General features: G+C 40.6%; 1 long non-coding RNA gene and 1 other non-coding gene across 4 annotated transcripts; both read right to left on the bottom strand.

Moving 5' to 3' along the window:
• Window positions 1-17,872: 17,872 nt before the first annotated feature.
• Window positions 17,873-17,999, bottom strand: LOC122231624. The gene has a single exon (XR_006208881.1). It is a non-coding gene; the product is annotated as a U6atac minor spliceosomal RNA (small nuclear RNA).
• Window positions 18,000-32,477: 14,478 nt separating this feature from the next.
• Window positions 32,478-50,824, bottom strand: LOC122231371. 3 transcript variants are annotated; one of them, XR_006208578.1, is made up of 4 exons: window positions 50,785-50,824; window positions 49,417-49,439; window positions 46,431-46,627; window positions 32,478-32,671 (listed from the first exon to the last, which is right to left on the bottom strand). It is a non-coding gene; the product is annotated as an uncharacterized LOC122231371 (long non-coding RNA). The 3 variants fall into 3 exon arrangements; XR_006208577.1 differs by lacking the exon at window positions 49,417-49,439; XR_006208579.1 differs by lacking the exons at window positions 32,478-32,671; window positions 49,417-49,439 and adding an exon at window positions 45,842-46,013.
• Window positions 50,825-72,089: the final 21,265 nt, after the last annotated feature.

Raw genomic sequence — 72,089 nt, 5'->3', positions numbered from 1 at the left:
GTGTGATGCCAAGGAAACCAAGAGGAAAATTTTCAAAAGGAAAGAAAGGGTCAACCATGTCAAGTGCAGCTGAGAGGTAGATTAAATATTGGAAATTGACCTCTGTATTTGGTTGCTGATGACCTTGATGAGAATAGTTTTATGGAGTGATATGGACCAATGCCAGACAGGAGAGAAGAGTGAGTGAGAGGAGAAAAAGTACAGACAGTAAGTAAAGAACATTCTTCTGAGAAGCCTTACTGGGGAGGTGAACAGAAAAATATGGCTGAAGTTGAAGGAGAATGTGAGGTCAAGAGAAGTTGCTGATATTACAGTTGTTTTAAAGATGGGAGATACTACAGCAGGTGTGTGCTTATGGAAATGATCCAGTGGAGAGAAAAGAAATAATGATGTCGAAGAAAGAGAAAGAGAATTATAGGGTTGAAATCCTTGAGTGAGGACAGAAGCCAGAGCATGGAGAAGCTGAACTCTGAAATGGAATGGGATATTTTTTTTCTATTATAGCAGGACTGAAGTAAAGCTTTAGAAATAAGAGACAGGTGTATTGGAAGATTTGGCATTCAAAGATGACTTAGTTCTTGTTGCTTCTATTTCTTCAATGAAACATGAGTCATCCACCACAAATGGGAGCAAGATTTTTGGAAGGTTGTAAAAATGTTGAGGAGAAGGGAGAAAGTACAAATCAGATTTCTGAGGAAAGAAAAGCAAACCTCCCAGGAAGGCACAGTAGGATTGGGAAGTCATTTAGATTTAAAATGGCATCTGATCACATTGTTCTTTCCCAGCAAGGTCTAGCTTTACAAGACCAAGATCAGAGAAAGTAGATGGGTGGTCTGAACTAGGCTTGAGGTTCTTCCAGGGAAATACAGCAGAAAGAAAGGCAACCAGAGAGTTCAGGGTGTTTGCAAAGGAGTGCTTATGAGACCAAAGTATCTGTAAGGAAGGAGTCAAGTGAACTCAGGAGAGGAGTAAAAAAGTGTGGGGTGCATGTTTTAGGGAATGTGCTATAACCTTTGAGACAAGCAGGGAGACTGACTTTGGTGAGCAATGGAAGGTCTCATTGTTTTATACAGAAGAGACAGAGACAACCTCCAGAAGGAAGGAGGTGAGTCTATCCAAGATCAAAATATAAGCAAACAGTGTCTCTTCTCAGAGTGATGATAGCCCAGGAGGCCTAAAGGTCCAAGAGTCTGGAAAAAGTGTGAATAGGTTGGTTGGCTTTTCCTTTTTGCCATCTAAGCTTTTCTTACTGCAATTAAATTAAGTTTAACCTTCTCTAGTCCCCAAAGCCTAATGAGGAGCAGCTGCTTGTCATCCAGATGGAGTATTCTTTATTTTAATTGTGAACTTGTATTAAGTCACCCTTTAAATTTCGTTATCCTGCTGAACAACCCTTTTCCCTGTGACAGTCCCCATAGGCCCTATGATATGACCCTTTGACCATTTCCACTGAGTTCCTCTGGGGTACTAGAGCAGATGCCATAAAACTTGAATAAGGGTCCTAATAAAGGTCCAATAGTACCAGTATCACCAGAAGATATCCCATTATGTCTATATTTTTTACCATGGATTATATGCTTCGGGTTAATGATTACTTTCAGATAACTAGCATTTTTTTGCAGGCTTAAATTCAATTCTTGTTTGTTTCAGAAAATCTTTCCATCTTGTATAGGCAGACAGTTATATCTAGATTGACTCTATTCATTTGTTGGTTTGTGTGAATGGGACCCGTCATGTAAGGGTATTCATGTATCTCCCTTTTATCTCTTAGTTTATCATTTCTTGACCTTTCTCAGGAGATCTCATCTACCAAAATCCAATTGGCCACTGGTCAAGTAGAATTTTCCAAAATTTGGTTCTGTTTTCTCCATAACCTAGTTGTCTTTCTTTGGTGAGAGAATAAATTGTGTCCATTGATCATTCTCCTCTGAATACCTCAATGTAATGTACTGAATTCTGGAGATGTTCTGTGTATGGAACTGAGTAACGTAACAGAGGTCACAGTAATTGGTAAATGTGGATCCAATATTTTTATCATTGTAATTATGATATGACATTCAATTTTCATGGTGTTGCATCCATAATATTATTTTTGGAATTTAATCTTTTTAGAACTCTGTGAGGCCAAATTCTCCCATCCATACAAATCAATGAAGATCCTTTACCCAATTCCTGCCAGCTGCCTTTCCAAAGTTGGCACTAAGTCCAGAAACCATCTGAGAAGGACTCTCAGCTCACAGGGCACACTATTCCACAGTAGCAAGATGACTTCTGCCAAGTCTTTGATACTGAGAAAAGCACAGTTAACATCTCTCTCCTCCATCTGCAAATAAGAGACCAAGCAGTGGTCATCAGTCACAGTTTAGTCCCTCTTTTGGTGAAACTCTTAGTTAAATTAATATATAGATATACATATAGATTAATATGACCATACTCAAGTGATGATGAAGATAATTATGGGATTATGAAGATTCTGATGATACAATATTTATGAAGGAAATTCTTTCAGTTTACCATTTCTACTAATTGCCCCACTTAGAGTATCTTGTCTACATGTCCAGTATGCTTACAGAAGAGAGACACTGGTGAGCACTAGGACATCAAATGGCAAATGGAGAAGGAAGTAGCTGCTACTGACCCATGCAAACATCAGGAATTAAAATACAGTGTCTGGGACTCCTGGGTGGCTCACTCAGTTGGGCGTCTGACTTTGGCTCAGGTCATGATCTCACAGCTTGTGAGTTCAAGCCCGCATCGAGCTCTGTGCTGACAGCTCAGACACTGGAGCCTGCTTCAGATTATGTGTCTCCCTCTCTCTGTGTCCCTCCCCTGCTTTCTCTCTCTCTCTCTCTCTCTCTCTCTCTCTCAAATAAAATAAAGATTAAAAAAATAAAAAAAATAAAATAAAATGCAGTGTCTCTATGTATTCAACACCTACTAATATCAAGCACTGTCATACATTATTTCATTTATCTTTATAACACCACAAAAACAAAATTATAGCTGACTAAATAAGGTTAAATAACTTACAACCAGCAGAGGGTACATCAGGTATTTGAACCCTTGTCTACTTGTTCTCAAAACCCATGTTTTAACCAAAGGAAACAATTGAAAGAGACATTCCAATAGTCTCTTCCCTGAGCAAAAGAGTGTGGTGAACATGCTTTATCAAATGCTACAGATAGCTTGATGGGTTTTGGCGCTTTGGTAGGAACACGATCAGGGAGTTTATTCTTTGTGTGGCCTTTGAAGATTTATTAGGCCTATAAGATTTTGTTTTTTAATTAAAGGTTTTTCCAATCTGATCACTAAATATTTTTTGGCCTTTGGGATTTTAAGGTTGTAACGTCTATCTATCTACCTACCTACCTATCTACCTATCTATCCATCTATCTATCTACATATCTATCATCTATCTATCCTGTCAATCTCTCCTTCTGTCCCTACCACTTCCCATTTCTTTTCTCTGTCTCGAAGCTCCTGTCTATCTCTATATGTGCCTCACTTTTTTTCCCCCTATTTCTGTATGGGAGAGGGGACTAGTTGTTAAGGAAGTTCAATATCAGACTTCAGAAACTTAAAAGGCCCAGGGCTAGACCCAAAGAGAGGAAGCAGAAAACTGGTTTTACTCCAAGCTCAAGGGAGATGAATTAAATAATGAAGAACACATGTCCTAGATTTGCTAAAATGTGTCTTATTTTAAATGCTGTGGTCCATCAGTCACATAAACATATCTGCACTCAGAACTTTGGGGCCAACTTATAGTTCAGCACATAGAGTTTTTCTGGGAACAGATAATCTCAGACTTCCTTCTCTGGTGTCCATCCCAGGTCACCAGGTTCAGAAAAAAAAGGATGAGCAAAATGTGTTCTGTGTCCAAAATGCACAAATACTTTTATATATATTCAAGCACTTAATCATCAAGATCATCTCATAGTTGGCAAAACCAAAGCTGAGAGAGAATAAACAAGTTGTTCAAGGTCACATAATAATGGTAGAATCAGGATTCAAACTAAGGCCTCTCGTATTCTAAATCCTATGCTTTTGATTGACACTGCAAGATTTAAGAACAGAGACAATGTCTAAGGATAAAGATTGTACATCTGGAAGGAGCTCCTCTGGTGTCTTATACTTCAGAAAAGACATATGGTCTTTAGCATAAAGAGATAAGTACCCCAACATGAATCCTCATGAAAGCTAGTAGAAACAGAAACTGATCTGCAACAGCTTCAGGGTAGCTGGTAAACCTGAGGGGACCCGAAGAAAGATTGAAGAAAAGGGACAGGTGATATCCTAATCATCTATTCATTATAGCTTTCTTATCCTACAATACTCTAAGTTTGCTGGGTCCCTTTGCAGCTTGCCTGCACTGGTGGTGGGGACAGGCATGATAATTATATATCCACATTTCTCCCTTTATTGCAATGTGCTACCAACTGATGATGAGCTCTATTAAGGCAAGCACATCCCATATGTGTACTAGGAGAAGCTTTATGAAAATGATGTTTTCAGACATCAAAATGGTTGAATATGGACTATGGTTCAATTTAATACTGTAATCATGATCAAGACTATTGACTTCTTAATCATACCAGAACACAGAGCCCATGGTCAAAAGAGGTTTCTGCTTGGATAACCACCCATCCATTTCTATGTAGCAGGAACAGCCATCTCAGTGATTCTGGAGAGCCAGATGGTAAAAAGGAGAGTCCCGAGAGTCCTACATTTTCCCTCACCCCATAGCTGGGTTCTGAATGAGTGGCTAGGATAAGAAAAAGAGCTGAATATATGAGGAGCATAACTTGCCTCATCACTTTTTTCTCAAATATCAGGAAGACACTGGTGTTTGCATAGGTGAGAGATAGGCTTGGTGGCTATGTTTCCAAGGCTTGAATCCCAACCTAATACTAACTTCTGTGTGAATTGAACCTCAGTCTTCTCATATGTAAAATTATGATAAATGTAGCACCCACTTCATAGAAATATGATAAAAATTATCATAAATAATACATACATAGCAATTAAGATAATACCGGTACCTAGTGGGCAATCAGTGAATTTAAACCATTGTTATTGTAAGAGACTATTCTTTCAGGTTGTAAAGCCTTTAAGTCTTTACATAAAACTTACTGCAGGCTTGTTCCAGCTTTCAATATTTAGAATAGTCACTCCCTGTCTCTTCTGCCACTTGGAGATCCCTTTAAATTAAAGGGGCAGGAAAGATCCAGAGGGAGAAAACTGTGGTTCCCAGAGGTTCTAGCTTGTAATGGTAGAAAACTAAGGGTGCTTTATTTTTAAAGTACAGTGGACCCTCGTTTGGGGTGGGGTGTGAAGAGGGAGACAAGAGTTTTAAAAGAAGCATAGGATTCTCACTTAAGACCATGGGGGAGGGGAAGGAAAAACAAAGTTAGGGAGGAAGCCAAACCATAAGAGACTCTTAAAAACTAATAAACTGAGGGTTGATGGGGGGTGGGAGGGAGGGAAAGTGGGTGATGGGCATTGAGGAGGGCACCTGTTGGGATGAGCACTGGGTGTTGTATGGGAACCAATTTGACAATAAATTTCATATAAAAAATAAAATTAAAAAAATCAAAGAAAAAGAAGCATAGGATCCATCAGCAGATGGAATAGATATTTCCCAACATCTACCACTCATATTATTTCTAAATGCATATGGACAATGCTGTATTTAATTTCATATGCATTGTTTACAAATGCTATATAATTTATGATAGGTTTTTTCCTGTGTTTCTTCTCAATTATAGCCTACTAAAAGTCAAATTACTTCAGTGTGGATACTGAACACATTTTTCAAGCCCTTTTATTTAGAAATACTGAAGACCATCATGTAATGGAAGATTTATTAAAAAAAAAAAGGAGAGAAAATATTTGACTTCTGGTCAGAGTACTGCTTTTTAACCCATCATGGGTCACTTCACTTCTCTATGGAGTCACTTCACTTCTGTATGCCTCAGTTTCCCCTAAGTAAAAGAAGAGAATTGGTGGTAATAGGATTTCTAGTGATCTGGTCTAAGGAGACAATCATAAAACTGGAATGAGGCTATATTCATGATGATGTTCACTAAAACATTATTTATAACAGCCAAAAATTAGAACAACATAAATGTCCAAACATAGGGTAATGGTATTGTACATCTACTTGATGTAATGTAATGAAACCAATTAAAATTATGTTCACTAATACTATGTAACGACATGGAAAATTGCTTCTGATCTATTCTTAAAAGAAAAAATGAGATATAAATGATATGATTATAACTATATAATAAAAACCATGGCAGAGAATAAGGAAAAAATTGGAAGAAATACATTAAATGAAATTGTGCGTGAGTGACTTTAAATCTTTTAAAGCTACTTTTGTATAGTGTCCAAATTATATTTAATAAGAATACATTATTTAAACTAAACAAAATACATCAATAATAATCAGCTGAGAAAGTTAGGGGTAAATGTTTCTTGAGGCCCCTTCATTTCTAAAATTCAGCTGCAGTCCTGAAGATTTAAAGATGTAATAGATTTGTGGAAGCCCTTCCAAACGCATACGACATCACACAATTATAATGCCTGATTATTATTAGCTCATACCAAGCAAGAACTAACACAAATCCATTACAGAAGCAAAGTAGTGAAATGAGAAAAAGGCAGATGACACAATATTCCACTTGCTGTTAAAACTCTTTTTGGTTGGAATATTCTTGACGCAACCTTTGGAAGAATGAATTTTACACAGCTTTTTGCCATGCAGGCCTCTCTGCCCTTTGTGCTGACATAATTGTCAAGCAGGTTTTATTGCATTCTCAAGTGATGGGCAGAACAGATGGCCAAAGCCCTGCTTGGGGACTGGTATCTGCTTAGAGTGTCAGTGACGCTTTGCAGGGAAGGGGGAAGAGAGGTATGGCTGTCCCTGTAAGGAATAGGGACGGGGAAAAAGGAAGCACAGGTAGCAAGACTAAAAATGAAAGGGGGTGGCTGGTGTGCTTTCCTGTTTAAAAAATGAAACAAAACAAAACAAACAAACAAAAAAAACTATTGAAGTTCATTTATACATTGCAACTCCAATGTGAATGTAAGCACAATGCGGAATCAACCCAAGAAGGTCGATTTTTAGCCCAAATCCTAGGTCACTAGTTACAATCCATGCCAGAACAGGAACAGCAGAAAAAATGTCTTTAATTCATCCAAGATGGTATATCACCTCATCCTTACTCATAGGAGCTGAGGGGATGGGCAAAACAAGATAGATACTAAAAAACAAAAAAAAAACCTCACCTGGACTTAAATTTAAGAGATCTGGGTTTGACCTGTGACCCTGCAGTGTACATAAATCTCAGACTAGGCACTCTACCTCTTTAAGTCTCAGTTTACTTGTCTACAAAATGAGGCTCAACACACTTTGGAAAACTATCAAAAAGGAATACACGATACAACCTATGAGGTGTATGTTTCCTGGTAGGCCCTGAGGAGTCATCTCAGTTGAACGTGTGGATTTGAGATAGCCTTGAAAATAAGTTCAAATCCATAATTCCAAATGCTTAGTACAAAATGGGTGGTACTGAGAAAAATTATGTGGTAGTAAAAATGCATTAAATGTACATTTTCTATTTTCCTCATCTATTTGTGTTTGCTTTTGTTAGAGTTCTAAGCTCTAGGGCATGTTAACTTGACAAGACAAGAATTTGAGAGCTCAGCTGGTTGAATGAACCAGCTTGCCTCAGGTAGGTCTGGGTCACTAGCATGGCCCTTTGAACAGACTCATGGGGCAAACATTAAAATCACAAGATGTACTAAATCAAGGAGGCTTAAAAATATGAAATCCAAAGGTAAGAGAAGTGAGGCTCAGAGAAGTGAAGTAATTTGCTCAGAGTTGCACAGTTAATAAGCAACAGAGTTGATACTTGAATTTAGATTCCCTCATTCACAACTTAACACACTTTCTTTTTTTTTTTTCAAGTTTATTTATTGATTTTTGATTTTGAGGGAGACAGAAACAGCGCGAGTGGGGAAGGGCAGAGAGAGAGAGAAAATCCCAAGCAGGCCCCGCATTGCCAGTGAACTGTGGGGCTCAAACTCACAAACTGCAAGGTCATGACCTGACCTGAAACCAAGAGTCAGACGCTTACCTGACTGAGCCACCCAGACACCTCTTTACTTAACATACTTTCTACTCCATATGTTTTGATGATTCAAAATACATATTTCTGGCTTTATAAATATGATATGAATACAACAGTGTGGAGATTGGCAACTATTTATGTCCTTGTGAGTATGAATGATGACAGGGCATTGCTTTCACAGGAGGTCGAGATATGTATGCAAAGTGGCAGATAAAGTCAAGAAATGATATCAATGATGACACCTTGCATCGATGTTATTAGTTGTAAAAGTTTAATTGCAACTCCATTTAATCTTTACAGATTCCATTGGGTAGGACAGATGTTGGCCTCATTTTGAAAATATTATTTATTTATGTATTTTGTTTTTATTGAAGTGTAGTTGGCACAATGCTCCATTACCTTCAGGTGTACAATATGGCGATTCCACAAGTCTATACGTTCTGCTCTGCTCACCACAAGTGGGGCTATCATCTGTCGCTACACAACACGATTACAGGACCCTTGGCTCTATTCCTGTCCCTATGAAATATTCGCTCCATAACTGGAAGCCTGTGTGACTACATTTTGTAGATGAGGAGGGAAGTTAAATGCTTTGCCCATATCTCTCAGCCTACTGTGGCAGCAATGAGCCAAGAGGTGAGCTCTCTTGACTCAGAGAAAGAATTCCTTACATGACCTCTTTCAGTGTGCTCATTTGGAGCATATTCTTGAGTGTTTGAAAAATCACATGGGTAGTTCTCGGTTTGTCTTACCTCTGGGTTTCTTTAAGGTCCATCACCTTTAGGAGCAAAATCATGTCATGACACCTGGTCAGCAACTCTGCACAGGTTGCTGCCTTGGCCCTGAGAGTCCAAAGATTGTCAGAGTGTGTGTATCTGCCTGGAACTTTAAGCCACTAGGCGTTTTTTTTTTTTTAAAGATAAATACAGGCAACCAAAGAACAAACTGGGTTGACATCTGGTGGTGGGGATAGGGGGTGGAGGACAAAAGAACAGAGGAAATCAGCCAGGCTTTATCAACTCCACCATGCCTTTCCCCTGGCGGGCAGCAACTAGGTACCAGCCACTTGCCTCTTTACAGTTTTAACTAAAAGGAGCATTACAGAGGTGAATTAACATTTAAAAAGAATGTAAAAACTCAGAGCTGTTCTAATGATGATTAATGGAGAGCTATAAGGGGGCCATGACCTGCTAGTGTCATTAAATGGATTGGCAGGTTTCTGAGCATTAATTATAAATAGCCACAGGAGTTCTCCTGCTTAACAGAATGATGATAAATCCAAGTCTCTGAGAGAGAAGAAGAAAGGAAAGCAAAGAGGGGGAAAAAGTTTGCCTGTAAGTGTCTGCCTGTGTGTTGTGGGGAGGAGGAGAGAGCAGAGGGAATGAGATAAATGATAAATTAGACCCTGCCAGTCAATCACATTTTCTAAATGTTTTATGTCCCAAAAGCTATAAAAGCAATATTCCTTTCTGCCCTTATTGGAACCATTTCTGTACAGCAATCACATCAGTTTCCTTGGGGATTTCCACTGAAATGTGCTTTGCCTTTTCTTTTTATATTTACTCTCCAGCCTGTGACCAAAGGAGGGTCAGAGTCCGCATACAAATGGGCAGGAGAGAGACCCAGTGACCAGGCAAGGCAGGCAGGGGGAGTGAGAGATGCTGGCAGGGGGCCCTGGCTCCCTCTGCTGCCCATAGCTCAGACACCCAGGGCAGAGGCGTTTTCCCTTCTTCCTGGGATGGTCGCAGGGAACCAAAGTGCCAAGTGCCTTACAGGTTATACAGCAAGGACTCAGCACAAATTTTGCTGACTCAATAGACTGCAAGCATCATGAGGGCAAGGATGGATTTGGGGTCTGCTTTATCCATTGCCAGAACCTAAAGCAGGTCTGAGTACATCAGTGTCTCAGCCTGTGCCCATGGCCTGTGTCAGGTGAGAGCTGGAACTGGGGTTGAACTATTTATTGTCCCTGAGCGCTCCCCTTTCCCATCTACCGGTGACAAGACTCTTCTGGTTTTGGTCCCTATCTCTGGCGAAGACATGAAGATGGAGATGGGGTGGAGAGGGACACAGAGAGGTCTGGGAGAAAGAATGAAAGAAAGAACCCTCCTAAACCAAGATTTGGAGTAACAGATACTCCTGGATGATGTTATATGTTTTGTGTGTCATTACTTTTCAAGGCTTTCGGCTGCAAGTCGTGATTTTAGCTGATTGGAAAATGGTGTTGAAAGACCCGCTTCTCTGGTACAATTTTCTTCATATCCTATTAGTTGCAATACAATTACAGAGAATACATCAATTCCTGGCCTGCCCGCTGCTGCTGCCAGAGCCGCCTATTAAAAAGCGGCCTTATTAATGGAATTGTACATCTAGGATTAATCGGCTTGCTTTGGCCATTTACATTTCTCATTCCACAAGCACTTTTGTTTGCTTAATAGGCTGAAGGAGGTAGGAAATGACACAACAAAAGCCTCTCCCAATTGCCAAGCGTATCACTGGTGGATTTAATATCCCCTCCTTCTTTCATCCTGAAGTGCTGCATAGGGATAAGATCTGGCACATGCCACTAGGGAAAAGCCAGGCGGCAACGAAGCAGGGATTGGTGGGCTGAGAGGGAAGGAAGGAGGGGAAGAGAGAGAGGCCTGGGCCAGAGGAAGGTCTTTGCACTTTAGGGAAGGAGCAGAGGCTCATGTTTGCAGTCTACTAGGAGAGGAGAGGTTCACATGGGAGGAAGTAGCCCAGTGGAGGCAAAGCCCTAAAAAGCAGAGCAGAAGTAGCAGAGGAAGGGAGCTTCCCTGCATTCATGGGATGGATGCACACTCTCCTTTGCCAGGAGTGACTTCTGCAAGTTGTCCATTATCCAGACTGCCTTGTTAATCCTGTCCTGGCTCCCTGCCCTTCATCACATTCCTCTCTCATTTCCCTTTAAGGCTTAGGAAATAAACTTAAGACTAGTCAATTCCGTGTCACTCTACTACTAGGACATGCGGAGCACAATGTAATGTGAAGGCGGGTGTTGGAGGGAGATGAAGGAAATCACATAGGTCCATTGGCTCCCTGTTTTTCTGTTGGTATGGGCAACTCAGAACAGACAGCTCTGGGTTTCTCTTCAGAACTTAGGACAGGAAAATTAAGAGCATCATGGCAGAATTCTTACATTTGCTGGATTCCAAAAGATGAGCTACCAGGCAGCTGTCTGCAGCAGCAGTCTGCTTAAGAAAGAGAGTTCCAGAGAGAGATGCCAGCCCATCTGAATGATAATCCCAGACTGCAGGGGAGCCATGGTGAAAGCAAGGTAGGATGGAGGGGAGGATGCTCCTGGCCCTTCCTCAAGCACCACTCTCAGGAGGTGGCAGTATACTATACACCTAACTCCTCCCCCTGACACTGGCCTGCAGGAGATTCCCTGGGACAACAGAGAGGCTTCAACACCCCAGGGAAAAGTTGCCCAAAAATAATAGAACTTGGATCTTTTAATCAAACCCTATCTCCAGAGAGTTCAGCTTTTCCTTTCCAGAACAGTTTGAGGACTGAGAGGAAGAACATGTAGGTTCTATTACTGGGTGGACTTCAGCGTTAAGGCCCTAAGAGGGAGTCCAGTTTGGTGATGGACAAGGAATGGATGTCCTCTCTCTGGGCAGGAGCCATGCCTCCCAGCCAGGGCCAGGTGCCCACCAGACCATCATGTTCTCCTGTCTTCTCTTCAACCTGCTCCAGGAGGTAATGCTTATGAAAGCTCATCCTTCCGACAGGAATGTTTTATTGAATTGGCTTCTCCCTTTGTCTCTCGCCGGCTTGCTGGCTTCCCCCATGACCCAGGAAGGTCTGTGAAGTTCAGAATGGTAGACACCTGAGGTGTCTGAAGCCCAAACTGTCTCACTAGCTTAGGGGTTCTGTGGTTAAACAGAGGGCTCCAGTCTTAGGAAGGGCATTACTGCAGCAGCAGAGTCCATGTATGTTGAAGCGATGTAATATAGTATGACTTTTCGCTTTAATGGAATTTTTCTAGACCACTAGGAAAAAAAGACTCCATTAACCACACTACAAAGGCCTCTACTTATTAGTATTTTAGAACAGTGGCAAAACATTTCGTGAATATAATTATTGCTGACAAATATGAAAATTGAAATCAAAGTTAAATTTTCAGCTACAGTGCCTCATATGCCAGCTTTCTCTGACTTCAACTATTGCATCAACACATTTATTCTTCCAACAGTTTCAGCAGAAGATTGGCTATTTTCCCTCTCCCCTAATACCGCTTGCTTTCTTCCCCCAGCCCCTCAGCCCTCCCTGGCTTGGGCCCTATATATTTTGAAGCATTAAATCTGACATATTCATCTTGGTGGCTGGCACTAGATAACTAACTTCATGTTTACCTGTCACAGATACAGAAATGGGCTGAGCAGGGTACTCAGGAAGCTGCTTCCCTCTCCCCACCCTCTCTCCCTCCACCCCCAATCCTAGCCTTTTTTTTTTTTTTCAAATAAAAGTCATTTGACTGATTTCAAATTCCTCGTGATATCAGGACAGAAAAAAAAAGAGGACTTGTCAACACCTTTCTTTCTTTTTCCCTATTAAGCATACTGTAAAAATCAATCCCTTTTGTCACTTCACTCTGCTTGCGAGAATGTTTAATGGATGTCAAGGGAGCTAATGATCGCTGGTAGAAAATTCATTTTAGATTTGCTATTTATAAAGTGCTCAGTACTCAGGTGGGAAATTAACATGAGGCAAGGAGTCGGGTGGGGTGGGGGAGGGAGAGAAATATAGAACTGGGGCCCTGCCAGGCTGGCAGTTGCTTTGTGTAGGCGGTACCCAAGGCATTCTGGGGGCAGAGGGCGCGTGTGTCAGAGATGCTGGGTGGGATAGGGCAAAGAATATAGGCTTAGGAAACATCCAGATCTGGGAAAGTTGATCTTTCTGAGCCAAAATTTTCTCAGCAATAAAATATCTACAACACCTAGCTCACAAGGTTGTAGAAAGGATTAAATAAAATATCACACATAAAACATTTACCAGTGCCTGGCACTGAGTACTAGTACATGTTTAATAAATGTTAAATTTCTTTCCTTGTAGCCCCATAGCCCTGTGAGGAGAACAGGACAGAGCAGGTCAGCACAAAATTGCTCAGGGATCTGGATCCAGTCAGGGGTGCACTCACATAGGAGCCCACTTAAGAATCCTGAGTATTACCTGGGACTTATAGCATCCAGGTGATCAGACTGGCCAGTGGTTGTCAAATGTTAATGAGCATCAGAATCACCAGGAGGGCTTCTTAATACACAGACTGCTGAGCCTCATTTCAGACTTTCTAAAGGTCTATAGGCCTGGGGTGGGGCCCTGGGGTGGGATGTGAGAATCTGCATTCCTGCTAAATTCCCAGGTGATATTAATGCATCTGGTCTGGGACCACATTTTGAGACACAGAGGTAGGCATATAAACTTAACTGTCTCAGGAAGCAGTGAAGCACCACCTTCTAACCAGTGCCTTCCAGATAGACAAGTCCTTCCCCACCCCTGACTCACCCCCACCCCTCAAACCAGTATAAGAGTCCAAATTCTGAAGCAAACCACTGAAGGCTAGTTAATTCATTCCCCAGGTCTACATCACTGGCCAGGCAGGAGAGGCAAGTGCTGACTGAGGTTTATTTTCTGGCTTGCTGCAATGTGTAGCCATGGGCAGTGCCTCAAGTGCTCAGATGGATCCCCTTCATCCCCCACAAAGTTCTCTCGGTTGCACGTGGGATTCCAGGTCCCAAAGCTCTGGTCTACCCTCACCCTTCTAGTTTCTCCTTCTCTGGGCCCTTCTCTTGGATACTTCTCTGTTATATTTGGATTAACAGCAAATCTCTTTTGATTACTCACTCTCTGTTGAAACAGACAACCTGTTGCCACGTGTTTGATTACTGAATCCCAGGGGAGATCCTATTTGCAATGCAGCCAGTTACAGTACACTTGGCATTGCACACAGTCATTGAGCTGCTAATTCATTGTCTAAGAAGTTGCTTTTCAGTTTCTGATTTTTCAATAATAGGCTTCTCACGAAGCCCTTAAGCTTCGGAAATAAGCCAAAAACTGCTTTTCCAGTCATTTACATAAACACAAGCGGATCAGGAGGGGGAAAAAAATGGAATAGTTTTACATGTAATTCCTGGGGCTCTGGAGCCTCCGCAGATAGCATGTCAAGGCTGCAGGTCTGGAAAAGCACCGTGGGAAGTATGCCGGCTCGCAGAAAACCTGACACCAAGGCGAAAGATAAATCCTGAAATTTCTCCTGACGCCGAGCCTGCCGCTTTGCCGGGGCTGGACAGATATTCTGGGCACCAGCAAATTGTTCTGTCAGCAAGGCGCTCCCTCGGCTGCATCTTGTTAGGGACTCTGTCACTCATTCGCCAGTCACAGCACCACAGCCCCACCTCTGAGGCAGTGTTCTGTCACCTGGGACAGGTAAGTGGTGTAGTAAACCTGCCCAGGAGACAGCGCCCCCAGGGAGGGAGCTCCATCTTCCTGAAGCTTGCTCCGCACTTCTTTTGTGGGGGATGTGGATTCAGGGTCTAGCCCTTATATAGGTGCTCTTTTCCTTACTTCAAGAGGTAGGAACTTTCTGGCATGTGAGCCACTTTCAACCACCATCTTGTTTCTTTCTCTATTTTATCACTCTCTGTCTCCCTCCCTCTCTCTCCCCCTCCCTCCCTCCCTCCCTCTTTCCAGATGTAGATTTTACAAACAATCCAATGATCCAGGAAGAACAGCGATTCTTTTTCTTCCCAGCCAAATCATATTCCTCTTCATTAAAAAGTAAATAAACAGACTACTAAAACTTCCACCTTTTAAACGCCTAATTCTGATCAGGCTATTTCCCTTACATAGCTAGTACTCAATGGACAAAAGGTAAAGGACCAGATAAAAACAGAATAAATGATGGGGCGCCTGGGTGGCTCAGTCGGTTAAGCATCCGACTTCGGCTCAGGTCATGAGACTTCGGCTCAGGTCATGATCTCACGGTCCGTGAGTTCGAGCCCCGCGTTGGGCTCTGTGCTGACAGCTCAGAGCCTGGAGCCCGTTTCAGATTCTGTGTCTCCCTCTCTCTCTGACCCTCCCCCATTCATGCTCTGTCTCTCTCTGTCTCAAAAATAAATAAACGTTAAAAAAAATTAAAAATAAAAAATAGAATAAATGCAAGATGCCCGTTTAACTTTGAAATTCAGATCAACAGCAAATAATTTTTTAGTATAAGTATATGCTGTGATAATAAAAAAAATTGTTGCTTATCTGGAATTCAAATTTATTGAGTGTCTGGATTTTTATTTGCTAAATCTGGCAATCCTAGCAAAAGGTAATATTCAATTATTTATTTTATATATTTTCATTGCTTACATACCACCAAGCTTGCTCTGCCCTGATGTTTTTTTTTTTCCCCCTAAGGTGGTTATATTCAAGAGAAACTGAGACCCCTCATAGGAGGACAGAGATGTGACTCTCCTCTCCACCTCCATCCCCCACCACTGACCTTTCTAGTCAGAGCTCCCTCCATCTGTGTTCACTACTTCTCTAAGTCAGTGGTTCTCCAAATTTAGCATCAGTCACCTAAAGGGCTTATTAAAATGCACATAGCTATGTTCCAGAAAGCTCCAGACTTTCTGATTCAGGGACTATACTTGAACTGCCACAACTCTAAGGACATTATATAGAAATAAACTCCTTCTTTTCCTTGGGCAGACTAGTAACAAGGAAACTAATGAGTGGTCCACATGAAGGCTCAGTATAGAAATGATAGAGTAGTAGAGTGGGTATCACAACTCTGTCCTCCTTTTCAGCCTTTTAAATTCTTTTCCTGGTCTTGTTTATTCCATCACCCTCAATATTAAAACAAGTTAGTACAGTGTTGCACTGGGCTAATCCTACAGGAAGGATATTTGCAGTGTGTGCAAAGGCACTGTGCTGTGGTGGGGCATTAGTGTCCAGGGTCAGTGTCTGGGGTCAGTGGAGCAAAAGCAAGAGACAGAGCCTGAACAGAGACAGGGCAGACAGGCAGGAGAGGAGGGACAGATACAGGTCATCCAGAGGCCTACCTGAACTGAACTGGTGAGTGATTATAGGAGAAAGAGTGGTCCAGGTGGTGGTGGTGGGGGTGTGTGTGGGGGACATGGTGAGGGGGACTGAGAGGGAATTGAAGTCCCCAGTAAATGAGCTGCTCAAAAACCCCATAAAAATGTTGGCTTCTACTTTTCTGATAAGTATTGAGTACCAGGTTTCACAAACATAATTCAGTGAAAACATGGAAACTACATTCCAAGGAAGTTTAAATATCCTATTTTATGGATGAGGAAAATAAAGGCTCTGGGAAAAACTCAATATCAAAGGTCAGAGTTGATGATAGAGCTCAGTTGAGAAAGAATATTCTGACTAATGTACAGATCAAGAAATATAATTTATGTGGTTATGCTCTGCAAGCTGTAAATGTAAAACTCAGTCTGTGTAATTCCTTTCAGGGTTAACTCAAGAAAGGAGTTGGAGATCAGCCCATATTTGAGAGATGGTCTGCTACCATCTCCTACATGGCAGGACCAGAACCATAAACAGAGATGGAAAAATAGGGTAGGAGTTGATCATATTGTATCTGAAAATCAGGGAGGAGAGAAAGCCATGAGGAAAGGAGGGTTATTACATAGGAGGGTTTTGCCCATTACACAGGTCACTGTTTTTGTCCTTTTCTGCTTTCTGGAAAACAAAACATACAGATTTATGGACATGTATGTGAACATGTACACACATGTGTGCAAACACACCTCTTGGCCAATTTATGCTCAGAGAAAATCAAAGTCATTGAATGCAGACTCCTCCAACTTCCTGCAGCCAAGCTGAAAAGTTTGGCTGTATCCCTACTGCACAAGGACAGCTGATTCTCCCTCTTTTTGCATTTTTCTTTATCTGAGTAAGTTATATGCAACATAAAAGAAACCATTTTAAACATTTTAAATGCACAATGCAGTGGCATTAATACATTCACAGTGTTGTGCAGCCATCATTACCATCCATCTCCCGAACTTCTTCATCATCCCAAACAGAACCTTTACCCATCGGATAATAACTCCCCATTCCTTCCTCCCCTCAGCCACTGGAAACTTTTAGTTTCTGTATCTATGAATTTGTCTTTCATAAGTACCTCATATAAGTGGACTCATACAATATTTACCCTTTTGTGTCTGATTTCTTTCACACTGTTTTCAAGATTCATCCATGTTGTAGCACGTGTCAGAATTTCATTCATTAATTTCATTAAGGCTGGAGAACACTTGACTGTACATATACATTGTATTTTGTTGATCTATCCATCCACTGATGGATCCACTGATGGATCCATTCATCCACTGATGGGTTGCTTCCACTTTTTGCCTATTGTGAATAATGCTGCTATGAAGATGGCTGTACAAATATGAGTCCCTTCTTTCAAATTTTTGTTTGAAAATTTCTATATACTAGAAGTGGAATTACTAGATCATACAATAATTCCATTTTTAACTTTTTGAGGAACCACCAAACTGTTTGTCACAATAGTTGCACCACTTTACTTGCCCACCAGCAATGCACAGGGGTTCCAGTTCAATTTGTCCATATCATCACCAACATTTCTTTACTTCTCTTTTTAAATGTTTTAAACAACAGCCATCCTAATGGGTGTAAAGTAGTATTTCATTGTGATTTTGATTCGCATTTCTCTAATGACTAGAAATGTTGAAAATTCATGGTTAGATGCCACAAAGTAGGTGGTGATATCTTAACCACATGTGTGTTGTATGGGCCCAAAGGCTTCTTCCATCCTTCTTGGGGGGAGATCTAACATTCCATCCTGTCATACAAAATGCTAATTGTCTCTTAACATCCATCCTCCCCTCCTGCCATGATAATAAGCCCCTGAATTTGTCTGGGCATGTGGTCATCCAAAGTGGATGATGCATTCCCCACACTCCCTTGCATCTGAAAGAAGCAGTGTAACCAAGTTCTGTCCAAAGGCATGAAATGGAGAGTGCCATGTGAGGGCTTCCAGGAAGGAACCTTCTTTGGGAGATAGTACACTAGAGCATTCTGTCTCTTCTTCCTCTCCTCTTGTCCCACTGTCTGGCACACAGATGCTGCCATCTTAGACAGAAGGTCAAAACCATGTACAATAGATCCAAGCCACAGAAAGGGCTGGGTCTCTCAGCTTAGAAAACATGACACCAGCCATGAACAAAGTGGAGTGTTTCTGTGGCCACAGAGAAAAACTTCTATCTTATTTAAACCATTTTTACTGTGTAGTTTCTGTCATTTTCAGTTGAATCCAATCATAATGGGAATTCTCAAATAAGTTTCTCCTTCCTTACTTTATATAGTCATGCAATTTTTCTTTCTCCTTGTCTTCATGACTCATTTTTTTACTGGTGCTCAAGATTCACCACTCCTCCTACCCTTTCATATTCCCTAACAGACCTCACTTGGTCAGTCATCTCCTAGATCTTCCTTTCATCCTTCCCTTTACTATCCCCTGCCCTTCAGCATTCAAAGAGGTCTTTCCCCTCTTACAAAAGCCACATCTTCTCCAACTGCAATTCCCCTTTATCCCCCTATTTCCTCCCTCTTTTTTAAAACAATAATAACAACACAAAAACTTTTTTGAAATAATTGCTCACATTTTCTATATCCTTACCTTACTTTTATTCCCTACACTAGGGCTCTACCCCATGAAACTGTTTTCCCAAGGGCATAGAAGATATTTTTGTCACTAAGTATAATCTCATTTGATCCTCAGCAGCATTTGACACTATCATTGTTCCTGCCTTCTCCAAATACACATCATTTGACCTTGGTGGCATCACACTTTCCTGGATTTTCTTATATGTTTTTGGTCACTTCTTGTCAATTATCTTCCCAAGATTTCTTCTCTTCCCAAACTTTAAATACTAGTTACCTAGTATGTACTCTGTATTCTCTTCCTGGGTCACTAATTGTATCTATGTTGTAGACCATCTTTGTTGAAGGTTAGAGATCTCTCCAGAGTTCCAGATTGATGTAGTTAGCTTCTTATTGGATAACACCTTGAAAATGCCCATTAGGCATCTTCAAACCCATCATGACCCAAACTGCATTTATCACCATCTCCTTAAAATCCACCTGAACATCACTTACCCCCAAACTAGAAGTTTTCTTTCACTTTCCTTTATCACTTGCCATCCTCTTTCCTTTCCATATCCAAGTTATAACCCTTCAACCTCCACAATTCTTGAATACTCCTGTATCTCCCCATCTCTGCAGCACTCACCCTGGTTGCTGATTGGGTGCAACATCCTCTAGAAGGTTACCTTGCCTCTAGTCTTGCCCCCTTTTTAATTCATTTTCCACACTGTCACTAGAACAACATTGCAAGATTTTTTAAAGCATGTTAACATTTTTAAATAACTCAAATAATGTTATTTAATAATTAAAACTGCAAATCATCATTTTACTATCTGACATGCAACCTTCAATACTTGTCTCTCAATATAAAATCTTTAATAAGAAACATATGCCATTCAAGCTCTGACTTCTGCTTACATCTCTCCCTATAAATCTTGTCTGTCTATCTTCATCCCTTCTTCCCCATTCCCTAAAGCCCCCAAATCACACAAGCACAGTCCATCTAGCCAAACTGGTATTGGATTCCTGGATTCCTACCATGGTCTCCTTTCTCTAGGCTCTGACATATGCAGTCTAACATTTATCTTTCCTCTTACCTGGTTAAATATAGTCAAGTTTGTGTCTCAGCCTTCATATATCTTCCTTCTAGAAGACTTTTATGACTCAAAAAGTCTTCTAGATGATGCCATAGCAAACAACACTTGCTTTTATCTCAGTACTTACTATGTCGTATTGAATTGTCTACTTCCTTCAGTGTAAGAACTATGTTTTGTTGTTGTTTTTGGCTAAGATACAGAAGGGTATGAATAAATCATTCTGGAGTGGGTAAAATATAATATAAGTAAGAACTTGGCCATGCCATTGAGTCTATTATTGAAATATGAATGTAATGAAGAACTTGGCCATACCCTTGGGTCTATTATGTTGCTTTTTTTTTTAAATCATTCGTCTTCATGATGTGGAGATTACAAGTCTATATCATTTAAGGATGACACAAAGCTGATGGTGACAGATCATTGGAATCCAAAAATAATCAAAGTGAATTTAAATACAGGACACAAGGTGCAGTAAAATTTCAAAAACTTAGAAGAAAAATTTAAAGAAAATTAACTATAGGCAAGAATAGGAGAGGTCTTACATAATGGCATTTTTTTGTGTGTGTGAGAAGAATGAGTACAACATCAATATGAACCAAGAGTGTGGTATCTGAAAGAGAGAGAGAGAGAGAGAGAGAGAGAATAGGGATGCCTGGGTGGCTCAGTCAGTTAAGTGTCCTACTCATAATCATGAGTGTCCTAGCTCAGGTCATGATCTCATGGTTCATGAGTTCAAGCCCTGCATCCAGCTGTCTGCTCTCAGCAGAAAGCTCACTTTGAATCCTCTGTCATTCTCTCTCTCTGCCCCTCTTGCTCTCTCTCTTTCTGTCTCTCAAAAAAAAAAAAATAAATAAACATTGTGAGTTCAAGCCCCGCGTCGGGTTCTGTGCTGACAGCTCAGACCCTGGAGCCTGTTTCAGATTCTGTGTCTCCCTCCCCCGTTCACGTTCTGTCTCTCTCTGTCTCAAAAATAAATATATGTTAAAAGAATTAAAAATAAATAAATAATAAAAAAGAGAAAATAATACAATAATAAAGTGAACTTATATAACTATAAAGTCCAAAATGTGGTAGGTAAGAGTCCATGCCTCACTTATCAATCAAACTATATCTAGGAGAGTTTGGTAATGCATTTTAGTGAATCATTATCAAACTAGAGCATGTCCAGAAGATAAGGATCAGGATGATTAATGGTTTAAAATCATGCCATACAATAATCATAAGAAGGAACTAAGAATGTCAAGATAAGTAGTATTCATGATAGGCATCTTTTAGAAAGAGGATCACACAATATTAGTTATGTTTTTGAATAGTTCTAATTGGCAGAAGTTAGAAAGAGACAAATTTTTGCTCCACATAGATTCATTAGGATTATATTCATCTACAAGTAATAGAAACCTAATTAAATAAGTTTTTTTTCTCATAAGTGATAGTAAGTATGGAAACATGTCTTCCAGTGCTGGTACAACTGCTATGTCATCTTGAACCCAAGGTCCTTTTATTAGATTTAGCCATATGGAATTGCCTTATACTCAATTATTTTTGATTTACCAAAACAGCCAAGTCCATTTAGTTTAACCTAAATTCTTCCTTCTTTGCCATTCTTGATATGTGTTTTTTGTCTGCCTTTTTACAGGCTCTCTCCTGGAACTCTAGGTAGTATGCCATTTTCTCCATCAAGAGGAAGGGGCAATGGCATGGTTTATAAAGCACAGTCTCCCTGAGTACAATCCTCAAAACCCCAACCAAACTTGTGCTTTTATTGCATTAATCTGAACTGCATTGCATGACCATACTGAGCTACAAGGGAATTTTTGTGGTGAATAGTTTGAATGGGCACATTGCTGCCTGCAACAAATTTAGAGCACCGTTTATACAGAGAAAGGATAATAATTGATTTTGAGGAGATATCAAAAGTGTTTGCCAGAATAGTGTTTTCCAAAGAGTTTATCAACTATGAAAAGGAATACTAATATCATTTATTCTCAGTTGTAACTGCACAATAGAATAATCTGTACTTATTTCAAGGTAGAGGTGACTTTGTCCTATACTAACCTATACAATGGGCATTTTTGTAGATCATCCCTGGGCACCTGCTTATAATAATCCCCACAGGTGATTTTGATAGACAGCCAGAACTGGGGAGCACAACTCATGTGGTTAGTGTCTGATTACTGGGAATATCTGGAATGGTTGGGCAGCAACTGATGAACATCATTCAGATGGGATTTGATGCCTTGAGTGGGAGACTGAGAAAATTCCATAATTTCTCACAACTCTAGGAGTCTGTGAAAAAGCTTTTGCATTTGATGAGTAAATTATTTTGGCCTTGACAAGGCTTTGGCAGTGCAAGAAAGTAATGGAAAAAATGGTGATAGGGCATTAAGATCCTTCTATTAAGAAGTGTTAGGGAGAAAGGAAGGAGAAATATAGAACAATCAATTAATTCTTATTTGTTTTAAAAATTAGCACAATGGTTTATCCAACTGCAGATGTCTATACACCACTGGTTGCATTGAGAAAAAAAAAAGCCATCAATTAACCTTTTCCATGCCTGGGCCAGGTTTCATCTTGACTGTTTAGGAGGAGAGTCAAATGCCCTGGTGGACAATTTTGTGTGAAAGGGAAAAAGTAGATTTGAAGAAGCAGATAAGAAACACTTGACCACCTCATCTTCTCCAACTAAATACAATCCATCCAGTCACTTTCCTCTTTTCTTAGATCCAAACTTCCTTTGCCTGTGTGTCTCCCCATGACGCCGACATAGGTTCAGATAGCCATCCCATCCTCCACTCATCTGATCTATTGACCACTACAGTGACTATTTTCTGCTCTGGGGTAAGTTTAGTCATAAATACTGAGCTCATCTACCACTACCCAGGTGCCTACAACATATGGCTTATGACTGATTATATCCAGGAGATATTGCTAATATATGGGATTACAGATTCAGAGTCCCCAAAAGATCTTGTCAGAAAGAAAGTATCAGTTGAATCTAATAAGATAACTTCAGAAAGAGTAAGTTCTGAGATCGGGTTATTGTGCACATCATAAAACACCACAAGCATAGGAGAAGGAAGGTTTGAATTAACAACAGCTCAACAGAAGTTGACAGGATCATATGGCTCCTAAAACTTAAGGGAATCTCATGCTGTTTTCCCTCTCTCTCCTTCTCTCTGTCTTCTTTCTAGCTATAAGTTCTGAGTATTTAATTTGTGCTAAGTGTTGTGCTCGGTGCCCTAGGAACATAAAGATCAATAAAGCAGTCCCTGACCTCTAGGAGCTCAGAGTCTGGTAAAGGAAGATAGACATGTAAGCATGTACCTATGCCATGTGTAGTGGATGTTAAGTATAGCAGTAAGTACAGGAGAAATGGAAGTATAGATGACAAAACAAGAGACTGCAGAGGAATGCTGAGCTGGAATTTTTCTTGAATTGTAAGTTTTAGATGAGGGCAGCACTCAGCAGAGGGAGCAGTGTGCACACATGCTGTGCGGAAGAAGTCCTCAAGCAGTCCATGGAACAGGAACAGGATTGCAAAGGATTAGGAGAGGCTGGCAAACCCAGGCCAGACCTAGAGGGTTTACATTACCTTGCCAAAGGGCTGAGATATTGTCCCTTTTGGGTTGGAGCCAGGAGGGGCCATATTCTATAATATTTTGGACTACTCAAAGCACACTGGGAGAAGAATACTTTAAAAACAATATAGAATAACCCAGAAGAACTTTGGATAAAAGCAATCAGCACCCTTTCTATGGATGATAAGATAGAAACTAGGAGAAAATCTTGCTATATTTAGCCCAGTGGAGGGAAAATTTGAGGGAGAAGGGAACACAATTTTTTTTGAAATATTTAAAGTAAATTCATGATTCATGTTGAAGAAGGATTAGACTTGTCCTGTGAGTAGTAGTATTTGTATCAATCATAATACTATTAAGTAATACTTCTTGAGAACTTACAGTGTGCTAGGCAGTGTTCCAAGCACTTCATCTGCAGTAACTTATTTAATCCTCATAACAGCCTTAAAGCTAAGTCCCATAATTATCTCCATTTTGTAGAAGAGGCAACAGAATCACAGAAGTTGACTATATTGTTTAAGGTTTCAAACTAGGAAGTGGAAGAGCCAGGGTTTGGACCCAGGCAATCCAGCCACTATATTATAATGTCTCTCTAGACCTAGAGAAAATGGCTAAATCTGTAAGAAGACAGATTTTCCCTCTCCTTTGTCTTCTTCCTCTTCCTGTCTTCCTGAAATCTAATGGTCAGGCACAATAATCTAGAAAAATGTATGTTTCCCCTTATTGGAGACAGAAGCTAGGGGACCACTGCAGCTCCACTATTGAGGTATCAAAGTTCAAAGAGAGAGATTGAAATAAGTCATCTTGAAAGTTCCTCTGGGCTTGAGCTGGTTGTGACTCTGGGATTGGATGACATAGCAGTGTGAACACTTTAGGGAGCCAGCCGTGTACTTTGTGAGTTACCCAGAGACGGCCTTTGGCACACATTTGCATGGTAGCTCTGTTCCCCGTGTGCCTCTGAGCCTGCTGACTCCATAAAAAAAAACAGGCAAGTTTTCACTCATGTATGCACAGCCAGAGCCAACCTGACTTGGGGAGTGGAACCAGCATCACTTCTGCCTAACACACTAACTGCAATTTTGCCATTGAGGTTCTTGGCATTGAGCCTTTGTTGCTCAAGAGAAGGAGAACAATGGAAGCAACACTGCTGGCTAACTGACTCGGGGAAGAGACTGGACCCTGAGCAGAAGAGAAATATGAAAATCTTCACACTAAAGAATGGAGATTCTTCCAAGGTTCACCATCGCTTAGCACTCTCTAAATCCAGCTCTAACACATTCTTTCTTGACCCACATTCAAGTGGCTCCTAATTCTCTTATAAGATGGATCGGTTAAAGAATCCTTATCATTCCTGGATTCCTCTATGAGGGAAATGCTGTGACTAGTTAATCATTTTCTCCCATCCTAAGGATGCCTTATAAAGAAATACATACATATATAGATATGTGATAAAATATATATGATATAGCATGTAGTGTTTGCATTGCACACACACCATTCACACAGTCTGACTTTGGTCATCTGTCTGTGACTATGTCTATATTCTTAGCTCCTTGCAAGCAGAAACTGCTTTGAAATACTTTCTTCTAGCATCACTACTTTTCAAGTGCTATATCAAAAAGACTATTTGCAAAATTGCAAAGTGTTGAACTTGAAATGAAACTTGAAAATATTTTAGACCAAATTCTTTATTTTAGAGATGTGGAAACTGAGGCTTATGTAAAGGATGTGTCTTACCCAACATCATAGAACTTTTCAGATGACTTTAGAGGTCCAATGCTTAAATCTGACCACATATTAGAACCTCTTGCAGGGCTCTAAAAAGATTGATGATGAACATCTGATTTTATTGGTCTGTGATAGGGTTCAGTCATTGGTATTATTATAAAGCTCCTCAGGCAATTTGATACACCAAGTTTGAGAACCATTGGCTTAGAAAATGTAAATATTGCAAATCCCCTGATGACCTTTCAGTCTCAGAGATGAGGTCAGGAGATGTAGAACTGACTGCTTGACTTGGAAGACTCAGGATCCATGTGAAAGTTATCTGTTCTCTATGTGAGGAAAGATAAGAACAATCATGATCACCTCTATGAAAATGTAGATAGAAGCAGCCAGGTAAGCAATCATCCTGAGCATTCAGCAGGCAGCTTGTACACAGTTTGAGCATAAGAAAAGCCATTTTCCCTCTGGGTACATATGACTGGAAATACAAGTTGATGGATTAGAAGAAGACCCGTGTCCCAACTGTAGTGTATGACCAGAGGAGGACAAATAAAGCCTGATGAATTTTTATTATTCCAGAAACCCTAAGTTAGGGTGACATGGGTGGGTAGCAAATAAAAGGGTTCTCAGAAGGGAGATTATCTTAGATATTCCCTGAGTTATGAATCCCTCTAAGAGGTCCCCCTGCATAACATTTGCCTCATCCAAACTAACTGCCAGAGGCAAATCCTTCCCTGATCTGTCTGATATAAGTATCTCCCCCACTCCCCTTACCTCTAATTCTGTGCAGAAAGCAAGGCAAAAGGGAGATGGATAAGCTACCAGACAGGGTGGCATTGTGCCAAGAATCAACTAATAACTTGAATGACAAAAGACAATTGTCACAAAGCCAACTAACTTAAATCAGCTTTCATCATCCACATACTAACTGAGGGCACATCAAATATCTATGAGTTCCTTCTTGGCAGAAGACAGCATGGAGTAGTAAAGGCAGCACCTCTTATTTATTATTAACACAGAACTACACTTGTGAGTCCTCTCCCAGTGCTCCCTAAGTAAAACAAGGATCAAAGGTTAGTTGCTTTCTTGCCACCCATTTCCATGAGAAACCAAAGGCTGTGTCTTTCATTCTTCCCTCTTGCTTCTGGCACTCCTGTTGGTGCTTTTGAATGCTATTAAAAAGGATGGAAAACCAAGCCAAATCTTAGAAATTCTACTCTGTCTTTGGTTTCATCCCTGAGTTTGTTTTAGTCCCTGATGCATTTATTCCCACCACCTACCACCTACAACTACAACATAGTGGGCACTCAATAAACACTTGCAGGGTGATTGAACCAATGAACACATACACAGCTATGGTCTGTGTTGGGTTAGTGTTTGGTGACACCACCAAGACAAAGCAAGGGCAGCACCTCCAGAGAGTTAATCTGAACGAGCCTTTGAAGCCAAAACCAACCAATCCTTTGAACATTCTTTTATTACTATGAAGGCAATACTCTTAGAGAAGAAAAAAAATGAAATTTAGTAACCTAAGATGTCCTTAGTAACAGTGCTAAAGAACGTGTTTTCCAATATTTGATTTCTTAGCTTGACAGTCTCTCTTGAAATATTCGCTTCTCGGCAACGAAAATGTGAATCTTTGTTGGTTTGTTTTGCAGTTTGCAAATGACTTACAGAGTTCTTCTGGCAGGGTTTCTGTTTTTCTTCTTGCAAATAAACAAAAGGCCATCTCTCTAGTATGACTTAAGTGGGGGAGTATCTGTGCTCTGTCATTGTTTTGGAAGGAGGGAAGAAGAAGAGGAAAGGAGGGGGACGTAGAAAGAAAAATGAGGAAAATTGTAACAGGCAGGGAATAGACACTGAGCAAAATGTGGGAAAGTGACAGAGGTAAATTGGATATGGAAAATTAGAGTGTCGGGGATATCAAATAACTGAGGACTCTGTGATCAATGGGGTCCCAGGTACTCTTGCTGGGGAAGCCTGAACTAGCCCACCAGTTCATCTGTCCCCCCTTCCCCCTGCTGCGCTGCATCATCTGGGCTCCTTGTGGACTGGGAAGACAGACTCTCCCTCCTTCTCCTGGGCAAGCCTGCATGAAGCAGAGCAACCCCTGCCAGCATGACCTAGATCTGTCAACTGATCAATTATTGTTCCCATAGAGGAGAAGGAAAAATGAAAGGAAGAAAGAAAAAGGGAAATAGAGAAAAAAGAGAAAAGGGGAAGAGAGGGCAGAAAGAGGGTGGGAGAGATGGGGAGAGGCAGAATGAGAAGGAAGGTGGATGTACACATAGGTGTTTTAAGTTTAAGCAGTGATAGCACGAGTAGACTTAATCTAGGAGGTTGCATAAATAAATACAGAGATGCAGAAAATAAAACATAGAGTTCTCAGAGATTATTAAGCAAAATCATCGAACAGAGGATTGAATCCTCTTCTACCCACTTTTTCCAATCCAGACAGAACTGTCTTTACCCTCTAAAACTCTTAGCTCCAGATATCTTCTCCCTGTTCTCCCCCTCTCTGCCATCTGCCCAGCCAGCGTTGCACCTCCTTGAAGAAGTCTCCTTTTACAGGTGGATGGCCGGCATGCTTTTTCCCACTGTGGTTGCTAATGGAAGGGAATGGAAGCATCCACCACCAGAGGAGGATGGCAATGGCGCCACCGGACCCCATCTGGCCTGTATGCCATTGATTACCTTATTTTTGCCTGTTTTCATCTTTTATGTTTAATTTGTTTTATTGAATTTCAAATGATTGTAGACATAAAGTAAACATTTAACAAGCCAATAGAGCAGAAAGGAAGTAAACTGCATAAATACAACCGGTCTCAGCATGCAGTTCCACTTAGCACCACATGTTTGGAGTGTTACAAGCATTAATGAGTCCTTACAACACCCAGGGGAGTTGCTCCCCAGCCTGGCAGGCAGGTGGGGAGACAGGCTCACAGAGGGAAAGATTTTCCCCTACAGAAGACATAGAGAACTTTGAGCTCAGATGTACATGCTCCCCACCGAGCCTCACACAGGCCTCCAGAACTGGCACGGAACCTGGAAGACATGCTCATTAGAGTGTTTGAAGAGTCTGTAGGGCCTCTGCTGAGGTTAGATGTAAAGCAAAGTTTGTTTGCATTCTTGGAATTCTAGTTGGTGGGCAGGACAGAGCAGGCCATGAACTACAAAGCAAAACAAACAAACAAACAAAAACAAACTAGAACAGAGCCAAATCCCAGATGCGATGGTCCCGCCCAAAGTGTGTTCATCATGAGTAGGCAGTGACGAGCGCTGTAAATTGTTCCAGCATGTGTTTCCTGTACATGCCAGAATCATGTGTCTCATCTTATCAGTTCTTAGGCTTTTAGGAGGGATCACTGCATCCCAATGGATAAGCTGTGGCTGAAGACAACACCAGTTTGTTTGGGCCATCTGTGACAAGTAGCTGGTCCCAGCCCAGGTCACCATGACTCTGGGCAACCAGATTGCAGGCGTGTAGAGGACAGAGCCCCGGGAACTGCTGGAAGATATTCCAGAGTGGAGCAGGAAAGCAGAGGCACAGCTCAGCATTCTAGGAGAGGCTTACTGAGAGAAAACAGAAGTCAGGGGCTAGGCATCCAGCTCATAAGAAGTCATTCTTGGCCTTATATTTGGCTTTAAAAGTGTCAAAAAAGGAGGGCCTACCACCAGGACTAGGCTTTGCACTTGGTAACTAAAGCTGCAATCCTAAGAACGGTCTTCATGCAGCAAGGCCTGCTGGTCACTGCTCGGACTCTCCAGTCACCCTTGATCAAATGCTTAGAGGTCCATCACTGAATATGAAGGATGAAGGTGAGCTGCGTTTGTTGTGCTGTGCACGACTTGCCTCTAACTTGCCCTGAGCTGGCAGCTCCAGGGTCTACTTTGTTACTTTGTGAGATTCCTCTGTCTCTTTCCCCTGACCTTTTTTTTTTCCTTTTCAATGACCCACAGTACTTACATCAGGCCTAGGGTCCCCTCATCCCACACTGATTTTTCACTTTGCCCGTAAACATTGTTATGGTCTCATCTGCCTCCCTCACATTTCAGAAACATTACCCAACTCAGGCTGCTGCTGGCACCCAATGTTTCCTGTGAGTGGCAGGAAGCTGCCCCATCTGCCCACCTGAATGGGTTCCGTGTCAATGGCGTCCGCCGAAGGAGAGCTTGAACTTAGCCCCAATCTCCTTTTCCTTCTACTCTGCCTGTTTGTGTCTCAAGTGGTCAGGTTCAAGTTGATGTGGGACATGAGATGAGGGAAAATTTGAAAGGTAAAACAGGAATCCAGCTAAGCTCATTCGAAGGTGTTAAAGGGAGCATTAATCCTTCGAAGGAGAAATGGTTGGGTTTCTAGAAAGAGAAGGGCTGCCTCACTACCAGCCATTCCTTTCAGAGCCTCTCAGTGGCAGAAGGTGGGCGGTGTGCTGAAAAGGACAGCCGCCTAATCCGGCTTCCCCGCTCCTGTTCCCAGGAAAGAGGAGCTGCTGGCTAATAAACCCTGGTGAGTCTTAGGGCCAGAGCCCCAGGACACTAATCACCCCCTCCCTCCTGCCCGGCACTAATCAGTGCTGATTCCCTTGGAAACTGCCCCCCCCCCCGCCCTGCTAAGCTGGATCATGGTTGCTGGTTGGGTTGGGGTGTGGGGAGGAAAGGGTCAGAAAGGATTCCATAAAATACCACTAGCCCTGGATACCTTTTTTAAGAAGGCAAGAAACCCAGGAAGTAGCAGCTCTAGGAAGAGCCAGCTTAAAACAAAAACAGAGAAGAAAAAATTGCCTTGGAATGTGTACTGCATTCTAACTAGTCCCACTGGGTCAATGCAATAGGGGTGGATTATTGCAGGCAAGACCTGGGCTGCCTCAGTAATTCTGTAAGTTTGATAAGAGATAGCTGGCAGACTTGAGCTTCTGTCCCCAGAGAGAGAAAACAGACATCACCTTTGCCTGTCCAACTGGCATGTGGTATAGGGGTCTTTGGGGGTTATTCTTCCTTAAAATTGGGCAGCCTGTTTTATTATGACACACTGAAACCTATTCAGAGCTGGCTCGAGGTGGACAGCACAAATAAGGCCATTATTCTCCTTAGGAAAGTCAAATTTGGTAGCATGTAAGGAGGTCTAAGATATGCCTCCCCCCATCACACAATCCCCACACCATGAGAGAAACAAGACCACAAAATCAGATTTCACCCTGGAGAATTTTGTGCCACTACTTTCTGCTCATCTACTTAGGGATGATTCAAAGTATGAGCAAATATTATGCTTCCCTGCATTTATTTCTGATGAAAAAAAAAATCACGTATGCTAATTTATATGTAAATTCAGTATGGCCCTGGGGCTCCTGGCACGCTGCCAATGGGGCTGTTGATGGTGGAAGTTTGGCCATTGTCTCCGGTTTGATGTATAGATAGAAGAGACACAGACCTCAGGACAGATGGAAATTACTGAGGACTTGAGACCTTCCCCTTCTCTACCTGTGACCCTCCACTCTACCCTCTGCCTACTTAGTTTTCATTTCTGTTGTTAGCATGATAGAAGCTTGGCTCTGAACTCAGTTTCCCCACTGCACTAGTGTTGGGGTTTTGCTTTTACCAGGTGGGCCCCTATGAACCCAGAACAAGCAGGGGTGTGCACCCCCACCTCATGCACACACATGCATACACACATACATGTGCATACACACTGCTGCTGTTCCATATTACATAAGACGAGTCAGTCAAGGATGCCTCCAAGTTGGCTCCTTTACTCTGACACCCACCAATGCTCCTATGGGAAAGGAGAGAGATTCTGAGGCCAGTGCCCCTCTGAGGCTGAGCGCAGCAGATGACATCAAGGATATCCCTGCAAAATCAACCACTATGAACTTCTTTGCCATCTGATTCACACCCCTCCAGCACCCCCTTGCCTTCCTCCTTGAGCCCCAGCCAAGGGTACACATGCATTTGATTCTTCCCAGCCTGGTCCTCTCTGCCCACCTGGTGTGGGTCTGCATGATAACCACTGCAGCTTATGTCAAAGGGCCAGAGGCAACCTTCAAAGTCTACCCTCAGAGAGGGGTCAGCAGGACCAGAAGTGGGGACAGGCAAGACTGTGAGAACTCCATATTGCGGTAGGAGAAGAGAACGAGGTGGGTGGGACTCCCCATGCTTTTTCACCCAGTGAGACTGAACTTTCCTCTGGGAATCAAGGCACAGGACTAAGCTTCTGCCTGGGATCCTCTTTGCAAGCTCTCCTGGACCACCCAGAGAAAGTTTCTCTGCCTGTCTCAATCCTGATGAGTTCAAACACCTTTAATATGAAAGAGGTAAGTCAGACCCTCCAGAGGACAGGGGAGGGCGAGAGCAAGCAGGTGAACAGATAATACCGCTGCTGGAACGTCAGAGCTAGAACAGAGCGGGGGGCCACACGGTGCAGCAAATGGACTCAAGGTTGAAGCAGATTCCAAATGCACCCCAACGCAGCATGACCAACATCAAACAGTACCCTGGGCCAGGGAGCAAGCCCACCCTCAACTGCTGCCCCCGGTGCCTGGGCTTCCCACCGCAGATAAATAAAAAGAAAATTAGCATTCGACTCTTATTGCCACTCTCCCTTCAACTTGGAAAATCTTTCCTGAATTTCAGATCCTCCTGAGTGTTCCCACTGCCTTTAATCGGCTTGTTATCCTCCCCCAACCCTGCTGCCCCCACCACAAACACACTCCCAAACACATTCAAAACTAATACAGTTGTCCACCTCTGCTGCAAATTGATTCATCCCTTCAAGCTGTATCTCTGACCAGAATCTTACAGGATGCACAGTTACCTGATTATTCCTAGCCTGCGTTTTTCAGTTTGCTCCTTTTTAGAAGCTTTGCAAGTTTACTGGCCGATATTTAAAGTTTCCTCTTGTAATTTCTTCCCAGTAACATAAGCAACACATTAGCAACCCCGATGTCCTCTGAATCTGTAATTTTCCCCTGCTTACATGCGTGCTCTGTTGTGTATGTGTGCAAGAATGTACATAAAGCCGGGGAGACCAGTACATAGCCACGCACCTAAACGGAGCACCAGACACATTTTACTTATGCATATACATTCCCCCATTCCGGTAGCAGCCAGAATCAAATCAATATTCTCACAGCCTGGTAGGGAGAATGAAGTCCCAGCCATGCTGTTTAAACGCTCTCTCCTCCACCTGCAAACCGTGCAGCAAGCCGACTCGGGGAGCCTGCGAATCATATAAAGCACACTGTACGATTCCTGAGTCTACTGTAGGCAAATCAATAGCAAGCTCTTACCTTGAAAGAGAAACAGAGCAGCCAGCCCCGTGAAGATTGCCCAAGAGATAGAATTGTGCATTTTTGCCTGGATGGTTTTCATGATTTTTTTTCTTCTTCTTTTTCTTCTTTTTTGTCAGGTTCGGTTTTTTCTTTCTTTCTTTCCTGACAGATTGCGTTGCTCTCAAGCTGTTGGAAGGAGATTTAAATCCACTGTTTTGCTGAAGGACACAACAAGAAAGCCGAGGGTGTGAGAGAGTGTGACTTCTCAGTAATTATCTCTACTCATACTCTGGCACTGAGACACATCGTACAATCTGGCCCTGGACAGCCCTCCTACAAGCTGCAATCATTGGTTCTAATCCAAGGATTGACAGAGCTACAACACACGCGCACAGGCACACACACACACACACACACACACACACACTCACTCACTCAGGAATCATTTACTGGGCAAATCAGGCTAGCTGATTAAAGAGACAGGAGCCTGGAGAGAAGGAATGATAAATGCCACTTTGCCCCTTCTATATTACTTTCATTTTTTAAACTGACAGTCTCAGAGCCCCAAGCTTCAAAAAATCCCTTTCCTTCTGGCATTCCCTGGCCTCCTGAACTCAGATTCCCTGTGCACTAGAAAAATCCCATAGCCAGCAACGGCTTACAGGAAATTTTAAAGGGACATTTTCATGCTCGGTGAAACTTGCAAAGATGAGTCAAATTTCATTTGTTGGTACCTATTTTCCTCTCCAATGAAAATATCATTCAGTGACAGATTTCTCTCTCTCTCTCTCTCTCTCATCTTTCACCTTTTCCCAATCAACCTCCTACTTAGTTGCTTTGAAATAATAAATAACTTTCTATTTTCTTCTGCTGTCACTTCTGTGTCAGAATACCTGTATTACTCCTATTTTTCACTCACTTAATTTATTTCCCAAAGTCAGCCATGTGTATATGATACCATGAAAAAGAATGAGGCTTCTGAGATTGGAGAGCTGCAGTCTGAAGAAGGGGAACCCTCCCCAAAAGAGAACAAGAAATGAGTTTATTCTATATGTTGCAGCCAACCTACATTCATTAAAAAGAATAATATAAGGTTTGTGGCTCAAACTGCAGCAAGGCGGATTTAAGTCAGACATGCTGAAGGACTTTCTGAGTGGTTATAAAATGTCCTCAGAGAGTTGAAGGCATTCATCTCCTTGGTGATGGGTAAGAATAAAAATCAGACAGAAATATTCAAATGGGCACAATGACTTCTAGAGGGACGTTTCACTCTAACGACCAGGAAGCTGATATGAATTTTTAGTTTCTTCATATGGAAAGGAAGTTATACGATGTGAATAAACTTCTGGAACACTTAGCCTCTCAAAGAACCCTTCCTAGATGATTCTGATAAATATATACCATCACGATGTCTCGACACACATTTCTGAAATATTTCTTCCAGATCTCCACAGCTAATTTACATACTTCTTTGTAACCCCTATAATAATTGTAATGCATATATTCCTGAACTGCATAGAACAAAAGTACTTCTTGCCCATTTATATTTAAGAGCATACAGGCAAATGGGAACAGTACTACCATGCTGAGTGAGTTTAAGAGGTTGTGTGTGAAGAAGAACAGAGGCCGCCCAGACGTGTGCAGGCCAGTGACTGAGTGCAAGAGCACTGAGGTTTGTAGACCTGTCTCAGCTCATACAAACCAAAGGACTGTGGATAGCTCATTTTACCTCTGTGATCCTTGGCCTCTCATTTGTAAAGTTAGAGAACTCGAATAATTTCTAGGATCTCTCAATTTTAAAGGTGTTTTATGCTAACAGAGTTTTTTTCTTTTCTTGCCACTATGTTCTAATTCACATGTCCATCAAAATGTCCTTGATATTGTGAGCTCCCAGTGGACGAGAATTTTATCTCTCTCCTAGTCTTTTTGTGTGGTGCTCAGCAGCGTGACAAGTGCAATTAAATGCTTTGGAATGGCTGTGGCAACTGTGAACAGTACAGTACAGAAGGAAGGAGGGTTTTCTTTACCTTCATCCCACTGCTCTCCAGAATGATAATAAAGACCTTGGGTCCTCCATAAGCCCTTAGTTCCTCCCTGGAGAGGCAGACACAATTACATTTGTAAATGTCTTCACCCTAAACTTCCACAAATCTGTACACTGACCAATTTTTATTAAGTGTCCATATGTGTGGCAACAATGATAATATTTATTGAGCATTTGCTTTGTGCCAGGGATGATGCTTAATGTTTTGCATGCATTGTTCTCATTAGATCTTCACTTATGAAGTGTTCTCACCTATTGTCATCCCCATTTTACAGATGAGAACATTGATGGTCAAAGAAAACATGTCCACATTTACACAGTTGGTACACAATGCAACCAGGATTTGAACCCAAGTATTTACATCTCAGACTAATCTCCAAAATATTATCCTATGCTAAATACTGTGATGGACCCAAGTAGATATCATTCTTACATATGACTTTTTTGTTATTTCAATAGCATATGAGATTACAAATCATATGAAATACATATAAAAGAAAACATTTATATTGTTTTGAAAGTTAACTGAATTGCAAATGGTTGGTACACATAATTAATTTTATCAGAATGCAAAAAAAAATGATATATGGCTGTTTTCTATCTGATAGATAGTTCTTAAAACTTCTACGGAGATGGTAAAAGTCATGATACCTGAAAGTGAGCTAGAGACTAGATATAAGATAGAGTGAAGAATATTGCAGGCCAGGGGAACCATAAATTAAAAATTAGAGATGAAAATGCATCCCCTAAATTTGGGGGTCTAGAGACCTGTGAGAGATCTCCCATCTTGTGTTGCAATAAAATCTTTTAAAGATAAATTTAAAAAAAAAGTGAAATGTAACCTAATGTCAGATCCACATTAGTTACTCTCTACACATAAATGATGTAACCATGCTTGGCACATGACAGGAACACTCAACAGACACTTGTAATCATCAGGGTGGCCTGTTGACTGAGAGAACAGACTGGTGTTGAATCTGGCTGGTTTCAAATTCTGGCTCTGACCCCTAGGGGCTACGGGCCTTTGGTTGTCATATCAACTCCAGATCTGAAATGGGGACAGTGATGTGAATTCCATTATAGGCATCACCATATATCATAACCATCAACTAATTTTCATTTGTTTTACTATTTTAACCAAACCGAGACTGATGTGGTCTCCCATGTATCATTGGGAGAAGCTACCAGTGCTTGTGGACTAAGATTCCTGGAGGGAGTAGTTTCAGAATTGTACTTTGTGCATTCACTAAGGCAAAATATATCCTCAGGGATTGCCAAACCAAAAGTCTAATTTGGGCTCTGAGTGCTGCTAAATGCTAAACTATCTAGAGAGCTATATCTCTTTCAGTGCTTGAATTTACCACATAGAGTAATTTCCCAATGGCCTTCATGTTTCACAAAAGCACACAGTTAACCTCCTCCTGAAGAAGCCATCTTCTCCTCTCCTTTGTCATGGGGTTTAACACAATGTCACCTATCTGGGCCTGTTGGGTCACTTGGCAGCTCATTGATATAATTACAAATTGAAAAGCTGATCCTGGGCTATACATGGAGGGGTGTATTTCAGCCTGGCCCATCTCTTACTTAATGAATGCGTCTCATCAAAACAGTCGGAATTTTTCCTCTCCTTTTTCCATTTTAGTCTCAGAGTCTTCCAGGCCTGGAGCTGGGAATCTCTATTGTTGCAATTGTCCCCATATAGCAGGTGTCTGTACTCTTTCAAGTTGGGGTGGCTTGTGGCTGTGGTTGGAATTTCTATGACTAGATGTGAGGAAGTGACTAAGGAAGCTCTGATTGATTGGAAGGAGATACTTTGAAATTGCCATCCCTTGCTCAACAATCAGAGCTCCTTCCTCTGAGTTAGAAGGTGTAAGTGCTTCCAATCAGGTGTCGGGGGGACTCAATTTGCCTCTTGGATTAGTTAGATGCACATGCACCATTTACTTCCCAGTTCCAGGTTCAAAGGACGATGAGTGGTCTCAAGACAAAATTAAACTCAGGAAAGGCACCTCAAAGTTTAGACAGAAAGGTATTTGCTCACCATTCACACCCCTTGAAGATAAGAGAATTTTACTACAGAAATAATTCTTCTGTGTGTAGATAAGGAATAAGGAAAAGGCATAAGAAATTAGGAATAAGGATGGGGAAAATGGGTGAGGTCTCTAACTTCTGAGGAGAGGGCAGCCAAGATGGCATTTCATAAACTTTTCATCATCAGGTAGCTTAAGATTCTATAGTGTGCAGTGAGCTAGTACAAATAGGGATTGATTCTCTGTAAACTGCCCCCATGCATACCTGTCACCTCCCTGAATCAGACAGTAAGTCCAAGAAGGTCACTGTGGGGCCTGGCCGCTCCACTGTCCAAAAGCTAGCTGAGCCCTGATGGCAGCCCTCCAGTCTTGGGAGGAGGGATGGACAGTCATGCACACGTGCTGTTCCAGGCCCAGAGGACCCGCAGACAGAAAGCCCTGGTGAGGGGGAGGAGATAGGTGTGTATGGTGTGTGGGAAGGAGGGAGGAAGGGGGTGTGGGGCAGTGTTTTTTATTTCTCTCAGCTATTATGGAAAGAACTGCAGGAGCTTAAATCTAAAGAGCAGAACTGAAATAATGTTCAGGACTTAACAAAAGCCTCTGCTCTGCTCTGCTGTCTGCCCGCTGTGGTCTGCCTCAGCTGAGGCTCAGTGCCGTGGGTGATCTCACACACTCAGATGCTGGGAAGAGCCCTGCCTCAGGGGGAGGGAAGGAGCTGGCCTGCCCTCCACACACCTGGGGTTGAGGGGGATCCAGCTCTGACTTGTGGTGTCAAGTCAGGGAGGGAGAAAGCCATGGCAGGAAGAAGGCAGCCTTCTACCTTTTCAAGGGGCTCTCCCTGAAAAGTCATGTTGAATGTGCTCCCTAATATGGTCACTTGTGATGTGAATGGAATTGGTCTAGGGTACGAAAGAATTATGTGGGGTCTATTTTGAGAATTTGACTTCTCCCAGGAGATTTCCTGATTTATTGATAAATTACCTAAGCTGATACTGAAAATGAAAGTCTAACTCTTCACAGCACAGAGATTAAGGACACAGAGATTTAAATCTGCATTCTCACAAATTTCAGTGTTTTCTAACTTGAATTATAGGCACAGTCATCCGGCCTTGATTTCTATGAATTATACTCATCATCTGAAAAGGAAGCAATATGGCATAGTCGTAGAACAAATAAGTTAACACTTAAAATCAGAAGACCTAGATTGGAGTCTAATTCCACTTATCAGCTTCAATTCCATGATCCTCAATTTTCTCATCTCATCTCCTCCCATCTTGTCCTTAGAGTGGAAATAATAGTATCTACTTCACAGAGTTGATGTGCATTAACCCAGCTAACCACGATGAAAGCCCTTCTGTAATATCTAACATACACATTGGCCTCCATGTCTTTGTCATCAGCTTGCTTGAAAAACAAATTATTGATGGATAGTGTTTCATAAGAGCCTCACAAAAAGAACCACTGTCTTCAAGATGCTTAATTACCAAAAAGTTTCCCCTGGGGTCTGTAAGAGTCTGAGGAGCTCTTGTCTTTGTCTTTGTCTTTGTTTTTGTTTTTGTTTTTGTTTTTGTTCCAACATAGTTTAATTTTCTTTGTATAAATTTCTTTCTTGATTGGTGCATTCTTACCTGTTTCATCTCTTTTGTACACATACACATTCTGTTAATAATTATTCTTAGGGTGCCTGGGTGGCTCAGTCAGTTGAGCGTCTGACTTCGGCTCAGGTCACGATCTCACGGTCTGAGTTCGAGCCCCACGTCAGGCTCTGTGCTGACAGCTCAGAGCCTGGAGCCTGCTTCCGATTCTGAGTCCTGCTCTCTCTCTGCCCCTCCCTCACTCATGCTCTCTCTCTCTCTCTCTCTCTCTCTCTCAAAAATAAATAAAACATTATTTTTTTTAAATAATTATTCTTAGATTCATTAAAACCAAGTGGAATTCTTATAGCTATTTGATTTCCAACATACCTCTCTTCTATATGTTATTCTTGTTTTTCCTAACCTCTTCCTTTACATCGCTAAGTACTCTATCATTTGCTTTACTTTTCCTGAAGTTTGTTCTCCTTTGTCATTTTCTAAATAAATTTGCATCAGCTCACTGTTTGCTTTTCTCAAGAAATCCACCATTAGTTACACCCTTCCTTTTTTTAAAAATATTTATTAGTGAAAGACAGAGGGAGTCAGAGTGTGAGCAGGGGAGGGGCAGAGGGAGAGGGAGACACAGAATCTGAAGCAGTCTCTAGGCTCTGAGCTGTCAGCACAGAGCCCAACACGGGGCTCGAACCTACGAACCGCGAGATCATGACCTGAGCCGAAGTCAGATGCTTAACTGACTGAGCCACCCAGGTGCCCCACACCCTTCCTTTTTGATTTATTTTTTTTCTAAAAGAACTTTATTTTACTCCTTCTCCATGTTTTATATATATGCTGTCATATTTTACATCTTCTTATCCGTAATTTTCTTCTAATTAAGACTTTTTATTTTCCACCTAAAGAAGTCCCCTTAATATGATTTTTTAAGACTGGTTTAGTGGTGATGAACTACTTTAACTTTTTTTTTTTTCTGGGAAACCATTTCTCCTTCATTTCTGAATGACAATCTTGCTGGCTAGAGTGTTCTCAGTTTCAGGTTTTTCCCATTCAGCTCTTTGACTATATCATGACACTCCCTTCCTGCCTACAAAGTTTCTGCTGTAAACTCAGCTCATAGCGTTATGGGGTTTCCCTTGTTCATAATTTTTGTTTCTCTCTTGCTACTTTTAAAATTCTCCTGTTATCTTTAAATTTTAACATAGTGATTATTGTGTATTGTGGTGTGGATCTCTTTGGGTTCATCTTTTGGGGGGCTTTCTGTGCTTCCTGAGCCTGGATATGTTTCCTTCCCCAGGTTAAGGAAGGTTTCAACTATTATTTCTTCAAATAAATTCTCTGCCTTTTTCTCTCTCTTTTCCTTCTAAGATCCCCATAATATGAATGTTTATTCATTATATTATCCAAGAGATCACTTAACCTATTCTCATTTTTTCAATTAGCAACAATTGTACTTTGGATAAACCTCATTGGCTACAAAATGCCACTGTGCAAAGTTCTTATTCTCATTTTTTTAAATTATTATTATTATTATTTTTTTTTTGCACAGCTCTTCGGCTTGGGTGCTTTCCATTACCCTGTCATCCATTTTGCTGACATATTCTTCTGCATTTGCTACTGTACTATTGATTCCCTCTAGTGTATTTTTCATTTCAGTTATTGTATTCTTCAACTCTGATTTGTTTTCTTTTATATTTTCTAGATCTTTGTTGAAGTTCTCAAAGTTCTTCCACTCTCTCCAGTCCTGTGAATATCTTTGTGATCATTACTTTCAACGCTTTATCTGGCATATTGTTCATCTCCATTTCATTTAGTTCTTTTTCTGAGGTTTTGTCTTGTTCTTTCATTTGGAGTGTATTCCTCCATCACCCTATTTTGCTTGACTTTCTGTGTTTGCTTCTATGAATTAGGTGGAACACATACTTCTAAACTTGAAGGAATGTTCTCCTTTCTGGTAATCCCCTGTGCAGACTATGTGTGCCTGGTGACTGGCTGGCTGACTGGAGCTATTTCTGGCATGGGTTGTGGATTCTGAGGCACTCTGTGCTGGGGCTGGACTGTGAGATGGCCGGAACTAAGTGGGTATGTGTGGGGGCACCCCTGAAGCTCTCTGTGCAGAGAACATCCTGGCAGGATAGCTAAAGCTGAAGTGAACATGGGCCAGGGCAATCTCCATTCAGAGGATCTCCTGGCATCTATCCGATGAAGGTGAAGTGAATTCAAGAGAAGAGGTTCTGGGGCTCTTTGCACACAGAGCTCCCTGGTAGGGTACCTTGAGCCAGAGACAGGGCTCAGTCCAGGAGGTCCCAGGGTGCTCAGCACAGGGGACACCATGGCAAGACAACTGTCACTAAAATGGGCATGGGTTGGAATGTCCCTGTGTGCTCAGTGCAGGGAATGCCCTGATGGTATTCCTGGAGCTGAGATGGGATACAGGATGGGTGGCGGGGTGGGGGGACTTCTTAGGGCATTCCATGCAGAGGGCTCCTTCACATGGTGGCTAGGGCTGAAGCAGGTGTGAGCTAGGAGGCCCCAGAGTTCTATGCTGGGGGTGCTCTAGAAAGCCATCCGAAGCCAAAATAACAAAGGCTTAGAGTGTTCTGGGATGCTTTGCAGCTATGTCACCTTGTCACGACCACTGGATCTGCAAGGAATGCTGATCAGGCATGTCTCAGTGTGCACCACCCTGGGACACCTTGGTGGGATGTCTGGAGTTGGTGTGGGTTAGGGGACTGGGGCTCACTAAGACAGTGACCTGGAATTTGCTCCCATCCACTTTCTCAAGGTGGAAGGGAAATGTAAACCATGGCACTCACTAGCCGTGCAACCCAGAGAGGGTTCCAGCAGCTTACTTGCCTGTAGGCTTCTACAGCTAGTTCCTTTATATCCTAGTTGCCTTTTTAAATAGCAGCTATTTTTCTATTCCTCAGATGTCCAGGGATTGTATGGGCTAGAGGCCTTGCTCGCTGAGACAGAAGGCCAACAATGGTGCCAGATGTGCTCTTGAGTGTCCTACCAAGGTGGACGGGAAATAATCGCCAGCCCTCACCAGCCCCTCAGACTCAGAGGAAGTTCCAGTAGCCCCTGCTGTTTGGCAGGCTTCTAGGGCTAGTTCCTTTATATCCTAGTTGCTTTTTTAAACCATAGCTTTTTTTCTGTGACCCAGGAATCTGGGGCCAAGGTGGGCTCACTGAGGTGGTCATACTTCCAGGACCCCTGCTTCCTTTCATGGTATCAAGATGGAGAGGGACATAAACTGTGGACCCCAAAAGAGTTCCCACAGCTCCCCTACTGTTTGGTGGAGTTTAATGCTGAATCTTATATTCTAGTATCTCTTTTAAGCTGTGGCTTTTTTTTCCTCTGTCCTAGGGCAGATGAATATGCTCATGTCCCTCAGTACTATCCCTCCCACTGACCTTCACAACATTTGTATTGGGGACTCCCTTCCTTACAGTGTCTCTGTCTCTGTTGCCATTTTCTATGTGGTCTCTCTACCTGTATTGTGCAGAAGCTGTCCAGTCACCTTTTGGTTCTTCTTCAGAGGAGTTTCCCTATAAATAAGTATAGATTTGGTAAGGTGATGAGTTCAGGGCCTTCTCACATCACCATCTTGAGAACAAGAACTTGAGCAATGTCTTTGAATGCCTGGCATACTTTCCTTCCTTTGCCCATCATGGAATTAGTTCCATGTGGTTTCACTGTGGCTGCTATACTCTTGGTATGGAAGTGGACAAATGACCTTGGCCTGGCCAATCATTTCTTCCCTGAGAGTTTTCTAGGTGCTTTTGGAAAGAGGCTTTGCTGCTAGGGGGTATCTTTCCTTACAGGTGGAGAAAGTTTGCAAGGCAATAAAGCCAACAAAAAGGAAGTAGAACCAAGAGGAGAGGGCATCACTGAAAGTAGGATGAGTCATGCCTAAAGGCAGACACAGCCTCAGAATACCCTGTTCCCCTATTTGCTTATTATTTTGAATTGAGTTTCTGTTACTTTCAACTGAAAGAGTCCAGACTGAGAGGGTACATGTGGGAGTGTGGTTGAATACAAATTTCCTTTGCTTCCTTCTCCTTCCTACATTACTTTCCCTGATATATTTGAAATATCTGGATATTATATGACACCTTAGGTAGAGATGTAGGTATCTGAGGCCCTATATTTTATAAAATGAATGGTCAGTGTTATTATTAAATTGGACTTAAAATAAAGTCATAGATGGAGTCAAGATGGACCAAATCCTTCTTCTTTCTAAATATTAGGGTGCAGAGAGTGAACTACCATTTAACAAACAATTCATATGCCATGGACTGTGCTACCATTTTTCATTTACCTTCTTACTTAGCCCTTACAGTGTCCTTAGAAAGCAAATACCATTACCCCCAATGTGCAATTAAAGAAGGTAACTAACTTGTCCACAGTTACCCAGGTAGTATTTGGTCAGGCCTTCTGAACACCCAACCCCCTGTCTTTCCCCCCACCCCCAATCTTGCCTGTATTCTAAATAAAACTGAGGCTCAAAGCAGAAAGATCACAGCAGCCTTGTGTGGTCAGTGAGAGGTATAAGAAAGATATCTGCCTTGATCAACTTTAAATAAGAGAAGGTGGGAGGTTATTCAAACTGAAGTGAATGGCTTAGCGAAGGGTTGGAGTTAAACATGGTGCTTGGTGGGAATCAAGGTTATCCAACTTGGGTGGATTTGAGACTGTGTGTTCAAAAGAACTGAGAGTACACGTAGTTTGGGCCAAAATTGGAGGGTCTTGAATGTCTAAGAGATTGGAACTGAATTTGAGAAGCATAGCTGCTGTTGATTCTAAACAAGAAAGTGAAAACAATAAAAATTGGTATTTCTGGTGGTTCATATGGCAGAATGCATAATAAGTCAAATCACTCCCACAGAGGAAACTCCCCTCCTCCAGTCCAGTCCCTGGCCCTGTGGGCTTGGACAGCTTCCCACCTTTTGCTTTTCCTAGCCTAACTGGGCAGATCATGGGACAGTGGCTCCTGGGCTTTCAGCAGGTCACACACACGAGTGACTCTGGAACATACACAGGCCCCAGGAACCTCTTCTTTGTAGTGTACTGTCCACAAGGCAGTTAAGAGAGCATAGTACAATAGTGGGAATCAAGCTTGAACTTAGAGGAAGGTGGGAGCTTTCTTGAGATACCTGGGACAGTCCTACTTCCTTATGTTGGAATTGATGACTCAGCCTATTTGACAATCAAGTGTCACTTTATTGCCTTTGACCATTTATCTCCACGTACATATCTAATTTGAAAACTTAATGGGAAGAAGTCTGGTCTGAAGAAAGATTTATGAATTCCTGCATCACCTGGCTTCATAATATCTTAATACTATCTAAAACCATGCTGAACTTCATCAGCCAGATTTGGGCAGCATTGTGAAATAAACAGTCTGGGAACATTTCTGTCGGTGTCTCTCACTCATTTTACACTGAGAAGTGGTCCAGAGAAGGGCAATAACATGCCGAAAATGATACAGGTTAGAAGCAGAACTGGGAGTAGAGTGAATTCTTCTGATTCCTTGTCCAGTGGTGATTATTTTATTCCAGGGTATATCTAGATGCCTTGGTTCAAAGTTTGATTGAATGTCTCCTTGTGAAAACTTCTCTGCCCAAGTAATATCCCCTGGGTTTCTCTTATACCCCAAAACTGTCTTCCTTCTTTGTAACTAAAAGTTTTGAATCTTACCTGGAAGTGGTATGTAAATTAAGCTGCTATTATTGAAAGTTTAGGGTGAAGAGGTTTCAGCTTCCTTATAAAGCAGGTTACAAAAGAAGGGGTGACAGTGAGATCAAAAGAGTGTGTGTGGTATATGGAATGTAGGGAAAGGAGAGGAGAGGGTGAAGATGGAAACCTGAGAGTCGGGGTTTGCCAAGGATGATGAACTCAGCTTTCTTAGTGATTCTGAATATTGCTCTGCAAGGCAAGAGACAGGAGATCTAGTGTTAAGAGGGCATGGTGTAATATTCTCATCAAGCCACTGACTTGTCCGTGTGCTGCCCCTGTAAGCTCCATTGATGACTTTTGCATAGATGAAGAGATAAAGATTCTTCCAGGAGGGTATCAACGGAGTCTATGTGGGAGGTGACTAGCCTAGGCAGCAATAGCTATTCATCAGAGACATTTGACTGATTCTAACCCACAGTAGGATATAGAAGAGACATATAAAGGCTTAAAATCAAATCATGTGTCATGCTGAAGAATAATGGTACTTTCTGTAAGGAGTATGTATATATTTTTAATTTCTGAGTGAATTAAGTGCCTATAAAAGGTGTTGAATTGGCAGCCTAGAAAGCTAGAGTCTTTGATTTATGCCCAGAAGAAAGAGAGAGACAGTTGCCTGAATCACTCCTGAGTGTTCTGAGCCACCTCCCCGTATAGTCTGCCCTTTGTCTCTCTAAGAGTTGTGATCCATTGTCCCTCCCTTGTGTGCAGGTCATTCTCACCATTCTGTGTGAGCTTTAGATTAGGATGATGTAAGGGATAAATGGCAGGGAAATAAAATCAATGAGTTTTAAAATCCTTTGCAAATTATTCTGTGACTATCCTTATGGACAGAACCATAACACTAATGCTTGTACATCTTTCTCAAAGTTGAATTTCTATTTTCAGAGTATGTTGGCATGTTTTATTTACCAATGTTTTCATACAATATTTGCAATATGTGTTACTGTCATTTTTGCTTTGGGACAGGACACTGAGACAGAGAAAACGATAGCATGTTAGGTCTGAAAGTAATCTTAGAAAAGTGATGGGAACAGAAATAGAACCCAGATATCCTGAAGAGGGAGAGTGAAAAGAGAAGCTTCCAGTCAAAAATGATGAGGCTACAGTGGAGGTGGAGTTGGAACCCAGATTCCTTAAGCTCCTGCCCTTGTTATACTGGTTCAGGCATCAGTTATCATTAATACAGAGCAAAAAAAGAAAATACACACAAACACAGAGATAATGTAATGATGACAGTATAAAACAGTAACATAAACGCCATATTATAAGAGAAGAAAGTATCAAGATAGATTAGAGGCCTAGAGGTAGAAGAGATGTATGGTCTTTGTGAGGCAGAGCTGGAGAGCTGGATTCTCTCCTAGTCCCAACTCTGCTTTTTTTTTTTTTTACAGGAGATTTGAGTTGCCTGAGCTGTAGACCCTCCATTAGTGAATTAGGGAGTAACAACAGCTTCATAGGATTAAATGCAGCACATATATAAAGCCACCGGCACTCAGTAGCCACAGAGTGTATATATTGATTCTCCTACTAGAAGAACATTATTTTTCAATCAGGTGGACAAAATATAAGTATTTGGGGGAAACTTTTTTAGTAAACAAAAGATGAAAATTACATTAAAATTATTAATTTTATGGGGCGCCTGGGTGGCTTGGTCGGTTAAGCGTCCGACTTCGGCTCAGGTCGTGATCTCACGGTCCGTGAGTTCGAGCCCCGCGTCGGGCTCTGTGCTGACAGCTCAGAGCCTGGAGCCTGTTTCAGATTCTGCGTCTCCCTCTTTCTCTGCCCCTCCCCTGTTCATGCTCTGTCTTTGTCTCAAAAATAAATAAACGTTAAAAAAATTAAAAAATATATATTAATTTTATTTGCTCTAATTGTGATTTTTTTCTTTCTTTTTTTTTCTTTTTAAATTAAGAATAGATTCTTGACTTGATAGATGAATTAGACTTCAGTATATCTTCTTTGCATTTAGTCCAGAAAAACTTTCCAGAGGTGGAATATGCCAATAAAATATCAAAATGTATTGAAACTGGCTACTAACATACGGAAGAAGAAACGATTCCAGGCAGAATGGTGTTCTTGCACCCATCTCATTCAAAAGGGAGTTCTGTGCCCAGAAGAAGTGAAGATTCTGGGGCCCTCAGTGCACAACTTCCTGTCACTGTTAATAGAAATGAGCACAAATAGACGTGGTTCTTGCCTTCTACAGCAATCCAGAGATATTATCATGCAGTCACAAAGACCTCTATGGGCAAAAGTGGCTTTAATGAGTGTTTGTATTTGATGTTATTAGAAATGAAATGTTTGTGGAAATGTCACTGCACAAGTATGGCACCAACGTGGGGCAAGAGGTGTGATTTTTAATAAAAGCTGGAAGTACAGTTATACTCATGCACATACACACACACACACACACACACACAAACTCACAAATGTGCTCTCCCTCTTTCTTTTCCACTCATGTTTACTTCATTTACAATTGTAGCTCAATGTAAGTCACACATGAAAGTGAAAGTACTGAATATATAAGCAAAACTTCAGTACATTTCTATTGGTTGTTGCAGCACACTTTGCTCACCTCTATTTTTCTTCCTCATCTTACAGGTGGGAGAAGTGAGCAGCAACATGATCAGGGTGATGTGGTGTAATCAAACCAGAAGGGAAACTTGTGCGATCTGACATCCAGTCCTCACGCTGTAATCATTGAGTGCAGATGATGTCCTCATGCTAGAAGAACACTGGTCATGTTGCAAAAATGCAGAATGATTTCATTTCCTTTAAATGTAATACAAAATTTTATTATGCTTCTCTATCAAATAGAAGAGACTTTAAAACATGTATTCACAAATCAAACTCTCAACATGTATTTACTGGGCCCCAGCTTTGTTTGGACACCATGATAGGCTCTGTTTCTTACCCAGATACAGTAACAGTGCATCCTTGTCATTCATGGGGACATTTTCATTCATTTGATGTATGGGCTAGACGGTTTTCAAGTACTACAAATACAACTATTTGTAAATGTGGGGTTTTTCCTGAAGTTGCTCACAGTTAAAGTGATAGACTGACCAGCAGTTATAAATATAATGAATATTTAATCAATCAAGATAGATGACACTAAGTGACAGAAAAGACCAACTCTAGAATTTGTAGTTTAAGGCAGAAAGTTGTTTGTGGGGTTTTTTTGGGGGTTTTTTTTGTTTTTATTTTGTTTTTTGTTTGTTTGTTTGTTTAAGCTCATGCTAAGTCTCATATAGGGGCAGAGACATGATTTAGGAGGCCAAAAGTAGAGTTTAGGCAAAAAAATGAGAAGGACCTGAACTAAGGAATGCCATGAGACAGCAAGAAGAGGTTGAATTCTAGAAAAAAAACCTCATCTAAGGTGCAATGCTATAGGACAACTTCACCAGTTACTTCACCAGTCCTGCAAATATCAGGAGAGTTTCAGCCAACATGGTGGTTATTAGAAAAGTAATCAAGAAAATAAAGAAGCATATTCTGAGTACCAAAGTGATACAGGTATAAGTAATAGTAGAAAGACACCGGTAATACTTATAGTTTAAATCTAAATAATTGTTCGTGTTACGGTTTTGTGTGGGAAAAAAACTTAACATCTAAAATTCAAATTCCATCTGCTCTTAACATAGAGAAGCCAAGGGTTTTGATGGGTGGAGAGTAGTGGAACCAGAAACGAAAAAATAAAAAAAAAAAAAAAAAACAAGCTAAGATTCTGTGCTCTTAAGGAAAAGTTATTAAGGAAAGGAAATATACCTAGATAAATTATACATATTTTTGGAAAAATGCACTTAATTTCATGTCCTAAAGTTATATTGGTAATCTGCAAAAACAAAACAAAACAAAACAAAAAAACTTGATAAGATAAAAAATCTGAGGGGCTTCTGGGTGGCTTAGTCAGTTGAGCTTCCAACTCTTGATTTCAGCTCAAGCCATATCTTAAGGTGATAGGATCAAGTCCCATGTCAGTCTCCATGCTGAGCATGGAGCCTGCTTAAGATTTTCTCTCCCTCTGTCTCTCTGTCTATGGCCCTCTCCCCCACTCGCACTCTCTCTTTCTTCCTAAAATAAAACATTAAAAATTACAAAAGATGAAAAAATCTGAGACAGAGCTAACTAAGAAACTACAAAGAATGATAAATAGAAAACAGAGAGATAGATAACTAGAAAAAGTACTAAGATTTCACTACCAATAATTATGAGTGTATTAACTTCTTCTGTTAAAACACAGAGATTTGCATATTGGGATAAAATTGGGTTTTAAGCTATTTAGCAATGATGCATATAAAGTAAAACATTACACAAGTTTTATTAATATGCCAGGAAAATAATAACAAAATCAGATACAATGATATTAATATCAAAAGAAATAGAAATCTAGGTGGAAAGATTAACTAGAAGAAAGGGTGGTAGTCATAGAATATAGTATATAGTATACTCCATATAGTATATATGTATATATATAATATATATTTTATATATTTTTAATATTTAATATCTAACACAAATGATATTTTATATATTATATATATATAAATATAATATAATCCACCAAAAAGAAATAATATTCATGAGCTTCAGTGAAATGAATAAAATGGTTACAAAATAAAAACTTTGTATATGCAAGGACAAATGAACAATCCCACAATAAAGGTAAAAATATTAATACAACTCTCAAAAAAAAAAACACACATGAGAGCACAAGTGGGCAAAAAAAAAGTACTTAGAAGATTTTAATAACAAAATCAACCACCTGAAAATAAATAAATAGTATGGATAGACAGACATAGATACATAGATAAATAGGCAAATGATATATAAAGAGAGAACTTTGAATTATGAAAATAGAGGATGTTTATCTTTTCAAACACAGTGGAATTTTTACAAATCAGCTGTATCTTCAAGTCAAAATATCTCAATACATATCTCAGATCAAAACAATAAACTTAGGGGGTGGCTCAGTCAGTTAAGCATCTGACTCTTGGTTTCAGCTTGGGTCATGATCTCATGGTTTCATAGGTTCAAACCCCTCACCAGGCTCTGCACTGACAGTGAGGAGTCTACTTGGGATTCTCTCTCTCCCTCACTCTGCTCCTCCCCTGATCATATTGTCTCTGTATCTCTCAAAAATAAACTTAAAAAAATACAATAAACTTAGAAATTAACAAAGAAATAAGAGAAACTACTTGAAAGGAGAAAAATCCTACTTTAAACAGGAATTCAAGTGAAAATTGCAAAATATTTGTGAAAGCATTAGACATTATATATTAAATCATATGGAATGTGGCCAACAAAATCTATAGCCTTATACACCATTAGATAACGAGAAACATTAGAAATAAATCCAGGACACATACATGTCTGTTAGGAATAGCTCTAGAAATAACAAACAAAAAATTAAATTCAGTGTCTTAAAAAGAGAGTGCAAGTTGTTGTTGCTGCTGTTTTTCTTTACTTGAAAAGAAGTCCAGAGATGGGCATTTGCTGGTATCGTTTCAGTGGTTAAGCAGTATCAAGGCCAATGTTTCTGCAATTTTGTTAGCTTTTACCTTATCTCTCCTATTGTCTATTTCTTCTCCAGACATTTCATTCATATCCAAAACAGGGAGGAGGAGAAAAGTAGAGTGTATTAGCCTTTGTCCACCCCTTTGTATCAGGAAAGCAAATATTTTCCCAAAATCCTACTAGTTTTCATTGACCAGAACCATAGCAATTGGCCAATGTTGGCTACAATGGAAAATTTGAAAATAAATAGAGTCAATGGAGGAAATGAATAACAATAAGAAGATACAAAAAGAAACAGTTAAAAAAGAAAAGCTGCTCAATAAAAATAAAATCTTGTTATTTGAAAAGAGTAATATCATAGCTAAAACTCGGGTTAGTGTTATCAAAGGAAATATATTATGCAAGCATACATTAGAAATAAGAAAGAAGACATGAATTAAATTTTAAATTTTGGGAGAATGCTAGGTACATCTTTAAGCCAATATTCATAAATATCTAAATGAAATAAAAGATTTCTTAGGTATATGAAATTGTTAACATTGACTCAATAGGCAGAAATCTTAAACAGAAGAATAATCATCAAATAAATTTCAGAATGTATCTACAGTATTTTAAAAGAATGTGATGGAGTCTTATACACAAAATTGCATACAGTCAAAATTCCTTTTAAGAGCACTTAGGAGTCTAGCATAACCATTTGTTTCCCTCCAGAATTGGAAGAGTTTACTGGTTTTTTAGAGGTGGATCAAAAATGAAGCTGCTTGTTTAAATTTAGAGGCATGTTGCATGAAAACATATTATCTTTAGACATGCGAATCACATTCATCTTCATGAAAAATACACAGAAATGGGAGCCAATTGAAGGAAAAACATACTTAAAGTTCCCATCTCATTCTTACTGTGTCTAAAATACTCAGGAATAGAATTTAAAACAAGATTTGTGTGCCTACCAGAATTGAGTTAATACTAAAGATCGTATTTTAAATAATTGGGGAAGAAATTGGCTATTAAATAAATGGTGTTAGGAAAATGATAATTGTCTATCCAAAATGGAGAGGGAGAGAGAAAGAGAAAGAGAGAGAGAGAGAGAGAGACCCTTCCTTTCTTGATTTTGTACAAAAAAATTAATTCAAGATGGGATGATAATTTAAGGTAAAAAACAAAATTCTTTAAGTCTTTGAAGAAAATATCAAAGAATATATTTTTAATTTGTATATTGGAAGGCTTTCCTAAGATACAAAACCTAGAATTTATAAAAGAAAAGATTGACAGGCTTTTCTGTACAAAAATTATAAATGTCTACATGACAAAAGACTCTACAAACAAAGTTAAAAGACAAGTAAAAAAAATATTGGTGTAATGGGATAATATTTTGAGATAATAACTGATTTCTCTCTAATTTCATGTTATACCTGCCACCTAGCCCACCAACTGCCCCCTCCTTGTTTTGGCAGCAGCAAGGGTGTTCTATGTTCATTACCTCCAAGAACAGATGACATCATAATGCAGAGAACTAGAGTCAGTTCTCAGTTTTTGAATTTCTAAAGCCTAGGACATGACACAGAAAAACTATTTGGAAAAAATGTGTTTGTAACCATCTCATTCTCAAGGTCTGATTGTCTTGATTATCAATCAAGCTTCTGTTGGGAAGAAGAGGAGTGGAGAGAGAAATAAAGAGAAGGGCCAAACTGGTAAAGGCTTGGGAATGACATCCTGCCTCAAGCTTCTGTCACAGGATGAGCCTGGTGTGACAAGGGGTACTGTGTGAGGTGGGGTGAATGTGCCAGTGACAGGAAACTCAGAATCTTATATCTCTTTTTCCCAAGTGCAGCCCAGAGTCAAACAAGACCCTAGTTTTCCCATTTCTTAACAGCTATTTGGTGTGGGATAGCAGTGGAGTGAAAACACCTGCATGGTATGTTTGGGAGGACAGATTTGACATGTTCTCACAGATTTCTCTCATGTCCTTCATGCACAAAACAACCAGATTATCCCAGTGCACCAAATAATGGCACTAAAGTAGTAAGTAAAGTCACCTTGAATGGGAACAAAGGATGATTCATCTTTAACTTAAAGATCAAGAGCGAGAACATATAAGGTATTTCCCAGTGGAGGCAGTGTGGATAAAAGGTGACTGAAGACCAGATGCACCCTGCCACCAACACCTTTGTACTCTCAAGCACCAGGAACGTGGCCCAACCCAAAGGAAGGAGTGATGATGGTTGGGTCTCAGATTCAGCTTCTGCCATCTAGTGGAAAGGGTTGTAATCAAAGTATGTGAGAGAAAAATGAGATTTTCACTTCTACCTTTTTGGGTGTCTGGAACCGATTACATTTGCGACATTTATTTGGTATCAGAATACTTAGGGAGGTCCTACAAATCATTACAACGAAGACAGGCATCCTGCCACAAGTTGGATTCTCTGTGAAGCTGACTCCAAGATAGGGTATACAGTGAGGATACTTATGAGGCTGCAAGTGTGCCCCTCCCCCATAACATGGCAGTACATCTCTGTACACATCAAGAACCCCAATATACAAACAGGCAAACAGGTGATATACAGAAAGGATATATAGGATCTTCAAGTTTACTAATATGCACGGGTATTCAATTTTACACAATAATGAGACTCTCCACACCGCCCCCAGCCACCGATTAACAATATTTTTAAAATATTGACCATATCAAAAGTTGTTGAGGGTGTAAGAAAAGAGCATTTCACATGTTGTTGGGCAGTGTCAATCAACACTTTAGATGTGCATTTTCTTTTGGTCAACAATGGTATGTTTAGGTGCTCTATTTTGGAGAAATATGGAGAGAGGCTCCACAAGTATGTTGTCTGCAATCCTAACTATAGTAATCAGAAGAGATATTTTAAAATACACTTTTGTTCTTCCATTCCACAGAATTCTATACAGTTGTTTAAAAGAATGAGATGAGGTTTACGTACTAAAATATCTCTGAATGAAGTTATTACATGAAAAAAATCAAAGCACAATGACTATAATATCCCATTTATTGATAAAAGGTAAGTATATATATATATACATATATCTTGAGAGGGGAATGGAGGTGAATAAATGGGCAGACAGTGCTCACCTTTGGGTTGAGGTCAAGGAAAAGTGAAGAGCGACTTTCATATTTCACTTTGTATATTTCTATCTTCATTTAGTCTTTTGAAAATATGATCATGAAATATTTCTATAATAAAAATAATAAAAGAACTGTGAAACTCACATTTACAATATTAGAAAATAATTTTGCTTTTATTTGGGTTATTTAAAAAATAAACACTTCATTTTATATTATTTAACATCCTCAGCACTTGTTCCAAGCTCCTGACTCATCAGGATGCCCTTCCCATAACAGAGCATAGTGCATGCTCTTATTCATCCTCAGGGAGCCATCTCCTGACTGCTGGGGAAAGCAGGACAGGTGAAAGACAGGGACACACCGTGGGGACAGGGGAAGCCAGGAACCGAGAAGGTATCTGATCATTCCCAGAAAGACTATGGACCCGTTCAGTCTGAGAGAAAGGAAAAACAAGCAAGCAAGAGCACCTGACTAGAGCATTTTGGAATAATACATAACATTCCCATTTAGGATTCCATCCTTTGCAAATCCTTCTTTGCAAATATATTCTGCATCCCCCTTTTCCAGCTCAACTAAGCTACCAAAGGACATAGGTTCTGTTTTAATCTTCTGTATCCCCAGTGCATATGCCTAACGCAGGATACCACACATAAGAAATTCACTAACTGTGTGAAAATGGATTGGTCTATCTCAATGTTGCCTCTGTTGGCTAAACACTCCCAGTGTGTAGGCACTACATGATAAGGTAGTAGAAAAACAAGGGATTTCCTCCATTAGAAACATGTGTTCTAAAGCTACATAGCAAAGATAAAGAAACTGCCATTCTTTTAAAAAAAATTAAACATTTATTTATTGTTGAGAGACAGAGAGGGACAGCATGCAGGGGAGGGGCATAGAGAGAGGGAGACACAGAAGCAGAAGCAGGCTCCAGACTCTGAGCTGTCAGCACAGAGCCCGACATGGGGCTTGAACTCATGAACCACGAGATCGTGACCTGAGCTGAAGTCTGACGCTCAACCAACTGAGCCACCCAGGCGCCCCAAGAAACTGCCTTCTTAATGATCTTGTGTTTCTGATGTACTCAATTCATTTTGAGAAGTATTTTTATGAAAAAGATGTTTCTATAAGGTGAGATAGTGTCTTTCTGATCTATAGTCAGGGAAAACTTCCTAAAGGAGCTTAGTTTCAGAGATAGCAGGTGTTTGAAGAGCAGGCATGTGTTCAATGTGTAAAGGATGCCTTATGGGACCTCTTTGAGGCATGAATTGGGCATGACATGAGTGCAAGAAAGATGGACAGGGACACATTTAGATGAGCTTTTGCCAAAACAGAAAAGCTCATAGAGGAACACAGAATAGGACAAAGAATGAAATCGAGGCCGCAGTTGTTGGCTCTGATAGATGTGATACAGAGATGAGAAAACGTTGAAGAGATGCACATTGTGGGTACTAGCTAAACACTAGGGAGATATGTTAGCCTTGGCATGTTGACTCAGAGTAAGAGGGATAGGATTGAGATTCAGAGATGAGACACCTAAAAGATGATTGGGCCCTTGGTGCTGTGCTGGGACTAGCTCTGTGCATAAATAACATCCTAGTTGAATTTTATCCAAATCCATACATTGGCTCATTGGATATACCTTGGTTTTAGTCAGAATTGCTGAATAAGACCCTTCCCTGCCTGAGAAACTCCTTGACTGTATTTTTGGCTGCTCTGAAAAAAGCAGGCTCTTCCAGCCCTTTCATGCTATTCAGTAAATTGTTCCTTCTCTAATCAGCAAAACCTGGCAGCCCTGGGGGGATGGGGAGAATATTTTTCACATGGGCCACCTATGTACAACTATAAGCTCCGGGTCAGTAAATTGCTTGAGTCTGTTCAATATGCTCTTATATATAAAGGACAGGCAGCATTTACCCCAAGCATTTCCTTTGGCAAGCACCTGTTCTGGAAGTTATTCTCCCTGAGAAAGGATATTTGGTGCTTGCTGTACTCCAATTGCTAACACAGGGTCTAGAATGTAGTCAGTGTTTTTTTTAATTGATCTGAACTGCCTCTACTTTTTTCATTTATTCTACTTCCCCACAGTTAGAACGGTCTCCTTCACAAAGCTTACCATTAAGAACCAGTTTGGCTTGCATGGGACATTTCACGCTGATCTCTTCTCTCATGGATTCCTTATGACCATAACTGTCTGTAGCAAACATCTTAGAATGCAATTCTGCATTGGATTATATAAGTTGCTTATTATTCCATGTAAAGTCTTGTGTTCCAGGTAGCTCTGTGACCTATCTGGAGTCAGTTATCCTTTCTGAGTCTGTTTCCTCACCCAGAAAATAAGAACAAAAATAAACACCTCACAGGATTTTTGCTAAAATTAAAAGAGGTAACAGAAAGAGCTTGCAGAAAGAGCAAGCAGAGTTTCTGCTGAAGGGTAGGAGTCTGGAAGTGTTAACTGGCTTTCCTTCCCTGTTCTAGGTCCCCCACTTAGGAAACCCATCTTTTTTTTAAATTTTTTTAAACGTTTATTTATTTTTGAGACAGAGAGAGACAGAGCATGAACAGGGGAGGGGCAGAGAGAGAGGGAGACACAGAATCTGAAACAGGCTCCAGGCTCCGAGCGGTCAGCACAGAGCCCGTCGCAGGGCTCGAACTCACAGACCCTGAGATCATGACCTGAGCTGGAGGTGGACGTTTAACCGACCGAGCCACCTAGGCGCCCCTAGGAAACCCATCTTAAACATATTTGTATCTGCAACACCTCATAAAATGTTCAGCACAAATTATAAAAATCATAGAATTATGGGATTTCAGGTGTAAGAGGGACTTAAAGGTCATAGACTCCAATGGCTTTCAAAATTTTTATTGTAATGCACATTTTATACCAGGACACATTGTGTGTGTGTGTGTATGTGTGCTGAAAATTTTTATTCTATTCTAGTCCATTCATCTTAAAAACTGCTGACCATGGCCCAATACATTAATTTTGTGGCCCATAATGTGACATGACTTGCAATTAGAAAATACTTACCTATCCAGATTCTAGATCAGCCACCCAAGAGATGGAAATACCCTCTCAACACGGTCCATTCCACAGTGACAGTCCAGCATCCATCCACTTAGGTAAGAAATATCCCGTACTGAATACGGTGTTAATTTTGAGGCAGTAAGTATGAAGTAATGCTGAGGCCACAAAAGATGCTGTCAGAGTGTCCACCTTACACTGCTGTCATGCACCAGACAAGATGCATCTATGCCTCCTCTGCTCTCATGGAGGAGAAGCTCGTTCTGGCCTTTCGATATGCGTATTTCTTTTGCAAAAGTTCTGACTAAATGAAGTGGCTGCAGCAAGGATACCAATCAATTATTCGTAAGGTCAGGAGACGTCTCCATTCTTCACTTCCATGGTGCTTTCCAAATGCATCCCTTATCATTCCTCATGCGCTCACACTCAAACTATGTTGGGATGTGTATGGGTGATTGAGACAGTGCTTCCTGCTGGCCAAGAAGTGGGAGGTGTCCTACATAGGTGGACTAGCTAGAAAAGGTGGGCCTTAGTTTCTCTAGAGAAAAAGGACATCTAGGATGTCTTGGAGACAGAGATGCCCATTTGCTCACAGAGCAGGAAAGGAGACATATTCCCAGCAAAGATATAACATAACCTGGACTGGTCTCACAAACACACCCGAAATCCTGCCTAAGGTGCACAGGTTCAAGAGCTCTCCTGCCATTTTCATTTATTTTAATTGTTCTCTCTGAGAGTCCTCTCTGCCCCTCATCCTATTGAGGGCAGAGAGGAACCTAAAAAGAATGCAGGAGTCTATGCAGGACCAGCTCACTTCCTTTCTCCTAGCAAAAGTGTTGCTCTCTGTTGACTGAAGTGAAGAAACCAGCCTTTACTCTTTTATTTCTCATTCAGTGAAGAGTTTGGGGTTCAGGCATCTGAGAGAAGAGACCTACTTGAGGAGATAAAAAAAAGGCATCTGCCAAAAGGGACAAGTAGTCCACTTGGGCTTCCATCACAAAATGCCATAAACTGGTGGCTTAAACAACACACGTTTATTTTCTCACTATTCTGGAGACCAGAAGTACACAAAGTGCCAGCATTCAGTTTTTTTTTTCAACGTTTTTTATTTATTTTTGGGACAGAGAGAGACAGAGCATGAAGGGGGGAGGGGCAGAGAAAGAGGGAGACACAGAATCGGAAACAGGCTCCAGGCTCCGAGCCATCAGCCCAGAGCCTGACGCGGGGCTCGAACTCACGGACCGCGAGATCGTGACCTGGCTGAAGTCGGACGCTTAACTGACTGCGCCACCCAGGCGTCCCCAGCATTCAGTTTTTAATGAGAACTAGCTTTCTCATTTCCTGGCTTGCAACAGCCACGTTCTTTCTGTTTTAACGTGGCCTTTCTTCTGTGTGTACCCATGTTAAGAGGTTCAGGGCAGGGGGAAAGATTTGATATAAAGATGCCAGACCTATTGGATTAGGGCCCAACCCTCAAGATCTCACTTAATTTTAACAACTTCCCTATCCCCTATCCCCAGATATAGTCACATTGTGGGATTAAAGCTTAAACTATTAACTTTGGTGGGGGACACAGTTCATTCCATAACAGGAAGGCTTATTATGCTTTGTACTAGGGCCAAGATATGTATCCCAGGTGGTTCACTCATAAATATCTGTTGATGTTGCTAATAATGTGTCCAGAACAGAAGAGACCTATGAGATTAAACCTTGTCTAGGACAGGACCTCATTTTAGGAGGAGAAATTCACTCAGTTTAAGTTATGGCAAATGTCAACCTAAGTATCAAATAGGACTTTTTTTTTTTTTTGACTCAGTCATGGCAACCTGTGATTTAATTAATAGCTTATCTTAGTCAATACTTTAAATACTATTCATGGACAACATTGGGAAGCACCTCTTACTTCATAATTTCCCTGGACCCTAGACCAGCTTCACAAAGCTCTGTATGAGACATGTAGCCAACACTAGACACTTCCAGAAGAGAAGAATGAGTTAATAAGTGCTTCACTTGCACTTTGAAAGCTCATATTTTCTAATATGTATTTACATATTTCCTGGCTAAGTATACTGAGGACTAGGAGTTAGGACTTCTAGGACACTTATAGACTGATATGTGATTCTCTTCTGATTGACTTAATCCATCTGCTTTCCAGAACATTAAGCATAGGTTAAGGATAGGGTCTTCAAGAGGAGTTTCCAGTAGCATATTAGGATCTACACACAGTTCTAACAATCAACTAGCCCTAGGCTGGAAGGAGGTGATGAAGGAGAGGGCTGAGAAAGTGGGGAGTTTTTGAAGGGGGGTAATTATTCAACCAACTTATTTCTTTTTTTAAGTCTCAACTCCAAAGTCTATGTTCCAGATGCCCTTTGCATCAGACAACTAGTTTTCTTCCCTCTTCTTCCTACCCAACCTGCTCCTCTCCACACTTCTGCCCCACTTCTCTCCCCACCTAATTTTGCCTGAGAAATTAATATCTTTCTTTCAAGCAAGAACCTGGGGTCATTATGTCCAAGAAACTTGCCCCATGGGTTTTGCTGGGCACATCTCCCTTGCATTTCTATGTATTGTGGGCTTCTTTCTACTGCAGCATTTACCATTGACCACATTTTATTGCAATCATCAATTTACTGATCCCCTTCCCCACATCAAATGTAAACACTTAGAAATCAGGGGTCATGTCTCAGTTGTCCCTATATATTACATGCCTAACATAGTCCTTGGTATATGATTAGTGCATAATAAGTGCTGAATAAATGAATAAAATATTTTTCTTTGATCCCTGTATTTCCATGAGAGATTGACCGTAGCATTTCAACCCATATGCATGTTGCCATCATGGAGATGGGAGAAAGGAAAGATTGTTTTCCTTGGCAGTAACCGAAGCATCACTGATTTTTTTTTTCCCAAATGAAACCTAGTTTCCCTGGGACTGAGTGGTTTCCTGAGATACAGGTATTTTACTTCTAAAATCAAGCGCCAAGATAGGGATGATGGTCCTAACTGGGACCACTTGATTCTGCATTTATGAGATTTCTGTGATAATCACCTCCCTATGTCATTGGATCTAATATTTTCTGTCACTCAGGCACATGGATTAGGCTATATCTGAATCAGCTTTGGCAGGTGAGGGGCTAACCATGCCTTGCTAAGAATTTTCCAGGTCATCTAGATAGATGTGTCTCAGACATTTTTCCTACTCAAGTTCCCTTGCCCAGAGTCACCCTGTTCTCCTTTCTCTTCTACCCCATTATCTATTCTTCTCTTCTAGCAATAAAACTCCTGAGTTTTAAAGATGATAGAACTAGAGCAGCTGCCTTTGACTCAGAGGCAGAGCCACATGCTGAGGATGCCATAGCTGCTCCACGGATTCTGTGCCATTAAGTGAGAGATGAATAAACTTATTTTATTTAGAGTGTGGTCATTTTCAGTCACCTTATCATAGAGATTACTATCTACCCTAAATAATATATTAGTCAGGGGTGCCTGGGTGGCTCAGTAGGTTAAGTGTCCGACTTCCGTTCAGGTCATCATCTCACAGTGCATGAGTTCAGGCACCGCGTTGGGCTCTGTGCTGACAGGTCAGAGCCTGGAGCCTGTTTTGGATAGTGTATCTCCCTCTCTCTCTGCCCCTCCCCCACTTGTACTCTGTCTCTCTTTCAAAAATAAATAAACATTAAAAAATTTTTAAAGTATATTAGTCAAACATTATTTTCTATCTATAGAGCTCATGATTATCCACCTATTGAAAAAAACTCAGAGATTTCCAATCCCAGAGATCCATGGAATCAGTAATGACAAAATCAATAACAAACACTACTGCCATTTAGTGAGCATTTACTTACTGCCAGAAGGGACCTTTTGTGAGAAGGCCCTTAGGATGCATGAGCTCTTGTTATCCCCACCACAGTCCTCTGTGGTGAGTTTTATTTTCTCTATTTTGCATATAAGAAAATTGAAGCTAAAGATGATGTGATTAGTTCAGGTTATACAATAATTGAAGAAGTAGGGTTTGAATCCTGACCAGCCTTTCAAACATAAACTTTAAAGGACTCAAATCACTTTTCCTAATATCTGATTCCATAGAAATAAAAGAAGTATTCAGAGGTCAAATTAACCTCCCTCTTATCCCAGTCTCCTGCCAAGACAAGCATCTTGACTTCTGTGTTACCTACCTTCTCTGTGATTCCCTTTAGTCTCCTCCACCATTTATCTTGTTTTCTACCTTACTATCAGAGCTGTATGTATAAACAAAAACCTATTATTCATCTACATAAAAACTTTCAAAGGCACTCCATTACCTCCTGAAGCTATTCTTAGCTCCTCAAGTTGGAAGGAATATTGAAATCATGTCTAATATATTAAAAAAAAAAACCTCAGCTAAGATGAGGCAGGGGAAATGCTGGGAAATAGTAAAACAGCAGGGAAGCCCCACCTAACATTCTGCATCTGGAAGCCAGGTTGGGCAAGGATGTCAGCCTCAGAGAGGATGTGAGAACACAATTGCAGAGCAAGAGCAACCCTCCAAGACAATATGTAGCAGAGGATAAAATATGGAGGAATTACTGAAGGAACTGAATTTTAAGCCAGGCTTTCAAAGAATCAGGAGTTGGAAGAGAGGATTGGCATTTACTGAGAATGGCAAAAGCCCAGAGAGGGTGAGATCATGCACAGAAGACTACAGACTGTTTGACTAAGGCAGAGTGGTCAGTCCGGGAGTCTGGAACATGAAGTTGAAGCCAAATGGAGGACCATCTGATAAAATGAAACAAAAAAGCTTCCCCTGATGCATCAAAATCTTCCCATTTCTTCTGTACTCTCCTCATATCTACATTCTCAGTGAACCTCTAAGCTGAAAAGAAAACAAAATGAGCAAACAAACAGCAAAATAGAATACCAATATTTATTAAACACTTATTCTATACAGGCAATATGCAGTATCATATCTCATCTGATTTATTCTCTTAAATATAGTAGTTGCATTTACATATCTTATCTCATTCAATCCTCATAAATGTTCCATGAGAAAGATGTTATTATTATCTCTAGTTTAAAATTGAGAAAGTAGATACCTAGAGAGAATAATTCACATAAGATCATACTCTAGCAAGTTTCAGCGTCCAAATTCAGCCTAAGTCTGAATTCCAAATCCAGAGCCTTTTCCATAACAACAATCCCTAAATATGGTATGTAAGACTCTTCCTCATGTGGGATTAGCCACATCTCCTATCTGGTCATCTCAGCTCCTTCTGACATGGGCTCTCCTTGAATACCTCCATTCATTAGGATGTGCAACTCATGGAGCCTGGATTTCTCAATTTCATCATCATAAGGGATATTTTCTCTTCCATACCAATCAATCAACCCCCTCTTGCCTTCTCTTTTTCTCTATAAGGGTAAGAACCCATCATTTAATACTTCAACCATACTCCTGCCAGGTTTCCAAAATGTCCATGCATCCTTCCTCTCCTTTATGTTGACCTGAAAAAGTCTTCAACCCTGGATCCATTCAAGTGTCTTCTGTCCTCCTGCACAGGGGCTGCTAAGAACCTTTGGAAAAAAATCACAACTTTCAAACAATTTCATGGTCTCCAACTGCTACTGGTCCCTTACCATTTCACCAAGATACTTCTATCATTCCCGAGACACATTTCTTCCCCATTGTCATGCTCTCTTCTCCTCCCTCAGAAGATGGCATTGCCTCCCATTTCACTGGGAAAAAAATAAGTCACCATTCATTCATTCATCCAACAAATATTTATTGAACTTCTATGATCCAGGGATGCGTCTAGGTTCTAGGGATACAATAGTAAACACAGAGATGAAAATCCCTGAACTTGTAGAGCTTACATTCTATTGGGAAGTGACATACAGTAAATAAATGAGCAAGTTTACTACTACAGAGTATGTCTGATAGTGAAGTTGTCATGGAGGAAAATAAACAGGGGGCAGGGAAAGGGAAAATTGATATTTTAAGTGGATATTGAAGAGAGGCTTCACTGATAAGTTGATATCTATATAGAGATTTCACAAGAACATCAACCTGAGAATTTCCCAAGCTCTTCTTTTTTGCCTTCAAACATCTTTGTATCTACATCCACCTGTGTGGCCGCAGTGGAAGCCATGGTCTCCCTCTGCTGTCATTCCTCAGTGCTCTGGATTGAATTTCCTTCCTCCTTCCTCCTCGGAGGCTTCCTTCCAACAATTATATCTTCTCTCTCTTATATATCTAACCTCTCTTTACTTTACCAGACTTTTCCTACTGCCATTTAAAAAAAGAAATCACAGAACAAAACCTTATTCTCATCCTTTGTGTCAGTTTTCTGGGACTGTCATAAGAAAGTATCATAGGGGCACCTGGGTGGCTCAGTCAGTTCAGCATCTGACTCTTAGTTTTGGCTCAGGTCATGATCTAATGGTTCGTGGGTTTGAGCCCCTCTGTCAGCACAGACCCTGCTTGGGATTCTCTCTCTCTCTCTGCCTCTCCCCTGCTCTCTCTCTCTCTCTCTCTCTCTCTCTCAACTAAATAAATAAGCTTAATTTTTTTTTGAAAAAAAGAGAAAGTACCATAGACTGTGTGGTGTAAACAACAGAAAGTTTTTGTCTCAGAGTTCTGGAGGTAGAAGTTGAAGGTAAAGGTATTGGCAGGGCCATGGTCCCTTTGAAAGCACTAAGGAAGGATCTGTTCCAGGCCTCTCTTCTGGATTCCAGTAGTTCCTTGGATGATAGCAGCATGACTCCAATCTTTACATGGCATTCTGCATACATCTCTGTGTCCAAATTTCTCTTTCCATAAGGACACCAGTCACACTGGATTAGGGCCCATTCTATTCCAGAATAACCTCATCTTGACTAATTGCATATTCAATGAACCTATGTCCAAATAAGGTAACATTTGGAGGTGGTAGGGGTTAGTACTTCAACATATGAATTCTTAGAGGACACAGTTCAAGCCACAGCAGCCTAACATGTTCCTAGGACTACACATCTGTCTTTCTTCCTGCCTCACAGCCATGGTTCCAGAAAGAAATAATTCCTACACCATTTCTACTTCACTTTTAACACTTTTCTTTTCATTCTGTATACTTTCACTCAAATCTGTTTCCAAGGCTTCAACTATCATCTCTATACTAATGATTCCCAAATCTCTATCCCTGGCCAGATCTCTCTCCTGAGCTCCAGGCCATATATCCAATGCTTAATGGATATATTCACTTAGATGGCCCAAATTGATCTCACCCTCATCTCCCCATCATCCATTCTTAAGCCCAATCCTTGTACTACTTCCCTAGTTGAAAGAATGGCATCAGAATTCATTCACTGTCCTCACCCTGAAACCTGCAAGTCCCCCAGAATTCCTATCTGTACTTTACCCCTCTCCAATTACTGTGTCTTCTTGATTCCAACCCCTGAGTATCTCTAGACTGTATTCCTTTCTCTCTGCTTGCCTTGTCTCCCATAATTGTATGGCAAGAGCCTCTCAACTGCCTCCCTGGTTGCAATATTTCTCTCTCTCTTTCTTTAGTCAATCCTCCAGATGCAACCAGCATAATCACTTTCAAATATGAAGTGACAATCCCAACACCCTCTAAACCACTTCAATGACTATAGTCCAAAAAATGAAGTCCAAATTGCTGACATAGCTAAGAAAGGTCTTCATGAGATAGTTTTTCCAGTCTTGTTTCTCACTAATCTGTTCCCCAACTTTCCCTCCACACACTTCTTTATACACGTATAGGCTCATAACTAAACTTCAACTATACTAAACTATGATCAGATTCTCTTAAATATATCATTAGCTCTTACATTTGGGTCTTTACAAGAGTGTTCCCACTTCCTGGATCATCCTTCTCCTTCCAAGTTTTCTCTCCTGGGTACTCAACTTAGATGCACCTCTTCTTCCAGTCAGTCTTTGCTTACCATTGCTCAAGACTGGCTTTTGAACTTCTTGAACGTTTTTTTCACTGTATTCTCTACTTATCTCTACCATACCATTGTATTAGGTTGCACTAGGTTTCTTATGCTTTGCATAACAAACAACCTCAAAGTCTCAGTAGTTTATGACCAAACCAAAAAGATATCTTTGTTGCTCATGTTGTATGTCTGCAGATAAGAGCTGGCTGATGAGTCTCTGCTTCAGGCTGTGGGTTAGAGTTAGGTCTGTTCCAGGTAACCTCCTTTCTAGGACCTATGTTTAAGGGGTAGCTCTTTTCTGAGACATGTTATTCTCATGGCAGTTGGCATAGAAAAAAAGAAACTGAATGGAATAATCAACAGAGCATAAAATTCCTTATAAGACATGGTATATAAGTCATGTACAGTCACAAGACTAGCCAGAGCAAGTTACATGGCCAAGCCCAACATCAATGAGGCAAGAAATTACACTCCTTTCCTAGGGAGGCAGGGAAGAAATGGGTATACATAATACTCCTACAGAATATTGTGGGAGTACACAATTGTAAACAATATTACAATCTACCACAAGCGCTCAGACTTAAATGACTTTTCATTTGCTTGTTTCTCTGGGCAAAATGTAAGCTCCTTTGGGACCAAATTGATTTTATACCATTTTATTTTCAATACTTTACAGAACACCTGGTATGCCATAGGTGCTCAATGTGAATTAAGTAAATAAAGACTCACAAATCACTTTTTATATGTTCTTCTCATGTTATAGGCTAAGAGAGTCACTTCATTCTTTGCACTTTCATAGAACAATGACATAAGTCTCTTCTAGCTCTTATGACATTATGCATCTTTTAACTATGTGTGAATCCCCCCCTTCTGGTCTAGAACCTATAATGGTAGGGACCTCATCTCATCTCTAGCACCTAGCGTAATACATGGAAGAGAAGCATTCAATAAATGTTTGGATAATTTAATCAAATAGTCTCTCCATTTAAATTGGCATGTGTTTATTGATTACCTAGTAGGTGCCAGGCATTCTTATTTTAACAATTGGGGCTAGAAGCTAGGAAGTCTTAAAAGGCTGTGAAGTGGAAAGAGGAGGAGTCAAGGAACAAGAACATTCCTATGATCCTATCTTGAAGGGCTGCACTTGCTATCTGGTGAGCAGACTCAGTGCCAATCCACTAACCCATGCTCATTCCCACCCACCTCTGCCTGAGCTTCTCACCCGACGGCATGGCTGTGATCTAATCTTCCGGTTTATTGCTTTGCACTGCTCACCTCACCAAACACATTTGTGTTTATTGTGCGATTAGTGCTGAGTACACTGAACAAGGTAATGACATGCAGCAAAGGCCAAGAGATGACGCCCTGGCTCTGTGCATTGCTTAATTCCTCAGTAGAATGAAGCACTCCTTTCCCTCTCTCTGAAGGCCAGCTATGTTAGATATTCAAGCCTGAACTCTAGGCTCCCAAGAAGGATCCCAGTGGAAAGAAGCCTAAGAAACACTTGAAAGGCAAACCTGGTAACTCACCAGTGATTTGGAGAAAAGAACATTATTTTTCATTGAAATGTAACCAATAAGGAATTTAGGATTTGTGGACAATGATATATGGTCTACCAGAGACTGAATATGAGGGAAACTGAGGCTGGATTTTCAGCATGCTGGTCTTGAATTTAGGGAAAAGTAGAATTGAGAACAATGTAAATGGGAGAGAGAGCCTGGAAAAATGGTGAGCAATGCTGGGTTATGCTTTCCTATCATAGATCAGGGTCAGACAACTTCTACCAAGTACATACAAAGATCCTTCTGTGACTAAACTATTAGGCAGGGTTTTCAGGGACCTGGGCCACTACTGTTCTTTGCCAACCTGGATGAAACACAGTTCACAATCCTCATTCCCATTGAACAATAAGTACTATCTCTTCCCCAAGTGACCACCAGTCTACCATCTTTTTTATATCTGTATCAAAATGGTACATTCAAACATCTCCCACCCTATTTCTCCTCTGGCCTATCCACTTATTTATATAATGCTGAAGTTACTGCTGGGTACAGAAAGAATACTAGTAAACACTAATTCATTCATTCATTCAATTCATTTCACAAATAACTGAGACATATATTAGCTACCAGAGAGTGGGTGTACATCTTTGAGTGCAATAAATGGTCTCTGCTATTGTGACACTCACAGTCTAGTGAGAGATAAATCAAGTAAGTAGGCAAATAAATATATAAATGGCAGATTGCAATAAGTGTTATAAATGCATATTTTTCCTTTTACAATTGGTGTCTTTCTAACCTGAAGGCTTCAGGAGAATTATAGGTGGGTTTAAGGAAATCCATGAATTCCTTAATGTTATATGAAAAAATCTTATGTGTATGGGTATATTATATTTTCTGTAAAGTATCCATGGCTTTCATCAAAATCTCAAAGAAGTCTATGATCTCATAAGAGACAAGACCTGATGCTTTACAGGCACACCAGACAGGATTTTCTTTTTCTCCAGTACCACCTCCCAAGATTGATTAAATTGTTGGTATTTGTGAATGACGCTGAAGCAATCATGTCAGAAAAGCAAAGCTAGAGAAACTTGTGTTGTCTCCTTCACAGGCATGTGATCAGGGTAAGCACATACCTTAATGGAGAGTACCAACCAAAATGTTAATGTTGGTTGCCTTCAGAGAGTGGAAAATAAGGTGATGATGTCCACTTTCTTTTCTATAGGTTTCTGTGTTTTACGTATGGTTTATAATAGACAAGGGTTGCTTTTGTAATCAGGAAAATGAACACATTAAAGCTATTCTTATTTGGGGAGAAATAATATATTTCACTACTTGTACACATCTCTTATTGACTAATGCATAGAAATGTATTATGCATAAAATATACTGACATTATGATTCTATAAAATCTTTCTCTTACTGAAAATAGCCGAGGTGAGGAAATAGATTGAAAAAAGTCTGTCTCTTCAGCTCTGGACCACAGTGGTGGCAGTGTGCTTCTTGCTGGGGAGCTAGCATCTTGGGTATGTATAGTTTTATTACCTCTGACCTTGCCCTCTACCATGTGTGGTTTCCAAGTCACTGAGCAGGAATCCACTCAGGAACAAGGCAGGAGTATTTAACACTACCCTTCCTAGATCAGGAGTCATGAATAAAGACAGCTTAGGATTTAGAGTTAAAAGAGAAGAGTAAGCCCAAGCCCTTCAAATGTCTAGATACCTGATCTTGAGCAAGGTGCTTCTCTGTTCAGTGCCTCAACTTACTCACATCATATCATCCCTGTCCATCACATAATATAATTATAAGGCATAAACAAGCTAATGAGAACCAGGGTCTCATAAAGATCAGAGAAGGAAGGATATGCTACAACACAACCATGTGTCAACAAGAGATATGATTTTGTACCTATTATCACAAAGTCCAAGAATAAAGTATAGTTGGCTCTTGAACAACATAGGAGTTAGGGATGCTTATCCCTCACACAGTAGAAAATACATAAATAACTTTTGAATCCCCCACAACTTAACTACTAGTAGCCTACTGCTGACCAGAGCCTTATTGATAACATTAACAGTAGATCAGCACATATTTTGTGTATTATAGGTATTTGTACTATATTCTTACAATGATATCTAACTACCTAAAAAATTCAGTATTTCTAGGCTACATGATATGTCTGCAAGGTTGTTTTTTTTTTTTTTCAAATTGGAAATCTTCAAGATCTTTTCCAATATATTTGTGGGAAAAAATCCATATATAAGTGGACCCATGCAATTTAAACCTATGTTATTCAAGGGTCATCTGTACATTACAGTTAATCTTCATAGACATAAATAATAATATAGATATAGATATCAATTCAGAGATAGCTCTCATACGCAGTTTTTTTTTAAATGCTTACTTATTCACTTTTGCGAGAAAGAGAGGGGGAGAGAATAAGCATGAACAAGAGAGAGACAGAGAGAGAGGCAGAGAGAGAATCCCAAACAGGCTCTTCACTGGGCTCCTCACTGTCAGATCAGAGACCAACATGGAGGTCAATCTCACAAACTGTGAGAACATGACCTGAGCTGAAACCAAGAGTCTTGTGCTTAACCAACTGAGTGACCCAGGCACCCCACCTGGTTTTGTTTTTTGTTTTTTGTTTTTTGTGTTTTTTTTTTCATAAACCAAGGAACACCAAGGAAGAAAATATCACAATACTCAGCCAGGGAGAGTGTTTTCAACAGTATATGTCCACACTCTGGCCCGAGCCAACCACCTCACCTGCAAACTTTTATCACCAGAAAATGTCTACTTTGTCACACTGCATTTCACAGAATAGGAGAAAATGATAAAGAATGCATGAGCATGTGGTCAGTTGATAAGGGTGCAGAGGACTTTGAGGGCAAGAAGAGGATCTAGGAAATGGCAGATTATCTGTAACTTTTCGTCTGTGAGCTCTCTTAGAAGGTAGAGCAATGGAGCGATTATTGCTGTTATTTATAGAGCAATTTTCCCCCTCACTTAGACATAAAGTCTAGCAATACACATTGGCACATACAAATAATATCTAACAGTTCTGCCTAGACATTGTTTTCAAATTTTTCCTTACTTATTTTTGTGTACCCTGAAATCCTAAGTGGATGGAGGAGCTGGAAGGTAAAAGGAAGAGTATCTCTTCCTGAAAGAACAAAGCGAGGGAATGAAAATGGACTGTGAGAGCTACAGTCTTTCTTGTTTGAGGCCTTATTTCTTATGAAGTATGTCCAAAATCAGAAATCTGACCCTGGACTGTATCCAAGTCATGGTCAATGTCACCTTGCCTCTGTGTCACAGTGTGATGAGTGCTTAACCTCTCTGGTCTATGGTGTAGTTTTCAGGTAAACATGAGATTTAGAATACATCAACACTTCCCAAGTTTTGTTTGACAGAACATTAGTTTTACAGGTTGTTTATAATCATTAATGTGAAAGAAAAAACACTGGGTTCTGTGGTCAATTAACTTTGGGGAATGCAACATTCAATAAAGTTGAACAGGTTTCTTTACTGCAAAGATTCTCAGAGCTTTTACTATGCTAATGTGAGTTCTGAATCTCCAAAAAGTAACCATTATAGGAGAGACTCCCTCCCCCCACCACTTACCTGACCATAAAATTCTGGGGCTTAATTTTGGTTTTGGCTTAGTTTTGCTTTGTTGTATTTTATTTAGCACCAGTGAAGATTTGGAGAAAATTTTGTAAACACTAGACTAGATAATTTTAAGGTCCCTTCCAACCCAAGAAAGAATGGCATTCTGCAAATGACCATTAAATGGCCATTGTGCATTTTATGCTTGGGATGGCTGAGAAGGACCAGCATCATGTTGATGAAAACTTGAGTGTAGCTCCATGTGTGTGTTTTCTCATACAATCTTCATAATAACACAGCAAGGTGAGTAACATAATTTTAATTTTGTGAGAGGTTATTGAAGTTTTGAAAAATTAACAAATCCCTCAAGATAATGTAGCTAGAACTATGGATCCTCTAGTCAAACATACAGATGTATGGTTGCAATCTTAATAAGGTGGCATTTGAATAAAAACTTAAAGGTGGTGAGATAAACACTTGAAGGTGATAGCCATGCATATATCTATGGAAGAGTGATCTATGCATAGAAGGAAAGCCAGCACAAAAACCCAAAGATGAAAGTGTGCTTCTTGTTTGGGGAAAAGTAAGGAGGTCAGTAGCACCAGAATGGAGTGAGCAAAGAAATGAGAAGTAGGACACATGGGACCAGAGAATCAACGGGGCATCAGATCATGTAGCACCTTGTAGTAATCATAAGAACTCTGACTTTGACTCAGAGAGAAATGGAAAGCAGGAGAGTGATACCATCTGGCTTATGTTTTAAAAAGTTCACTCAGTCTATTAGGTTGAGAACAGATCCTAGGAGGGCACCATAGTCATTAGTGCTATCCACAAATTATTTCTGATTCCCTGGGACATGATTGGACTACACTTCCCTGCCCCCTTGAAGTTAAGCATGGCCATGGCTTGCCCAATGAGATGTGACAAGAAGTTCTATGTTTCACTTCCCGGTGGAAGCTTTAAGAGCCTTTAGGCAATTCTTTCTCCATCACAGGACTGGCAATGATGGATGCTTTGTCAGTCTGGGTTGGTGAGTAACTCCAATGAAGAGAGTCCCTCCTTTAAGTAATCTATGTTTAATGTGAAAGTGAGTGAGAAATAACTTTGTTGGTTAAGTCACTGAGAGATTGATGATGTTTATTTGAACACCATAATGTAGCCTATGATTACTGATAGAGGAGGCAAGGTTAGAGCAGGAGAACTACAGAAAGCCATTGAAAGAATCCAGGTGAGAGATGATGTTGGCCAGAGTGAGGGTATTAGCGGTGGAGATGGTAGAAGTGCTTGGAATGTGGTTATATTCTATAGATAAGGCCAACAAAATTTCCTAATGGATTAGATGTACGATATGAGAGAGGCTGGGAAGTCAGTCTTGACTCCAGGTTGTTTGGACTGAGCAACTAGAAGGATAGAATTGCCATCAATTGGGATAAGGAGGATGGGGTAAAGAGACTTAGGGGGAAAGGCAGTTTATTGTGTTTTATGTTTCATTTTCTGTTTTATCCTTTTGAATTTTTTTATAGTTTCTGGTTATCTGCTGAAATCTTCAAGTTTGGTTTTTATTTCCTTGAATATAGTAGGGGAAGTCATAAAAGGTTCTGAGCAAAAGAGTGACAGGCTCCAATTTTTGGATCCTGCACAAAACTCAGTGCAAAGGGATAGTGTTTTGTTTTGTTTTCCCATGCTTTTTCGGGAGAAGTGAGCAAACTAAAGTGCCTAGGAAAGATATTAGCAGTATTTTATGTGACTCCCTTTTGGAGCCAGAGTTCAAAAAACAAACCATTAAGAACTCATTGATTTTAGTTTTCTCTTTATTGTTTTCCACCTTGATTGAGTCCTTTGACTGTAAAGAGCAGATTGATTCAGACACTTCTAATTTTCTGCCCGTTTGATGATTCCCACCTATCATGTTTGCTTCCTGTCTTCAATCATTAGAGTCTCCTTCTTCTGGACCCTGCTAAAATCATACCACCTAGGGAGGACAGCTCTCTGGATTCCAAACTCCTCTGTCCTGAGGTGGTTTCCACTGTGAGATTCCACAGCTCTAACAACAAAGCCAGCACCTCTGAAGTCCTTTAAAAGGCACAGGTTGCAAACTGGCAGCCTCATGACTAAATCCTCTCCCAGATTCCTGGTACTTTGTTTGATCCACAATGATTAAAAAAACATTTGGGGGAGATGACCCACAAATTCAAAAGGTTTCTTTCAAAAAATCAGAAATGATGGCAATACTGGCATATTTTCTGAATCCATGGCAAGAGTTTGTTAGAACTGAGTAGGCATTTCCTGTTTAAATGATGCAGGACTCCTTCATAAGCCCTGTCCCCACTTGGATAGCTAAACTCATGTATGCTACCTGTCTGGCTCCTGTGAGCATTTGTGCTTCTGCTCTCTGCTTTCAAGATTACAGAAGACTTCCATATACATTATTATATTTAATCCTCATAAACTTATAAGGTCAACATTTTATAGATTGTCCTTGTCAGAGCTATATTAATTGCATTTTTTTATTTGATTGCATTTCAGAGTACTTAAGTGTTTCTACTTGGATTTTTTGAAAGCAAGGATGAAATGTTCTGCATCTTCTCTATTTCTAAACAAATAGCAGCCTAGATTCTTCCCCGGATTATCTACCAAGGGAGGTGTGTAAACTGTGACATAGATGGTAAAGTTGTGACAGGAATGTGGACTCTGGTCTCACACTATTTCACATGATCACTGTGTCTCCTTGAGCATGTTATTTAATCATGCCATGACTTGGTTGTCTCATCTTCAAAACAAATATAGAAAAATAATATTTATTATTTTCTCAGGATTTTTCATGTAGAATATAAACTGTAAAACAGTAAATGGCAGGGAATCAGATTGAAGACATAAACTAAGGCCAGGTCATGGAGGGCTTTCACTGCATGGCAAGATCATTTTATCCGATAAGCCAGTGAGTTTCAAACTATATGCCTTGGAGCCTTAAGGATCTTCCACTCAGCACACCTCTAGGCAGTGTCTGGGGGAAAAGGAGTGAGTGGTCTGGATTCCAGACTCTCAACTAATGTTGAGGGATATGAGGAGCCACCAAGGGCTTTTTTTAAATTTTTTGTTTTCATTTATGAGAGACAGCACGTGAGGGGGGGGAGGGGCAGAGAGAGAGGGAGACACAGATTTCTGAAACAGGCTCCGCATTCTAAGCTGTCAGCACAGAGCCCAATGTGGGGCTTGAACCCATGAACCATGAGGTCATGACCCAACCCGAAGTCAGACACTGAACCGACTGAGCCACCCAGGTGCCCCAACACTGAGGGCTTATAAGTGGGAATTGAACTGGCCAAATTCTGAATTTAAAAAATTGTTCTGTATGGAGGATGGACTGGAGGGGACAAATCTGGTGACAGATAGGGATGCAAGTACAAGATGATATGTTTTGTAAAATGGAGAAGAGGAAAGTTTATAAACTATTTAGCAGCTAAAAATGATGACCAATGAGTTGGGTGACCATAGCACCAAGGAGAGAGAGAAACCAAGGCTGACTTCCATGGTTTAGGTTTCACTAATGGTTATGGGGAATTAAAGGTGGAT

Source organism: Panthera tigris, chromosome D1 (assembly GCF_018350195.1).
Source record: "Panthera tigris isolate Pti1 chromosome D1, P.tigris_Pti1_mat1.1, whole genome shotgun sequence".
Classification (NCBI taxonomy): Eukaryota; Metazoa; Chordata; class Mammalia; order Carnivora; family Felidae; genus Panthera; species Panthera tigris.
The sequence above is the reverse complement of the archived record's forward strand: the minus strand, read 5'-3'. Positions and strand labels throughout refer to the sequence as shown.